At 39.1% G+C, this 72089-nt stretch overlaps 2 protein-coding genes and 2 pseudogenes across 2 annotated transcripts; all 4 read right to left on the bottom strand.

The window, feature by feature from the left end:
* Positions 1–17068: 17068 nt before the first annotated feature.
* LOC139954057 (uncharacterized) lies at positions 17069–18006 on the bottom strand (annotated as a pseudogene).
* A 158-nt stretch (positions 18007–18164) lies between these two features.
* On the bottom strand, positions 18165–25694 carry LOC139954056 (uncharacterized; annotated as a pseudogene).
* Positions 25695–27022: 1328 nt separating this feature from the next.
* Positions 27023–40563, bottom strand: LOC139953684 (cathepsin D-like). The gene is made up of 9 exons (XM_071953194.1): positions 40318–40563; positions 36931–37054; positions 35921–36044; positions 35077–35195; positions 33920–34119; positions 32995–33117; positions 31173–31329; positions 30653–30751; positions 27023–29332 (listed from the first exon to the last, which is right to left on the bottom strand). Exons 1-9 carry the CDS (start codon positions 40374–40376, stop codon positions 29144–29146), a joined length of 1194 nt encoding a protein of 397 aa, XP_071809295.1. The 5' UTR covers positions 40377–40563; the 3' UTR covers positions 27023–29143.
* Positions 40564–43763: 3200 nt separating this feature from the next.
* Positions 43764–70072, bottom strand: LOC139953683 (solute carrier organic anion transporter family member 5A1-like). Its single transcript, XM_071953193.1, has 10 exons — positions 69605–70072; positions 58483–59292; positions 56938–57047; positions 55694–55952; positions 53448–53612; positions 52784–52985; positions 51106–51253; positions 50176–50348; positions 49714–49778; positions 43764–48236 (listed from the first exon to the last, which is right to left on the bottom strand). The coding sequence occupies exons 2-10, from the start codon at positions 59216–59218 to the stop codon at positions 47968–47970; spliced, it is 2127 nt and encodes a 708-aa protein (XP_071809294.1). The 5' UTR covers positions 59219–59292; positions 69605–70072; the 3' UTR covers positions 43764–47967.
* Positions 70073–72089: the final 2017 nt, after the last annotated feature.

Below are 72089 nucleotides of genomic sequence, written 5' to 3'. Positions count from 1 at the left end.
GATATAGGTTCAATGCGTCCTACGTCTTTGGATACCGAACTTAACTCGTCCTAAGTTCTAAGATTAATCCTAAGTTCAAGGTTATCTCCGTTGCCAAATTAATTAATTTTCGGTTTTCTCATTAGTTTATTTGGGGTAATTGAGTTACATCAGCTTATAGAAAGATGCATTTTGTGCCACTGATGTACTCATTGTGCATCTTTTGCAGTTAGTTGCCTCCAAAAATTCCCGCAAAAAATGCCTTGTATGTAACAAAAGCCTTGGTTGGGACTTTTCTGTTGGTTGTATGGCATGTAATTTATTTTATTTATTCTGATGGGGTTTTGTCAACACGGGATGATCAAATTCTAATCTAGGAAGGTACAATTATTTACTAAATTGAATTTATGAAAGTTCCTTCACCAGAGTTTTACAAGGGCAGTTTCTAAGGCCGTTGTTTAAGAACAAAGTGAATTTGATTGTATAAGAAGGAATTAAAGGTTGTTGTTAACAATGCCATTTAATTACATTTCCAGAAACTTTTTAAAATCAAATGAGTTCTCTCATTGTTTCTTTTTTCTTTTGCATTACCCCAGGCAACTCAAGAAAATTGTCTTCTAAAGATATTGAAATTTGTATCTGCCTCATAATACATGAAGTTATTTAAGAAATGCATTTACAGTGTTTTATAAGGGCAGCTTCAATGCCGTTGTTTAAGAACGAAGTGAGTTTGAGTTTGTAAGATGGAATTTAACGTTGTTGGCTACAATGCCATACATTACATTTCCAGACACTTTTAAAATCAGTTTAGTTCTCTCATCGTTTGTTCTTATCTTTTGAGTTCCCTTAGGCAACTCTCAGACAATTTTCTTCTAAGATATTAAAACTTGTATCTTCCCCACAATACATATATTTACTAAAGTTATTAAAACAATGCCTTAAAAGTGTTTTCCAAGGGCAGCTTAAGGGCGTTGTTTAAGAACGTAAGTGGGTTGAGTGTGTACAAAGGAATTAAACGTTTTTGGCTACATTGCCATAAATCATATTTGTTGAAACTTTTTAAAACCATTTGAGTTCTCTCATTGTTTCTTTTTTTCTTTCGTATTACCCCAGGGAACTCTCAAAAAGTTGTCTTCTAAGATATTACAATTTGTATCTTCCCCACAATACATTTATTTGCTAAAGTTATTAAAGAAATACATTTAAAGTGTTTTCCAAGGGCAACTTCTAAGGTCGTTGTGTTGAAGAACGAAGTGAAGTTGTATGCGTTAAAGAAGGAATTAAAGGCTGTTGGTTACAATGTCATACATTAAGTCTCCAGAAACTTTTTAAAACTTAAGGCTGACTTATTGACTAAGTTATTGTGCATTATAGCCATGGCTGGCCATAGCCGTAATCGCTAATTTTGACACGATCAGAAACAGGAAACATTTTTAGGCAACTTGGAGGCAGCCATGCACTTAGAGCACTTTGGCATTTTGTTTTGTTTCTAGCTTCTGTAACTCACTAATTTAAAGGAGCTCAAACTGTGTGATAGGGTTCAACCAATGTTTGCTTTTGTTCTAAGTTAACACTCCAAGCTTTCCGTCACAACTTCTTCACTAACGGTTGTTTACCTTTATACTGATGTTACCCTCCCCAGGGTTATGGAGTTTGTTCCAGTTTCGGGATGAAATTACAACACAATACAATACTATCCCCAATGCCATCATGAGAAAATAAAAATCTGAAATACGAATTATTCCGGTCTGGAACCGGTTGCATGTAGACAACATTGTCTCGTGCGACTTGGCCTTCTAACTGTTTGAGACGGCGGAGAGGGGGGGGGGGGGGGGTTAAAGCACACGCACGCTTCCTTTTTAGAGGCCGCCTATCCTTTTTTTTTTTTTTTTTTTTTTAAATGGGGATAAGGTTTTAATCGATATCAGATGAAGAAACGATATTGAGAAAAGTCTAGCCTGTTGTCTTTAAAAATGTGTCAGGTGGCCGATTAAATTACAGAAATACAAAAACTCTTCCTCCTTCATTTTTTTCCTTCAAAAATGCAGGACGCTATTAAGCATGCTTTATATTACTTTGGCGTTTTAATTACTTGAGATTGTGACGGTCGAGGACATTTTTTGCGGGATTTTGTTTATATGACATTCACATTTGCCACATTTCTAGATGTAGCGAGGCCCAGTCTCGGTTAGTTCTTTCTCCATGATTCATTTAACAAGGCTAAACGTCGTGGTATTTCTAGTCAAGCTTTTAAAGGCTAACAATGCAGTCTGGGTGATTGCTAGATGTAACAAAGCTAAGAGTCTCGGCAACAAGGTAAACATCCATGGCAAGGGGGCGTCAAGAAGAAAACATTTATAGACACTGGTAATGGTCAATAGTTTTCACAGTTGGTGTATCTCAACAAATACATAAATTAACAAGCCTGTGAAAGTTTGAGCTCAATCGGTCGTCGAAAATGCGAGAAATTAATCAAAAAAAAAAAACATCCTTGTCGCACCATGGTCACACGAAGTCGTGTGCTTTCAGATGCTTAATTTCGTAAATCCTCAAATTCTAAAACTGAGGTCTCGAAATCAAATTCGTGGAAAATTAATTCTTTCTCGAAAACTACGTCACTTCAGAGGAAGCTAGTTCTCACAATGTTTTATACTATCAACCTCTCCCCATTAAGTCGTACCCAAGGAAGGTTTTATGATAATAATTATTTTGAGTAATTACCCATAGTGTCCCTTGCCTTTATGTTCGCTTTTCTGAGGGCCAATGGCTTCACGTTCAGAATTAAATAATGAACTTGAAGTGAATAAAATATTATGCATAATGTATCAGACTGAAGCAATATTCAAAGTTAAAGGAACACGTTGCCTTGGATCGGTCGAGTTGGTTTTTGAAAAGCGTCCTGTAACCGTTTGTTATAAAATTGATATGGTTAGAAAGATGTTGTAAAAGTAGAATACAATGATCTACACAAATATGCCTCGAAATTGCGTGGTTTTCGTATTACCTCGTCGACAAACACGGTCGGCCATTTATGGGAGTCAAAACTTTGACTCCCATAAATGGCGGACCGTGTTAGTTCGCGACGTAAAAGGAAAACCGTGCAATTTTGATTGATACTTGTGTGGATCATTATATTCTACTTTTAAAACATCTTTCTCACCATATGCATTTCATAACAAACGGTTTCAAACGCTTTTCATAGACCAACTCGTCCGATCCAAGGCAACGTGTTCCTTTAACCCTCACGAAATGGGACTGATATAAACTTCCAACAATCACTGAGCTTTCAGCTAACAAATAACCAACTTTAAAGACATTTCTAAATGTTTGCACCCGTACTTTTGTTTCGTTCTGCGATCAAACTCGCCCCTCCCCCCCCCCCCCCATCATTCAAAGGCACTGGACACTATTGGTAATTATGCCGACTCAAAACAATTGCTTGCATAAACACTTACTTGGTCACGACCAATGGATAGCTGTTGATACTAAAAAGCATTGTGAGAAACGGCTCCCTCTGTAGTAACTTAGTTTTCGAGAAAGAAGTAATTTTCCACTCAAATTATTTTAGTTTGATTTCGAGACCTCAAAACTAGATTGCGATATCTCGAAATCAATAAGTTGAAAGCACACAACTTCGTGATTATTTTTACATTATTATCTCGCAACTTCGACGACCAATTGAGTTCAAATTTTCACAGGTTTGTTACTTTGAGCATATGTTGAGATACACCAAGTGCTGAGAAGAATAGTTTTTAATTACCAAGGTGTCCACGGTGTCTTTAAACTGTGGTGACCTCTATGAAGTTTCAAACTGCTTGCCACTCAAGAAGACTTACGGTTAAAAAGATATGAAGGACTGCTGGGTCGAAACAGTTATTTGATTTATTTCAATTTGTCAGGACTGTGCTTGTTCCACGAACTAAGTATAATTAACATATAGACTGAGGATACAAACCCGTGTTCGTGTCGTGTTAAAAGTCACTGCTCTTAAAACTTATTTCAACGTGTGTCTTGTATCCTTTTTGTTTAACACTAAGTTGATATTATCGACAATTGTAAGTAAAATCATCACTAACTAACAAAACACGACAGATTTGACCCTGGGTTTAAAAGGTTATGTTGATTTAATTTAAATTTGTGAGTTACACCGACAGTAAGACATATACTGTCTCTTTATCAATCATTAAAATGGACTCTTACTTTCTAATTTTGAAAAGCTACAATAAATGTTTTGTCCATGGGCTGTTGGCACCCACTCCAGGGATTGAAACAGCGTTTCTCCCTTTACAGTCGGTTGTAGTCTTGAACAGCATCCATCAGAAGCCTGGCTGATAGAGCAGAAGGCACCACTTCCCAACTTTACGAAGCAATCATGGTTAAGTGTATTGCTTTTGTTTTATACCCACCACATGTTTGTACGGAAAACCAAATTGTTTCCTCACCATGCAATGCCTCAAATCCCTTGTTTGCCACTCCACTTTTAGGTTTGTTTTATTCTTTCCGTGACTCATCACCTCGCCGCCACTAAAATAGGAATACATCTAAGAAATAAAAAGTTTCAATAATTGAAGGACTGCCTAAGATATAGATTCATGTCGGGCCACATGAAAGGACAACAATCTATTTATCAAATTGTTATGAGATCATTGCACGCACTCGGTGAAATAAAAACTAAGGCCACCACACGTGTACGTGTCGTGTTGTGTTTTTATCATTTTTTTGTAACATTAATTGTGCTTGTTTTCTGTTGAATTGCAAGTATTAATTTTTGCAGGCAAAAAACACGACAGCTTTGACCCTCGGCTTGTTCTTCCATGAAAATAGTGTGAGTTTTACTGGTAGGCTAGTCATTTTTTAATCATTAAAAGTTAATTCTCATGTTCTACAGTCTTGAATAAAATACTTAATCAAATTTGAAGCGGACCGAGAAATGATGGTTCGTTTCAAACAGTATTTCCTACCATCTAAATAATTGTCTTTTTTCCATGAACTATAATTTCGTTCCCTTAAAGGGACACACCGGCTCACCGTGTACGCAGTTTAGGGCTGTAGAATCATAAATAATGTTTTTATAGATGGTTGCTGTAAAAAAAAATCATCAAAATGTCCCGTAATTAGCGAAAAATGATTAAAAAACCCAAAAGCGGTAAAAGGCCAGCGTAAACGTGTTTCCAGCCGTTGCAACTGTCAATTCTTCGTGACATCGTCGCACAATATTGCAAGTAGACTGGTGCTTTGTTTATAGCAACGTTTTACTACGACGCAGCATAAGGATCCAGTCTATCCATAAAGTATAAACAACCAGCACGGATCAGGCAAATCCTTCGACGATGGAGGTAGTCGTGCTTCGACGTACATCCAAAGATCGTCACGAAGAACACAAAAAACTACCCCAGAATATGATGGGACAGTGACAAGTAAATAAAGCATTCCTGGCACCAACTTCCTGGTGAACTTGTGGCTGGTGGCCGACTAAATTTTTTAATAGTAAAGAAATTTTGTGAGCAGTATTTTCTGCTAAACAGATGAAACTGAGGGGCCCTGTTATTCACAGTGAAACATTTTATAATCTCGGGGGGGGGGGGGGGGGGTTGGGGTGGGGGTTGGGGTGGGGGGGGGTGGGGGGAGGGAATCGTGAGGGGTTCAAAAGCGTCCTTGTGAGAATGTATTTTGAAACGTAAGCCTAGCTTGACTCGGGATTGAAAGCGTAATTTTTGATTTTAGCGTAACAAACCTAAATGATGTATATGGATTGTATGGATATGGAGTAGCTGCGTAGCTTGGAACGTAACCATATCTTTTGGAACGTAAGCATATCTTGGAACGTAAGCATAGTTGGGTATCTTGGAACGTAAACGTAGCTGCGTATGGATCGTAAGCATAGCTGAGAAGCTGTGTAGCTTATAACGTAATCTTGTCTTTTGGAACGTAAGCATATCTTGGAACGTAAGCGTAGCTGGGTATCTTGGAACGTAAACGTAGCTGCGGATGGAACGTAAGCGTAACTTGACTCAGGATTGAAAGCGTACCTTTTGTATATATAGCGTAACTTGAGAAGGAGCGTAAGCAAAACTTGAATGTAAGCGTAGCTTGGAACGCCATATTTTGGAAGGTATAAGCGTAGCTGGATATCTTGGAACGTAAACGTAGCTGCATATGGAACGTAAACGTAGCTGCATATGGAACGTAAACGTAGCTTGACTCGGGCTTGAAAAACTTACCTTTTTATATTATAGCGTAACTTGAAGGAACGTAAGCGTAGCTGAGTAGCTGCGTAGCTTGGAACGTAACCAAATAATACCTCAACAATCTCAAAAATAACACTTCATTCACAGAATTAAAAAATATTTTTTGACAATATTTCTTTGAGGGAATTTTTTTTATCATATCTTTTTTCAACCTTTTATACAAAATTATTTTTCACCTGTTCTTTTTTCGATCGGGGGCTCCGTTTTTTTTAATCCTTTTTTTCTTCTTCATAAAACATTTTTTAAGCTACTCACACAATAACACTGTCAATATAACAAAATGCGGTATTCCTACGTTTTGACATCGTCAATCTTTGACTGGTACACAAACGAGCTTGGTTTAACATTATGATAGTAACATTATTTGATACACCTGACCACACCCGTGCAAATATCCATGTGTCCGATAAGCGTTGCCAGTTGTCAAAACACAGGGTTTCATTAAAACGTCCGAAACTAAATCTTAAAGGAACACGTTGCCTTGGATCGGTCGAGTTGGTCTTTGAAAAGCGTTTGTAACCGTTTCTTATAAAATGCATATGGGTAGAAAGATGTTGTAAAAGTAGAATACAATGATCCACACAAACATACCTCGAAATTGCGTGGTTTTCCTTTTACCTCGTCGACTAACACTTCGGCCATTTATGGGGGTCAAAATTTTGACTCCCATAAATGACCGACCATGTTAGTTCGCACAGTAGAAGGAAAACCACGCAATTTCGAGGCAAACTTGTGTGGATCATTGTATTCTACTTTTAAAACATCTTTCTAACCATATGCATTTTATAAAAAACGGTTACAAACGCTTTTGTTTTGACCAACTCGTCCGATCCAAGGCAACGTGTTCCTTTAAGTGTCATTCAAACGACAGCAATTAACCGGGGTCCCTTGATTAAATTTAGCATGGTTGTAAAATGTGACAATGTTTGACAAGATTTGTCAAGAGAACTTGGACAGTAGAACAACATTGGGGTCCTTTCACACACGAGTTACATTTCAGAAAATGATACAACCGAGCTACAATTTAGGAACTTGGGGGACCCTGCTAAATTTCGCTCATAAGAAAGGGCTTTACTCATACCCTACAGATGTTCAGACGCCCAAAATGTTCCGACAGCCCTAGTTCCGACATAACTCATTTTCCTAATCCTGACCCCTAACCCTTGTGGCAGAAAAAGAGAAGTCTGTTAGATTTGCCCAACTGGCCGAAAGAGCAGACGATGGACTAGAGAAGAAGACCATTAACCCTTAGTTCGATGTATTATATACCAAGGTTTTTATTTTAAGGAACACAGGGTTGTCGGAACGTTGTCGGAACATAGAGGTGTCGGAATAACGGAACATCCACCCCTCTTTCGTGTCAGTCCAAAAACAACAAAATGCTCAACCTCTGTCACCTCCTCCGTAATTAATTTAGAAAACAGATCTTTGCAAATAGTGGGTGTTTCGAGACTTCGAATTTGCCGGAACGATTCCGATCTGCACAATAATTATCCTTGTTGACGTGAATATTGATCGGTTAAACCACGTTTTCGTGGAAACGGGTTAAACTTAAGCATCGGGTGTTTTTTGTGACATCATGTTTAATGCCCTTGGTGCGTGGAGAACATTAAGCCACGCGAGTACACCATAATAATCAATCGGCGTTATTCTTAAAGGGAAGGTACACGTTTGGTAATTACTCAAAACTTAATAAAACTGACTTGGTTAACAAGCATTGGAGAGCTGTTGATAGTAATACATTGTTGGACATGACTACCTCTGAATTAACGAGGTAATTAAAGAGGTAATTTCTCACTTAAATATTAAAAGACTTCTAGCTAGGAAGTTTTATTCCTCGCACGAAGCACACAAAGTCGTCCAACAAGGGTGTTTTTTCTTCCATCATTTTCTCGCAACTTCGATGACCAATTGAGCCAAAATTTTCACAGGCTTGTTATGTTATGCTTATGATGGGATACACCATGTGAAATACTGGTCTTTGACAAAAAAAAACAAACGTGTACAGTGCCTTTAAAGGCACTGGACACCTTTGGTAATTACTCAAAATAATCGTCAGCATAAAACCTTGCTGTTAAGAGTATAAAACATTGTAAGAAACGGCTCCCTCTGAAGTCTGAGAAAGAACAAGTAATTTCCCAATAAATTTGAATTAAATAAGAGACGTCAGCTGAGGTCTCAAACTCTCAATTCAAGCATCTGAAAGCACACAACTTCATGCGACATGGGTGTTTTTTCTTCCATTGTTTTCTCGAAACTTCGACGACCAATCGAGTCCAAATTTCCACAGGTTTGTTACTCTATGCACATGTTGAGAAACATCAAGTGCGAATAAATACGGGTCTTTGACAAAATATAAAGGTGTCCAGTGCCTTTAAGCATTTATATAGTTTTCCATATATTCCGGTAGATAATTCATGGGAATAAAGATTATTTCTTTTTCGACAATACCACTTGAACATGTAAGAATATTGTCAAGATCATTGTGACAAAACTGGTAAACATTTACACCATTTATTTACATCACTTTCAAGTCAGTATAAATGATTCACACTGCAATAAAAGGTTTTGGTCGTAAAGTCACAGTAATGTAGATATTAATGTTACTTTTGTAGCGGGTGCTTTCAACTACTGAAAGGCAGTGGACACTATTGGTATTACTCAAAATAATTTATAACATAAAACCTTTCTTGTTGACAAGTTAATGGGAAGAGGTTATTGGTATAAAACATTGTGAGAAACGGCTCCCTCTGAAGTGCCATAGTTTTCGAGAAAGAAGTAATTTTCCATGAATCTGATTTCGAGACCTCAGATTGAGAACTTGAGGTCTCGAAATCAACCATCTTAAACGCACACAACTTCGTGTGACGAGGGTGTTTTTTCTTTCATTATTATCTCGCACGTTCGATGACCGATTGAGCTCAAATTTTCACAGGTTTGTTATTTTATGCATACTTATAGATACACCAACTGTGATGAAGGCTATGTCTTTGACAATTACCAATAGTGTCCACTGCCTTTAAAGAGGCGTGTTTTTGGCAAGCTGTTTCACCAGTCAACTGGAAAATTTATATGCGAAAAGTATCATGTCAATATTTTATTATTTAAATAAAAGTTCAGTAACGAAGGGATAAGTTGATAGTGACCCTTTTTTTATTGCGTGGATTTTTCAGCGACAAGGCCTCCTTTCCCATTATAATAACACAGCCTTTTCTCTACTTATCCATTTACTTGTTTTCGTCTTCGGTTAGCCTTCTTTGTTTTTGTCGTCAGCATTGCTTAATGTTACTGTTCGTTTTGTCTGTATCGTCCTTGTTTCGTCCCCGCCGTTTGTTTGTTTGTCTGTACAAGGGTGTTGTGTCTGTACAAGGGTGTTGTGTCTGTAAGCCTCGGCTTACTCTAATAACAGCCTCGTGCTACTGGTCCTCTTTTGTACATAATATTATTTAAATGTTGGTTAATTATTTATTCTTTGCTTTAACTTTTTATTATTTCTGTTCGCTTTTGAATTTGTTACATTTCTATGTACATTATATCTGATTAGTTCATTGTTCTACTTTCCAAGTATGGAGTAAACATTTTATTGAATTAAATTTGAATTTTTTTATAGTATTGTCTCATTGTGTTATTTGTAATACAACAGTTTTTTGCAGTGTGCATTTTTATACTTGGTAAGAATTTAATTATTCACTGTTTCCTTAAAGTCCAGTAATTACCTTTGGTAAAAACTTCAAAAATTAATGACCATAAAACGACCATTTAACGACTTATCCACAAGCCTAAAAGGGTTCCTGAAAAATATCACCACGGCCATAGACTTTCCAATAGTAAAACAGTATAGTAACGAGTACATGCTCTCAACAAACAAAAAAACTGGGGAAACGGAGGAAATAATTTATTCACACTTACAGTGGACACTATTTGTAATTATTCAAAGTAATTATTAGCATAAAACCTTTCTTGATTACGAGTAATGGGGAGCTGTTGATAGTGTAAAATATTGTGAGAAACGGATCCCTCTGAAGTAACGTTTTTCTAGAAAGAAGTAATTTTCAACGAATTTTATTTCGAGACCTCAAATTTAGAATTTGCTGTCTCGAAATCAAGCGTCTGAAAGCACAAAACTTCGTGTGACAGGGGTGTTTTTTCTTTCATTATTATCTCGCAACTTAGATGACCGATTGAGCTCAAATTTTCACAGGTTTGTTATTTTTATCTATATACGTTGTGAGAAGACTACAGTATTTGACGATTACCAAATGGTGTCCACTGTCTTTGAGACAACTTCTCATACAAACACGCTGAAAATCAATGACAGCAAAACAAAATACATAACACAAAGTTGACCTTGAACCAATAATTCGAAAGAGTCCCATTTTTTGTGGAAATTAACAGTGGAATCGGTGGTGATAGAAATGTATTTATCCAAAGTATAATAAAGTTTAAAATCTAGTTTCAATAATGCAGGGGGAGCATATTCTCACTCATCTTCATTTAAAAAAATATGGAAATAACACAAAAGAAGGATCAGATTGAGAGCACTCCACGATTTTGTTGTATACCAAAAAGGATAGCCGTCATTGTCTAAATAGCCTTGCTCAAGGCAGTCGCATTATTCGCTCCGAAAAGACGCAGCTGTAAACCCACCCGCCGTATACCCTGTGCATGGTGTGTGCGATCACACCGAATGACCCACCCGTATACACACGTCACATCGCACGAATACTGTTCACACAAGTCATCGCACTCGTACACCACTAACCGCATGCGGAGGCCGTCAGGCCGACAGCCTTGTCGGATCTGTACCTTCCCGTTTTAATGTGTTGTATTGAAAAAATTCCAATAGTGGACGAAATTGGGGGGGCTCGAGGATATGCTAGTATGCAGCTCATGAATATGTATATCGTTCGTCAGACCTATCAGACAACACAGGATGTGAGGCAAATGAATTATTCATTTTGACGTCCAATCACGCACTTCCCTTATCACGACCTTTGGACCCTATCATGCGTCCGTGGTGGTGGTGTGTGAGGTAAACATGTCTCGTCTTTCGCGGGCATTATGGTAATGAGCTGACCGTGGGAACTCTTCGCTTATTATAGTAATGAGGTCAGTGGCTTCAACACATATCCTACAAGGCTGTCGGCCTGACGGCCTCCGCATGCGGATAGTGTACGGGGGCATCGTGTCGTGCGATGTTACGCACAGTGAATACGGGTGGGTTTTACGCACAGTGAATACGGGTCGGTTTTTATACAGCGGCGGTCTTTTTTCGGAGTGAATAATTCGACTGCCTTGAGCAAGGCTATTGTCTAAACGAATGTATAATAAGATAACTCCTTATTCAATCTTCAAATTGGGTCAAAAACATAGTTGAAAACTTGCATCTACAAAACAAATGAACCAGCGTCTCACTCTCTAAGTGACAGAATGTACAAAAATCGTTTTCCTTGTTATCGAGCTTGGGTAAGAACGAATTAGACTCCAATTATTCCATGGACTAATCTGTATTGAAACCATCGAAGTCTAGTGTCGTTTGTAGCGCAACAAAAAGGAAATTTACAAAGAACCATCCACTTAGCCTCTGACACTTGACATACAGTTTTGTAATTAAATCCATTTTATTTAACGCGCCCTGATTTGCAAATTAAATCAAAGGCACCGGACACCAATTGTAAATAAATTGCTCAAAATAATAATGGGCACGGAATGCTTCTGAAAAGGATCACTCGATTTCGTTTATGTTTGTCATTCGATTTAGAGGAAAAGTAATTCAATTTCGACGATATCCACGTTTTTTTTTATTCATTAATTTTTTTTATTTTTTTAGTAAGGACTTTTAGCACATGCCACAATGTACCTTACATCCAACGTTCGCATTGTAAAAATAATAATAATAATAATAATAAAAATAATAATAATATCGAAGTCTTATATAGCGCACGTATCTACCAAACAAATTACTCAAGTTGCTGATATACAAACTTTCAGAATGATAGGTAATTGCAGTGATGAATTTTGAGACCTAATTAGATAGACTCCGTTGAATTGGATTATACTATTGCGATCTAGGTCACGTTAAATGGTATTAGAGCCAGGTAGAAAATATTCCTTTCGGAAATGTCACACCGACAACTTAAGACTGGGTTGCTGTAAAAATCAAAGATATTTTTGAAATGTTGGCAGACTTCAAAAAATGGATTTTGGCAAAACTCCATGTACGAGTAGGTATGGGTACACAAAACACAAAAATCGGAAAAAAGTTATATCAGACATTGGTTGCCATGGTTACGGCCAAAATAAGATTTTCAGCAAAATTGTGTTTTCATGTCTGTGGAGCACAAATGGGCAGCTGTGTCATGTAGTGACACTGTCTCAAACATGGTAATATTTGCAAAAACAAGATCAAAATAATTCTCAAAAATGGCATTTCTTACATGCTGAACAATGATGTTGATTAAAAAAAAAAACAGGATAAAATAAAGCAAAGCAATTTAAAATAAAAATATAACACTCAATGGTTATACAGTGTATAGTTCGACGACTCTCCCCAGCTAATTCGGCTGGTATAGTGTTATCAGGCTATGTTCCCTTAAAGGCAATGGACACTATTGGTAATTACTCAAAATAATTATTGCACCAAACCTTACTTGGTAACGATTATTGGGGAGAGGTTAAAGGTATAAAACATCGTGAGAAACGGCTCCCTCATTGTTTTCGAGAAAGAAGTAATTTTCCACGAATTTGATATTATGCATATGTTGAGATACACCAAGTGAGAAGACTTGTCTTTGACAGTTACCAATAGTGTCTAGTGTCTTTAAGGAACTTGAAATTAATTGATTTTCATAACCATTAATTGTAAAGTCACTGATTATGTGAAGCCTGTGCGCCGCGTTAATGACGTGTTAGAAATTTTTGATAGTTCAAACGAAGAGCTGTGAACGTCCATTTGTCAAGAAAATTGAACATTTTGTTGATGATTGTAGCTGCTATAGTCAAACGTAAATGACCACAAACAGAATGTCTTTGTGATGCATGGTTATACAATTGAAAGTTATATTTATATACTTGTAAGTTGCTTTGCCATTTTGTGTGCCTGTGTTTTCAATCAACATCATTGTTCAGCATGTAAAAAGTAACTAAAGAGCATTATTTTTTCATATGATTATGAAATTTGCAAATTACATTTTTTTCTTCAAAAAAGCATGAAGTTTCTGGCAACACTGCTCCACAGTTCAAAAAACACAAAAACTTTCTTATTTAATTCTTTGATGCATGTTTATACAACTGAGAGTTAGGTTGTCATAAAATGCTTTATTATATTTTGTCAGTCTTCAATCATTGTTAAGCATGTTGAAAGTCATAAAAGGAGCATTATTTTACAACTTTATATCTATACAATTGCCAAAAAGCATGAAGCTCTGGCAACAATGCTCAACAAATACCAAAACATTTTTTCGAAATTCCTACAGACCAGTATCTTATCTTTCACGCCTGGTAGCAAAACTTTCCTAAATATGCTACTTTCGGACTTCTGACAAACTTAGCAACCCCCTCTATTTCCCAAATTGACCTTTGTTCAAAACACCCCTTTTTGAAATAATGGATTGTTCCATTCACAATTAACTGTACCTGTGTCAGGTGCATTTTTGGAAAGACCAAGGATGTATATTTACCATATTCAGTTGAGAGGCAGGTCATATAATTTGGTATTTACACAGTGTAGCTCTCAACTTTGGGTAGTTTTACTTTATGAAAATAGCTAAATTAGGTGAAATATGGCAATTTTCTTATTTTTAAACGTTGCTATGGCAACCAAAGTGCGGATGCAAAAACTATGCTTTCTTTTTACATTTTTGTTGAAAGAATTAACATGTGCAAAGAGTAAACAAGATCCTTTAAAAAAAAAATCATATTTTGTTGTTATAAAATTTGAAAATAAACACCTTTTTTCCCCAAAAAGCACGAAGTTTGAGGCAGCACTGCTCCCCAGTACAACAAATACCAAAACTTTTTTTTTTTGAAATTCTTACAGACCAGTATCTTATCTTTCAAGCCTAAAAGCAAAACTTTTCTTAAAATGCTACTTTGGGACTTCTGACAATTTTAGCAACCCCCTATATTTCCCAAGTTAACTTTTCCTCAAAACACCCCTTTTTGAAATAATGGAATCTTCCATTCACAATTAACTGTACTTTTCTCAAATGCATTTTTGGAAAGATTAAGGATCTAGTGTTACCATATCCAGCTGAGAGGTAGGTCCACTATTTGGTTTTCACACAGTGAAGCCCTCAACTTTCGTAAATTTTTACTCATGAAAAGTGCTAAATTAGTGCTTTATTTTTACAGTTTGGTTGATGGCCTTCACTTGTGCAAAGTATAAACGAAATCCATTTTTGAAAGTCTGCAACCACTTCTTTGATTTTTACAGCAACCCAGTCTTAAAAGGTTTTCAAGAGGGTCCCTCTCCAATTTCAAAAATGATTTTTGTTATGCACCCATCCAACCACAAACTGCCGTGTAGCCAGGGATCACACCCGGGTAACGATACAACCTGGGAAGCGGCAGACAGGGGATCACCTTAAGGGGATGCGACTTTTTATATCAGATATCAAATAATAAACCACAAGGGATTAAAATGTTATTTTAGTTGCAAATCCTTCTTTCCGTCCTTTGTTCTCTCCATTTGGGACCTTGGCTTTTTGAACCGTTTGAATAATTCGTCAATCCGATACTATAATTGTGGATATAGAGGCGAATCCAATAAAACTAACCCGATATAATTGTCTGTATACATTACTTGATACTTTTTACTTTTAATGATACGGACACTATTGGTAATATCGTCAAAGACCAGTGTTCTCACATGGTGTATCTCAACATATGCATAAAAATAACAATTTATTGGTCGGAATGGTCGTCGAATTTGCGAGATAACAACTAAGAAAGCACCCTTGTCATACGAAGTTGTGTGCGTTTGGATGGTTGATTTCGAGACCTCAAAATTCTAAGTCTGAGGTCTCGAAACCAAATTCGTGGAAAATTACTTCTTTCTCGAAAACTATGTCACTTCGGAGGGAGCCGTTTCTCACAATGTTTTATACCACCAACCTCTCCCCATTACTCGTTACCAAGTAAGGTTTTATGATAATAATTATTTTGAGTAATTACCAAAAGTGTCAACTGCCTTTATAAGTATCAAGTATAAAATGGAGTAGGCCTTAATACCGTAGCCTATACTTCGAAGAGAAATGTCTCTAAAAAACACATTTCATTACATAAAGCTACTGTACTTACCATGCAGGTTAGTTCTTGCAATTTATTTTTAGAGTCGTTTTATGGCCAACCAAACATAAAGGCCTAGAGTTAGTTTGTTTGAGAGTCCTTAGATTTGAAACCAGAATAAAGGAAAGTTAATTACCGTGAAATGAAATGGAAACTCTATGAGCAAGTTCTAGCTAGACATTATTATTGACTCACACTGAGGTAAATAGTGCACGTCTATTCCCCAAAGGGACTTTAAAGGAACACGTTGCCTTGGATCGGACGAGTTGGTCAAAACAAAAGCGTTTGTAACCGTTTTTTATAAAATGCATATGGTTGGAAAGATGTTTTAAAAGTAGAATACAATGATCCACACAAGTTTGCCTCGAAATTGCGTGGTTTTCCTTCTACTGTGCGAACTAACATGGTCGGCCATTTATGGGAGTCAAAATGTTGACCCCCATAATTAGCCGACGTGTTAGTCGACGAGGTAAAAGGAAAACCACGCAATTTCGAGGCATGTTTGTGTGGATCATTGTATTCTACTTTTACAACATCTTTCTACCCATATGCATTTTATAACAAACGCTTTTCAAAGACCAACTCGACCGATCCAAGGCAACGTGTTCCTTTAAGTGACTAAAAGAGGGATTTATCTCCTGAGAACAAAGGCTGAATGAAAAAGGGCCCATTCTATCAACTTCCATTAATATGCCATGTTAAGTATACTGATTGTCCCTTATCAAGGTTTGTGCTTTGTTGAAAAAGATAATCTCTTTTCATACTACTTCGCTACGCTCATACGCATGAAAAGCAGTTTCATTTTCTATGGACGACAAGAAACAAAACACACTTCATAATACAAACAATTTGTTTCATATAATTTTATTATAGCATGGGATTGGGCCGTAGCGCAACGGTGAGTGTTAAATTGATCAATAAGGAGTAGCATATTTTTAATATTAGTTAGTTACAAGGTTTTAATGTTAGTTAATTTAATTATAAATAGCCATCATAACCTAATCCAGACTCATCGAGTCTCGGCCCTTACGGCCCTTCGGGCATCGCCCGGTATCCTCTTTTATCTTCTTACTACATATTGAGCACAATCAACTGTAACATTTACTATTATTTATATTTATGTTTACTTTTTTTTTTTTTTTTTTTTTTTTTTTTTTTATTATTATTATTATATATGATTAAATACAATTTGGATGATCGCCATTCCTCACTATCAAGACTCACCGATTCTCGGTCATCTTAAGCCTTTTCGAGCATCGCCCAGTATCCTCCCAGATTTTCTTATTACAATGGATTACAGTCAACAACACTATTTTTCGTTAATGCATACACTTAGATAGACACCATTCATCATATTTGAGATATCACTGTCTAGCCATCGAGCCTCGACTCAAGCTTTATATACTAAACACATTGTGTTAACTTACATCCAATTCGAAGGAAGTGTATATTCCCAGATTTTAACACATTATACGTGTACAAATTTATACAACTTTACATGGTGATTATTAATTGATTTACAACTTCATACTTTTCGGAGAATACTTCTCACGTATAAACAAAATTCTCCATTATTATATAATTTTGCTATTACTCTTTTGAAAGTATTGAGGACACAAGCAGTCTCTGATCAAAGTCTCTCTTCACATATCTGTTTTTTTGCTACTGTTGTCTTCCATCTACCATGTTGCATGATTAATTCTTCGCCTACTCCTTTATTTGCCAAATGGGAGGTTCCCCCCGATCTCAGACTATGCAAACCGTATATCTTCGGGTTTTGAATTCCTATTAATTTAAGAGCATCTATAAATAATTCACGACATCTAGTATAACTTAGGGGCTTATTCACATGAGGTTTATACATTTTAATACTGGGATGGTATGATAGTGCTGTGAATAGATGTACATCTTGACCAATTGTAACACTAGATCTGGACATAAAATTCCTTAATATCGCAACAGGGGAGTATGAGGTGTGAGTATCGGATAGATAAGCTTTATTCCCTTCTCTAAAAATGTCCGTCTTGGATCTGGGTATGAAAATACTAAATCCTTTATTATTTGGAAGTTCTTCAATATGAGAAGCCTTTATCTGCACCATTTCATCGTGCCTGAAAAGTAGGGCGAATTTTAAGGAAACGTAGCAGTAGCAGGCTGTTCTTAGTTCCATTAATGTGTTATCAGCTCCTCCTAATTGGTCAACTATACGTTTAACTTGCTCTAGAGTTATTGGTTCTTTTTGAATTGGTGGTTTGTGAAGTTGACGTCTGGCACTTACTCAAATCTGTTGAACTAATGGTGAGTCTACCGGGTTTATTTTTGCATTAACTAAAGTATGTACCCATTTGATGGCTGCTGCAGCTGATGTGAGAACGCTATCCGAGTTTGCTTTTTCTTTTAATTGAACAAAGTATGCGGCTATTACTTCCTCTTGAATTGGAAGTTTTATGTCTGTACACATTTCCTTAATCCTATGCAATAGTTGTGCCATCTGCCTTAGACAACACAGCTTCATTGAAGATTTGTCTTCTCATACTGTCCAGCTGGATTGGAAATTCTGTCCAAAACGGTTGTGAGTATACTATCTATAGTGCAAGCAAAAACAAATACAATATATTGAACAAGTACTAATTCATTAAAGATTCGGAATCAGGTTGCAGTGCAATCGATGAAAACAGCACAAATAACACCTTTAAATCTCTGGGAACCGAGTAATGAATGTTTGTTCCTTCCAAGTTCCAAAGCATTTTCCCCTTCGACTGAAACAAATCCCTTTATCCATATTTTGTAGTGTAACCACATAATTGGCCAAAACACTGAGGAAGGCCACTGTGGGAAAACTAAAGTACCTTTAGCTTTACAGTTGAGGAGTGTCTGTAAAACACTCGGAATCAAAACCACTAGGGGTACTAATAGACAATTCTCTCCTGACCAATTTTGGGCAAAGGCATCTACTCCAGAAGTGCCCGGGTTCCAAAATCTCGAAAAAAAACGTTGGAGTTTGGTATTATAATGACAGGCGAAACAATGTACGGAAAATGGACCCCACAGCTTTGTTAGAATATGAAAAATGGTGTTGATATCATCCAATCACCAGTGTCAACCAATCTACTTACGAAATCTGCTTGTTCGTTTTTATTCCTAGGGATCCATTCAACTTCAATTCTAATGTTGTGATGCATGCAAATCTGAAATATATCATTTGCGTTTCCTTGTAATTCTGTTTTCATACTGCCCACTTCAACAATCCTTGCCGCAGGTTGACTATCTGTATAAATCTTTAACTGGGACCCCGAAACAATAGGTAAGAAGGAAGAAATAGCGAAGAGAATGGTATTAAGTTCTCTCCATGTGGAACTTTTGGTTGCTTGTTCTACATAAGCCTAGAAATATTGCCACATACTGGACCAAGTGAAATAATTTGTCCAACAAAGGAATGTAGTTTTCGAACAGTTACGTTGTGCGTTTCTTGAATTTCACGAATTTTTTTTTTTTATTTTATCTATGCGCCTGTCAAGTACTCTAAGTGTTCCTTCTCTAGTGTCCCAACGCATACCTAACCATTCGATTGACTCTGAAGGCTCCCATAAACTCTTGGCAATGTTATAAATGAATCCCGCTCTTAACAAATCAAATCTCACATGTTTAGATATTTTCTTAGCTTCAGTTGCATCAATTTCAGTATTATTCGTTAACTTTGGAATGACAATAAAACCATCATCCAAGTATAGAGCAGTTAGAATACCAGAAGCTCTCCAATGTGTGACCAAAGGTTTCAGCACTTTTGTGAAAATTAGTGGAGCAGACGATAAAGCCAAAAGGAAGAACAGTGAATTCGAAATATCTTTGAACTCCATTAATTGTCCATGAAAACCCGAGATACTTCTGATAAGCCTTAGCTATGTCTATGTGATGATAACCTGAATTAAGGTCAAAAGTTATAAGCTGTGCGTTTTCAGAGAAAAACTGCAAGGCAACTTTCCAGTCATCGATTTTGAAATGATTCTTTTGTACAAACTTATTTATCCTGCTCAAGTCAAGTATTAATCGTTTCTTCCCTGAAGGTTGAAAAGCTACAGATAACGGACTAACTGTGTAAGATGAGTCTGGTTTCTCTGATATTCTGTTTGAAGTTAACAATTCAAGAATGGAATCAGTGACAAAGGAAATCTCGTTTAATGCTGAACTGTTGTTCCGATAAAACATTGGTGGTGGGAATTCTATAAAAGGAATTTTGTAACCTTCAGTAACTACCGACATGATCATTTTAGATGCACCTATACTTTGCCAAAATTGGGCACACTGCTTTAGTCTTCCCTTTACATTCGTTTTATCAGTCTTTAGCTCTTCGTTAATGTATTTATCGAAATCACATTGTACCTCTAACACATCCCCGAATTTCTGCTCTAGGTAAGTGACTTTAATCTGTCCCGCTCGATCCTGTGCTGATGGCTCCGTTGTTGATGGTTGCCGTATAGGGGACTGGGATGTTGGAATTTGAGAAGGTGCTGGCAATAAGAGCCGGGCTTGGTCGCTGATAAACTGGGACCTGCCAGGGTGAGGTTCTACTGAACTGGTTGTATCCAGCCGTCGAAATTGCTCTATCTCTTGGTTTGGCCTTGGAAGTGATGGCGACGGGGTAGAATGGGCACTCTCTTGCCCAATGCCCTGGCCTTCTACAACTGAAGCACATGTCAGCATGTGGCAAGCCTATAAGAGAAATATATCAATCAGAAGAGTTATAAGAGTATAAACGTTATCAAACGATATAGAAACGCCATGATTGTGAAAGATAACCATTGGCAATAGAAATTGTGTTAACCCCAAGTTAACACTCCCGTGTGCGGTGTTACGGCCTGAACTGATTGACCGAACCTATTGTCCACCTTAAAAAACGCGTATACGCTTCATTGATTTTAACTTTCCCGCAGGCAATAAACCACGTGACCCTGACGATTGGATTAGACGCGCTTTCAAGTCATCCCTCCAAATGAAACTATATTTTAATTGTGTTTGTTTGTTGGGATGTTTTGGGGTGTTTGTTAGTTTATGTGTGTGTGTTCATCATCCCCTTCACGGCCACAGATTTAAAATCTGCTGGAGTTCAGGGTTACTCCGTGCCCCCCCCCGCCCCACCCACCCACACACACCCTCAAGGAGGACCCTTGGTCACACGGATAAAAACTCTCAATTAGTGCAGGGTCGCACGTTTTTAGCGAAATGTTTTTTTGTTTTTTTTTTTTGGGGGGGGGGGGGTTGTTTTCGCATTTCGTGACTAATTGAACCACCTTGGATGTCTTCGTGACAAAATGAACGAACTGACTAATTAAACATGATTTGTGATATTTTCTTTCATCAGGGTGGTTTGTTTCAATCGTCGGAGTGTTTCATGTAACAGGTTAGGCTTGATGACAAGTCGTTAGGCGCTGCCTATTTGTTACAAACATACATTCGTCCGTTCATGCAACATCTGACATCACACGCGAGGCTCGTGAACGCCAGAGACCGGCATCAAAAACTGGCGTGTGTTTTAACCTTTGACCTCATACATGCACATAGAGATACGCAGTCAAATTATATTGCGGACGTGACAGCAGTAGGGCATAATGGATGCAAGTTATCCAATATCAGTGTATCCAATGGGATCGTTGGACCTGCCAGTAGGGACCTGTCTTTATCCTTGCAGAGGGAGGGGCCAGTCTACAACACTGACTCACACACGTACTGCTGGGATCGAGCGCGGTGAAGTCACGGTGACGGTATATATACCGTCACCGTGACTTCACAGCGCTTTAACATTACCGACTTGATTTAAAGACTATTGAGAATTACCCCCCCCCCCCCCCTGCATCACGATCGAACGGCTTAAAGACAGTGGACACTATTGGTAATTAAAATAACAAACCTGTGAAAATTTGAGCTCAATCCGTCGTCGAAGTTGCGAGATAATAATTAAAAAAAAAAACACCCTTGTCATGCGAATTAGTTTGCTTTCTGATGCTTGATTTCGCCGAGACCTCAATTCTAATATTGAGGTCTCGGAAATCAAACTCGTGGAACATTACTTCTTTCTTGAAAACTACGTCACTTCAGAGGGAGCTGTTTCTCACAATGTTTTATACTATCAACCTCTCCCCATAATCAAGACAGGTTTTATGATGATAATTATTTTGAGCATAAATTACCAATAGTGTCCACTGCCTTTAATAATACCTTTTTGCAAAAAAATACCCCTTGCGCAAGCGCTAACTGTTAAATAATAAAAGGTGACCACAAAATTGTTTTGAAAGTAACCAAGAAGCTGAGGTCAAGTTAAACGTTCGGGTTTTGTTTTCCCTTAAAGCCATTGGACACTTTCGGTCAACATATCAACAGCTCTCCATTGCTGGTTACCAAGCAAGTTTTGATGCCAACAACTATAAGTAATTAATATCAATAGTGTCTCTCGTGCATTTCATTATCTTTTTTATTGTATTCACTGTCAAATTGTAAATTTAAGACAGCAATTCAGTTTTTAACTGCCAGTGTCTTTTTTAAATATTGTTGAATAAATAAACCATTAATAATTTGAAGAGTTCTGTCATTTTCAACAATACTATTGTCCGTGTGGTAGATTCTGGGTGATAATTGCTCCGTGTGGTATAAACTGGCTGTTTTGTGCAATCATGCTCATGACTTATTGAGCTGAGGTAGTGTTGGAAAATTAATCGATGAGGCTGTAATTAGTTCCATGCATGGTCAAATAATTGCGAACTCGTGCAGAATACTTGGTTCAGTCTTCCCATATAGTCTATGATTGTCCAATATTATTATACATGACTTTCTGGTAATTAGGGATTATAGGAATTGATTGGCTTCAAACTTAGCTCACTAATCGAATCCAAGGCCATAAATCAAATCCATTATACAATTACCAATCATCTATAGAATTTGAACTATGGTAATTTCATTCTGAACGTACAGCAAAGATCATACTTTATCGGCTCAAGCATTTTTGTATAATATCACACTTTGGTGTAATAGTCCCAATCGAAATCCAATAGCTCAATTTCACAACACACTGGAATCATCTTAATAAGGCCATGCACATTTTTTGTAATACTGTCAAAGACCAGTATTCTCACTTGGTGTATCTTTGCCTATCTCAACATATGAATAAAATAAAATAACAAACCTGTGAAAAAAAATGAGCTCAATTATAGTCGTCGAAGTTGCGAGAGAATAAGTTGTGTGTTTCAGATGCCTTGAATTCGAAATTTCAGCTAAGGTCTCGAATTCTATTCAAATATTGTAGTGAGAATTACTTATTTCTCAAAAACTACGTTTTACTTCAGAGGGAGCCGTTTCTCCCAAACACTGTCAACAGCTCTCCATCGCTTGTCACCATCAAGTACGTTATATAGGTAAACAATTTGTTTTTAGCATTTACTAATAGTGTCGACCAGTGCCTTTAAGACGATTTGTCAATGGGTGCGTTCGTTTAGCTTCCCTGGGTCGACCCCGATGTGTGGTGGTTTTTTTTTCCCAGGACGAACGTGGGTAATTATCTGCACACATTCGTCCTGGGAAAAAAAACGCCACACACCGGGGTCGACCCAGGGAAGCTAAACGAAAGCACCCAATATTGCAATAGCGACTTGTGTTATGATATCACACTTTCCTTATACCCCATCACACCGAACTCGTTCCTACTATGGGTGCGTTCGATAAGCTTCCCCAGGTCGACCCCGCAGTGCTCACTCGGGTGAGCCCCTGACAAGTGCTAGTCGAAGGATAGACCTTTCTTTTGCAACGTCACAGCCCGAGCTTTTGCCAACCCAGATTGGACAACTATGGAAAGCCATAAGTGCAAATCAAGAAAAGATTGCTATTTTTTGTGATAATGTAACCAAATTTGTCGATTTTGTTTAAAACAAAACAACTAATTATGAGAGGTATTTTATTTAACTGAAAGTTAGCAGAAAATGTTGAATATTGTTTAAACATTTGTTTTTACGATTTAGTGTTTTACTAACATTCGGCCGACCATGCCAACCAAGGCAGTTTGTTGATCAACAAAAGAAAGGTCTATAACACTCGCCCTCTCGTGGTGACGGCATGCACCAAAGCTTTTCGAACGTATCGGGGCAGAACGAGCTCCACCCATCCCAGGGGCTGAGTTCGGGCGGTATGTTCTTGGATGTAAGCTTTATTTTACTTGGATGCTCGATAACAAGACGGATCGCTGTTCTTGTTTCATCAGCTCAAACGACGATGTGATAAAAGTGCCAGGTACTGGTCATGTGACAACGTGGTTCGTCAGTTATAATAGGATGTTTTTTAACAGTTGGAAACCCGCGGTAGAAAAGAGACCACACTTTCATTATTTTCTTTGGGATGACTATTAACTTTCAACTTGTCAACTAAACAATATGTTTGAGAGTCATTTTGCATCTACTTTACTTATTCTCTTGATTTTGTGCTGCCATTTCGTAAAAAGTGTTGTTCTCGAAACCCCCGATGAAAGGTGGTGTGTGATCTTGTTCCGAGTGAATCATTCTCGGGTCAGTTCTCATCGTTCGGGCGTGAGAGAACAGCCCACTCGGGCCTAGAACACACCGCCCGAACTCAGCCAATGAAGCTAAACGAACACACCCTATATTCGTTCTGGAAAAAAAATAGTCTGGTGCAAGACGGTGTTGTTCACATCACTCAACTATCGCGATCCCCCGCTACCCCCTTCTCGCCACGCACATTGCTGTCGTCTTGCAACAAGACTCAAATAACTCAGAAGGTAAAGTGAGAGCGAGTTCAGTTTGATCATGGAGGAAGGAACAGAAGGAGCTCGAACGACCCGCAAAACCGCAGAGTAACAAAAGAATACCCTGACAATGCCCCTGTCTGACCAGTGGAAAAAGATAGCATACCTCCAGCTGGACGGCCGATTAACAAGCAGGATTAGATCTCTTTGTACAGAACGTGCGGTACCGCCGCTCTGCACCGTTGCCTTCGTGTAAAGTTGAATCATTGGAGACAAGAATTGTGAATATACACGTTTTCATTTACCGTTTGTGGTGTTTCGCTGAAACATCATGGCATATTTTTACATTTTTGTGACTTTCCGGTCAATAGCGGTGGATCAAAATTTGGGTAAAGGCACACGAGGGTGGTTGGTATTCAATTTTGTGTTAATCGTTAAGGTGTACAGTAGCGTCCAAAATGTTATCGCGTCTCAAAAAAGTAGTTTTCCTCTGTTATATCCATACGACATACGACGCCATAGTTTGGCGAAGAACCAAGTGCGCACGCGCAAATTCACAAACGCCAGGTCGCCCATTGTTTGTGTAAGGTATGTGGGTGATTACGAGGTGTCGTTAAACGATGCGGTACCGCAGGTTCGACTTTTGAAGTCCATTCGTTCGAGCTCCTTCTCTTCCTTCCTCCATGGTTTGATGTAGACTTGACTCAAGTCCCAATTCCGTGCCTTCGCCAGAAAACTATTGTTTTGTGGTGCTCTACTGCATTCCCAACCTGTTCCGCATTCTCGGGACCACGGTATAGCTATAATACGTGTTGACTGCGGGCATGCTTAAGTATCTCGCACGAGAACGGGACTTGAATCAAGTCTAGGTTTGATGGGGCTATTAGCAAATCGCAGCTGAGATGTAAAAGAGAGAAAAACACCACTCTTTACATTTCGATTTGTATGGCTCTTTAAAAAGAGTGGTGGTTATTTCACTCTTTTAGAGAGGTTTCACTCCAGAGTAAAAAATCACTCAAAAAGAGCTGTCTATCATATGGCTCTTTAAAGAGTGCTTTTTCACTCTTTTGCATTTTTAGAGTGGTTATAATAGGTCGTCACTCCAACAACTTCCTGGTCAACAATGACCCGGATAATAAATGCCTCCCCGCTATCCCAGACTGGACTACTCCATTATGTACAAGGGGACAGGTCATAGAGCCGTTTTTTTACTGTGTATTTATGTTTATAATTATATTGTGTTGTTTGTTTTTTGTTGGTGGGGAGGGGGCTGAAAGATGCTGTTTTACTCCAAACCAGAACCCTGATTATATAAACAAGTTGTTCTTTGAGGATGGTATGACTGCTTGTGCTATGGTACGAAGGTTTATAGCCCCCAATGTCAAACAAATTGATGGGCTTACTTGAGACGTCGGTCGTGGAACCTTTGTATCATTCATTGTGGCCAATCTCGCACTTACAAGCTTATTATTACGTTACCAATGCTCTTATCCCCCCTCCCCACCCCCATTTTGATCTCGGGTTAGATTCAAGCCGGGAAAGAACCTTGATTGCACTTGTGACAAAACTCAGTGTTTCAGACCTTGCCTGTGGTATTAGGTTAAAGGAACACGTTGCCTTGGATCGGACGAGTTGGTCTATTAAAAGCGTTTGAAACCGTTTGTTATGAAATGCATATGGTTAGAAAGATGTTGTAAAAGTAGAATACAATGATCTACACAAATATGCCTCGAAATTGCGTGGTTTTCTTTTTACCCTGTCGACTAACACGGTCGGCCATTTATGGGAGTCAAAATTTTGACTCCCATAAATGGCCGACCGTAAAAGGCAAACCGTGCAATTTCGAGTGATACTTGTGTGGATCATTATATTCTACTTATAAAACATCTTTCTAACCATATGCATTTCATAACAAACGGTTTCAAACGTTTTTAATAGACCAACTCGTCCGATCCAAGGCAACGTGTTCCTTTAACATCGAGATGTACCAACCTCACAGTGCGTTATATTCATACCATGAAGTCTGCACTTTGTAAGAAGATGTAAGATTTACGGATTTGTGTTGAAAGTGCTTCGTGGTGACTCTAAAGTGCATGCATTATATTTTGCGTGTCTTTCAAGGATGCCGTCGATTTCACCAAACTCTTCCTAACTTAAAGGCAGTGGACACTATTGGTAATTGTCAAAGACTAGCCTCCGCAGTTGGTGTATCTCATCATATGCATAAAATAACAAACCTGTGAAAATTTGAGCTCAATCGGCCATCGAAGTTGCGATATATTAATGTAGAAAAAAAACATCCTTGTCACACGAAGTTGTGTGCGTTTAGATGGTTGATTTCGAGACCTCAAGTTCTAAATCTGAGGTCTCGAAATCAAATTCGTGGAAAATCACTTCTTTCTCGAAAACTATGGCACTTCAGAGGGGAGCCGTTTCTCACAATGTTTGTTACAATCATCTCTCCCCATAACTCGTCAGCAAGAAAGGTTTTATGCTAATAATTATTTTGAGTAATTACCAATAGTGTCCACTGCCTTTAAATGCCATCAAAAACCTCATCAAAACTAAGCCATGCAAAGCACAAGATATCAAGTTTACCGTTATTGGAAGAAAGGCAAACATTATGAACCATAACACATGAAGCACTGGCAATTGAAAGGTGAGTAACTCATGAGATTCTTCAAAAATAAAAATGCAAAAATTAATTTTCTTGTTGGAAATGGAAAGAAAGATGCAACCACAAAAATGTTCTTTTTAAAGGCACATGTACTGTAGTTTAGTCTATTTATTCCTGCAAGTTGCCTGTTAACATTGCAGTAGATTTCATGTTATAAGTTATATCTTGTCGCCCATAAGAAGGCAAACACAACATTGTTTAGGAGACGTTGGGTTCACAGGAAACAAAGAATGTTTTTTTTTATTATGCCTTATTTGTTTATGAAAAGAGTCAATTATTTCCAGTTTCTTTGTATACAATTATAACACCTTATAACCAACCTGCAACTATTTCAACAAATGTAGTGTTTACAGTTGGGCCAAGCCAAAAGATAATTAAGTGTAATGTAATACTGAAAACAAAAAATGTTAGGTAGACTGATAGGTAGGGATAGGAAACATGTTTTTTTGTTCAAAAGTCCGGCCGGACAAAAAGTCTTGTTTCTTGTAACACTAAAAGTAATAAATGTAGTTAAGTAGGCAACTTCTTTGTTTTCAAATTCTTGCCAGATAAATATTCATGTTAGTTTTCTCATTACACTAAAAACAAGTGGCTAGGTGGACAACAATTTTTTATTTTTTTTTTTTTTTCATTAAGGCAAAAAAAAAAAGTATTATTCGAACCACTTATTTCATACAGCTTTTAAATTCATACATACAGAATAGTTATCCGAGCAGACCAAATAGTTATTTGAACGAGATCAATATATTTTGTTACACGTCCATAAATTTACATACAATAACCTCTATTTCTCTGGATTAGAATGGCATGCCTTACTAGAAGTTCAAACCTCAGATTTCTAACTCTAACAATAGAACATAAAAACAAAATGGGTTCTGAAGTAAACTGCCGGTTGATTGAAAGATTAAAAAAAAAGTGATTTTATGACTGAGTTCAGTGGATTTTGAGATGGTACTTTGTTCTTTTAATATGCAAGTTGCATCTAAACGAGCAGCCGATTTCACAAAACTTTACGCCACTGCTTAAGTCCACTTGCGCAATGTGGGTAGTGATTTAGTAAATAATTCACAATTTTTTTTGATTATTTTTATTCCAGAAATTTGTGTAAAAACATTGTCTGTCCCAATTGCCCCTTATGGATCAAGTTGCGCCGTAAACGTTGCGCAAAGTGGACTTACGCAGTTGCGTAAAGTTTTGTGAAATTGGTTGCAGGCTAGAAGCCACTCTTGGTAAGGGGCTACAAGAAAACATTTCTGATGAATATAAGTTGGAGGAGCTGAAGGCAGGAATTGATAATCCTCTTCTAACAGTCCAGATTGTAGGATGGAGGGAAACATGCACCAAGCAAGGAGTTCTCAAGATATGTAGTACGAGAAATAAAACTGTTGGAGTGACTCTTTGTTCTACATTTTAGCAGAGTAAGAGCCAATGAGTGGAAACAAGCCTAAAGCCTGGGACTAAATTGCTTAAGAAAAAAACAATGTTTAACAAATTTCTGCTAAGCAAATATTAGCGGGCTTCCAGACACAAACTGTTTTGAGAAATGGCATTTTGGTTGATGACCGTATTCTGGCATCTGGTAAGCATAATTTTGTAAGTGCTTAGCTACTTTTTGTGCTTAAGCAGCTCTATGAAATTGGGCCCAAGTTGGGACACAGTGCTGGCTCATTTACCCTAAAAATCTAAGCAGTAAAGAAAATGTCTATATCCGTGTATTCATCACAACCAAAATGTGAAAATTTCATCAAATTTGGTGATTACAATCATAAGTGAAACCTCTGTGCATGTTTGCATCACAACCAAATTGTGAAAACAAATTCAAATTTGGTAATTGCAATCATAATATAGTGAAACCTCTATGCATGTTTGCATCGCTATCAAGCTTAAATCAATTGTAGCAATCGAAATAAACAATGGTGAATTTGCTTCTTCACATTATACAAAAATGTAAAATTTGCATATCTGAACAAAAACCAATGAATCAAAGTGACCACTAAGTGCACCCCCACCCCCATTTCTCAACAGGTTCATTCCATCCACTGCACTCAGTGACCACTATTCACTCATCAACGGCATCTTCCACCAATTGTTTTTTTTTAAACCCGAGTTTTGTTCCGGTAAAGGGCTAAACAAGTGGTCAACTTGATCCATCTACGTTTTTTTCTCCCCCACCACCCCAAGAAAAACCTGTCATTTATAAAACCAGGTTTCTTAATACTCCGCCTTGATTTCTACACCCTTGACGGCATCAGCGAACCCTACGCGGTTGTTCACTCGATCAAACTCGGAGTAGTATTTGCCGATGAAGATGTCGCCGAGGATCCAAAGAGGGCCCAGGGGTTTAGGGACGTCCATTCCGATGAAACCACTCAGGCAGAGTGTCTCTCCCATCGTGGTTTCCTAAAACGCAGAAAGATAACAAGATTATATATTTATCATCGATGTTACATATCATTTACATATCATTCATAAATACCTCAGACAGTTTCGCTATTCCTATTGGTGGAGAGCGCGTTTCGTGGGTGTGTATACAAACCTTTGTTTTTGACCAGTAAAAAGTGTCAAAAACATGGGCGTGACACGCGAGCTTGCACCTGTTCTTATAACACAGCTTCTTCATTCCTATTGGTCGAGAGCAACGGCTGAAACAGTTTTGCCACATCATGCGAGACGCGCACAGCATTCCCTTATAAGGAGTTGTTTACCCGATCGGGCCGAGGGCCTTACCATTTCATAGCTGGAGGGGTGTTGTGTTGAAAGCAATCATTGAACAATTTTAATTTATGCATTTATTTTACTTTTTGACCAAAAAGTGTTGATGTTAATGACCGAAAAGGTATTTATGAATGGGAATCAAAGTGTGTTGAATCGGTTTTCAACTAGTGGTGTAAACCCGCCGAGGCCTGGTTCTTGATAATTATCAAGAACCAGGCCTCGTTGGGATTAAACCACTAGTTGAAAACCTCTTCACCACACATTGATTCCCTTATTTACATATCTCCAGATTACGACCCCAGAAGGTCAAATCATGTCCTGGCCAAGGGGTCAAGCACATCGCACTCAAGTAATGGTAGCCTTTTGTCAAGGCCTTCCTAGATTGAACAGCTTTGTAGAGCCGCAATCCCCACTGACTGGAAGGGGGGAGCAAGCACGCGAGTTGAATGGCGAAGCAACGAGAACCTTTAACAACTTGTTTGCGGTTTGGAGTATGAACCATGCATTATCCATAATTTGTATGCCAAGTGCTAAACGATTAACCAATCAACTCGACCATTTGTTACAAAAGAGTTGAGTTCACGAGAAATACCAATAAACCAATTCTGACAACATGGGAGTGAGTTTAGGGTGAAATAAGTTTAGAAATAACGTTTGGAAATAATATAAGAGAATGAAGGATCAATATCTTGGACATAATCTGGAAAAAAAAGTTTCCGTGAATGCAATAGACCAGAATTCATCATACCAAAGCATGATTTACAAACTAATCCAAGATGGATGATCGTTGTTTCCACAGGCAATACGCTGACTCAATTCGCTCCTGACTGGTTTGGCTTTCATCAGGTATAATTTAAAAAAAACATACCAGACCGAAATCAAGTTGTTAAAGGTTCTTGTTGCTGCGCCACTCCGTGCTTAGTCAACATATCAGGTCAAAAGGAAACTTGACGAGGTAATACTTTAATAAATCCGGGTCTGGGTATCCCTCTTTGTTATAGTTACCTTCAAGACGTAGTCCTCTGGTGTCAGGACAAAGTCTTTACCATTGAGGGTGAAGACAATGTTGGGCATGGTTGGGATCTTATCACAGCTTACAAGATACTGCAAGAGAAAAGAAAAATGAAGACGACTTGATGTAAAATGACAAGGAAAATTTACTAAAAGGCACTGGACACCAGTGCTGGTATTTAGTAGTAGTTGAGCGGGAGGTTGTCTACAGTCGATGCCAGTACTTGTAAATCCAATGAACATGCTCAAATAATTTTCGTCTCCCCAGATGAAATTTATTTTTGTGAAATTGTTTTACTCATTTCTCAGAAACTACCGCTCCTCAGCAAGTAATATTTTAGGAGAAACTTTCTGCCATCATTATCTACAAACCGTGTTAGTTTAATGTAAATCTGTGGGCATCTGTGTGGTACAAAAAGTACCCAAACCCTTTAAACACACAGTAAGTTGGACTGTACTAAATCTTGTTTGTCTTTGCTGCCCTCTTGTGTCCAATTAACTCCAATGAACTTACTTCTCCTTTGACGAGAGGTGCAGCTCCAATCAAAGTTTGAATCTTTTCCACTTCGGCTGTTGGTCCGGCCAAGAGAGAGGTGCCAGTGTCGCAGATTGCCTCGCAACCACCATTGCAGAACTTGCCAAGAGGAGTTTTTCCCTCTCCGACAGCCACCCTAAATTGACAACAAGATAATTTGATAGAGGCTGAAAAACTTTGAGATTTACATCTGGATATAAATGGACAGGAGGGTGGAGGAGGTAAGAGTAGGGGTGGAGGGGTTTGGTTGAAGGGTAGGAGACAGCCACCCTGAATTGACAACAAGGTAATTTGATAGAGGCTGAAAAACTTTGAGATTTACGTCTGGATAAAAATGGTGGGTGGAGGAGGTACATGTAAGGGTAGGGGTTGAGGGGTTCGGTTGAGGGTAGGAGATGGGGAAAGGGTGGATGGTTAAGGGTAGGGGTAGGGGTCGGAGGGTAGGGATTGGAGGATTGGGCTGAGCGTATGGTGGTTAGGGGTAGAGGGCTAGGTGTCGAGGGGTTGGGTTGAGGGAAGGAGGTGGGTTAAGGGGTGGGCAGTAAGGGTAGGGGTTGGGTTGGGTCAAGGGGAGGAGATGGTTTTGATGTGGTGAAGGTGAAGGTAGGGGAAGGGGTTGATGGTAGGAAATTGTGAAAGGAATGGAGGGTAGGTGTTGGAGGGTAGGGGTAGGAGAGATTGGATTGGAGAGGGTTTGGGTTGAAGGGGAGGGTTTGGGTTGAAGGGGAGGGGTTGGATGGTAGGGGAGGGGTTGGATGGTAGGGGTTGGAGAGGGTTTTGGTTGGAGGTTAGGAATTAGGGTAGGGTAGGATTTGGAGGGTAGGAGTTAAAGGGTTTGGTTGGAGGGGCTGGAAAAAAAAACAGATATATGCCACAAATACATGTAGTTTTGTTGTACTTTCCAATGTGGAAGAGTCTCCTTACAGTGCGCCCTCTATATTTTGTCCTTGGGAGGACACTTTTTCAAGTTATCGGACATCATTACACAGCTATAGAACATCACTGCTCATTAAATTATCCAATGATATCATTGTATTTGATGAAACCAATGGGCATATCCCGTGCCTGTTTTTATCCTTGCGAATACAGACAGTGGACCATTCTGGCCTTCTCTTAGAGTGGGCCCCTGTCTTTATAGGCAAGGATAAAGGCGGGTACCCGAGACTCAGATCCAGTGATTCCATTGGATACAATGATATTATTGGATAAACGTGTGGTAACATGAGCTTAAAGGAACACGTTGCCTTGGATCGGACGAGTTGGTCTATAAAAAGCGTTTGTAACCCTTTTTTATAAAATGCATATGGTTGGAAAGATATTTTAAAAGTAGAATACAATGATCCACACGAGTTTGCCTCGAAATTGCATGGTTTTCCTTTTACTGTGCGAACTAACACAGTCGGCCATTTATGGGAGTCAAAAATTTGACTCCCATAATTGGCCGACCGTGTTACTCGACGAGGTAAAAGGAAAACCGTGCAATTCTGAGGCATGTTTGTGTGGATCATTGTATTCTACTTTTACAACACCTTTCTACCCATATGCATTTTATAAAAAACGGTTACAAACGCTTTTCAAAGACCAACTCGACTGATCCAAGGCAACGTGTTCCTTTAACATAGAGGCCCAAACAGTATTGGACTGCGTGCCTCTATGTGGAATGAATGTAGGTCAAAGGTGAAAGTACACGCCAGGAAGTGTGATGTCAGATGTTCAGGCTAGCCTTCTCTAATCTCCTGGGTGGCCTATAGAGGGCGCACTTTACTGTAAATAGTTCATTATTCATGTCGTCTCTGCTTACCCATCCATGTTGAATTGCCAGTAGCCCTTCTTTGAGACGGGTACGTAGGAGAAGTTACCAGTGTAGTATTTAGGATCTGAAGAACCCAAGATGAGCTCTCCGCCAACTTTAGCTCCTTCTTTCCTAAAAAAATTTAAATCAATCAAATATACAAACATTATGGACTCTAAAATATTATGGAATCCAAAATATTATGACTCCTACTTGAGTGCATGACATATATGACACAATGCTACAAACTGCAAACCAAACAGTACACCTCTATCACATCCGCCATGCCTCAAACAGGCTTACTGGTACAGAAACATTGGGATACATCTTACATAGGTTGAAAGGGGTGGCTGGGGACACCTGGACACTGATCTTCTAAGCTACGCTCTCAGCCAAATTTAGCTGCATGCGCACAGACTTCATCATGATGATGATGAACTGTAGCATCATTTTGAGCAAGTTCCTCAATGCATAACAAAAATACTCAATTTAAGTATGATTTTGATAGAAAATTTACTTCAGTTAAAATCTATCCACCCAAAATGTCTCAAAAATAAATTGCTTAAAAAGGCTATGTTGGTTTAACAAAGACAAATTTGCTTTTCTCAATCCATTGTCCATTGGTAAATGATTACCTGCAAAGGAAGAAGATGGTTCTTGTGATTGATTTAGCTTAGTAGCCCATATTTTTTGCCTGGACTGCTGAGATGGGTTAGGGAATGAATAAAATCTGTTTGTTTTTATCAACGTAAAAATGTTTGTTTTTGTCACTGAACTAATGCAGGGCCCAAATGAAAACTAGTCATTTTTTACTGATTTGGCTCACCCTGGGTAAATACAATACATGAAAGGGAATAAATAAATAAATGAATAATAGCCTAGTCAGGGTTAATAATTGAAAGGGCTTTAAAAAGCGTTCGGGTGACCAATTTACCTGTTAAGATAGAAAGAGAACACGTTCTTATCAAGAGCATGTTGGGCCATCAGCGTGTCGAACACGGGAACCACTCGGTCTACAGAGATCTCAGGATATCCCATCCCGAGAATGCCGTCAAACTTAGCCACAATAAAGGTGATTCCGGGCTCCTTCAAGGCGGCACCGAAGGTTTGGTTGTAGGCAATCTCACTCCCAAGCTGTTCCAAGAAACAAAAAAATCCAAACAATTGTTAAAATTATGAGCTTTAATAAAGGGGTATCAGTTTGGTAATCGACCAATCGTTGATTCATAAAGATTTTATTGCAAACGAGGTTCAAAACAACCGATCCTCAAATCTTGCATCCATGAAAGCGGTAGTTGATGAAAAAAGTATAATTCCGGCAGAAATTAAGGGATAAAATTGTGCCAAAACGTTATATTGCGCATTTTTTTTTTTTTTTTTTTTTTTTTATGTTTTGAAAAATGGGTGCGTCAATATATGTGGGCTAGTGAAAAACCTTCATGCGATCCAGAATGTTGTTGACTTGCCCAGCCAGCGATTGGAGAAAGGAAACCCCAGCCAACCATTTACATTGACAGTCTAAACCCTAAAACAGTGCCTTTTTACACCTGGGTGAGGAGAAGCATTCAGTGGCTTTCCCATAGACACTGTCCTTGTCAAACCACAACCTTATCAATGTTCAGAATGCATGAGATTTCTAACCATACAGATTTCTAACCATTCATATTCATATACTATGTAGACAATCTCTACACTCAAACAGTGCCCTTCAACAACTGGCTGAAGAGAAGCATTTATGGTTAAGTGTCCTCTCTATTAGATTTACCACAACATTATCATTGTTCAGAATACATGAGATTTCTAACCATACAGATTTCTAACCATTCATATTCATGTACATGTAGACAATCTCTACACTCAAACAGTGCCCTTCAACAACTGGGTGAAGAGAAGCATTTATGGTTAAGTGTCCTCTCTATTAGATTTACCACAACATTATCATTGTTCAGAATACATGAGATTTCTAACCATACAGATTTCTAACCATTCATATTCATGTACATGTAGACAATCTCTACACTCAAACAGTGCCCTTCAACAACTGGGTGAAGAGAAGCATTTATGGTTAAGTGTCCTTTCTATTAGACTTACCGCAACATTATCAATGTCCAGAATACCTGAGCAGGCTCCTGTACCGTACTGGATAGAAAATGCCGTTCCATTCTTCTGGAAGGTGGAGGACGCCTTCTCATCATACTTATTATGAGTTTCTAGAAATAAAAATGGAAAAACATAAGAATCATAAAAGACGTAAACTACCAAAGCTCTTGGTTTTTCAATCATCATCATCATCATCATCATCCTTGGACGGAATAGTAGAAGCAGCTTTGATGAAATAGTGCCAGGTTGCTTTATCCCTCATGAGTTGTTGGGTCTCGTTTGGACTGAGATTAGTGTCTCTGGTGATGGTGTCTGGGTAGCTCATTTTCCTCCTGCCGCGATTTGGATGTCTGCCTGGAGGATTCCAGAAGATCAGTTGCAGTATGGGTTGATCAGCTGTACACAAACAGTGACCAGCAAACTGTAGACGGCTCTGCATTACGGTCTTGGATAGTGGCGGTAGATTGCCATATACCTCCCTGTTTGTAATATGGTCACGCCAATGGATGTTTAGAAATCTACACTACCATGACTACAGTTGAGTGTAGCAACCATTAATGCGATCATTAGTTATTCAATGGTAGATTGGTAACAACTCATTTTCATGTTTATCTATGCATATAATTACATTAATTAAAGTGAGCCATGACTTATACCCGGTTCACACTCCCTGTGAAAACGAAGCAAATTTTGACATCACAGCAAATTAAACACATTTCAATTGTTGTGAATTACAAATGTACTTGTTGCAAATTTGTTCAACATCAGGAAGTACGAACCGGGCTCAAGTGTTACTCCCGTTCACTTATACATGTTATAGGGTTTTAACACTTACTGCATGCGATGTCAAACAGACTGCAGTCTGCGCTTGGAACCCATAGGTTTGAGCTTCCAGTGTCAAAAATCACGTTGAACTTCTGAGGTGGTGTTCCGATGGTAATACCTCCATAATACTGGGCCTAAAAAAACAAAAAAAAGCTAAATATTAACAACCTTTTCTGTAAAAATCTGAAGAAAAACAAAAAGTTAAAGATTGTTAATCAGATAGCATACTTCCTCAAGGATCAATCCTTGGATCAATTCTTGAAGCACAATCATAAGCCACCACTAGGCCTAACAAAAATATATTTGTTTCCCGAACCCAACTGACTGTTAAAAACCATGCAAACCAAGAAATTGTGTATAAACAATTTGAAAATGTGATGAAAAAAATATCTCTTTACGAACGGCGTGTTTCACTTTTCCATCAGAATTCAAGACTTCAAAAAAAGGAATATTTGATCACAATGTGTAGGCTCAATTCATTGCCAGTTGACATCCAGAGCAGACGCCATACAAAAAAAAAATTAATTGGCTGTTTGTTTATGTCTAATTTGGTTTTGTGATTTTGTAGTGCCTTTTCTGTAATTTTGTATACCTGCTCCCTTGTGTAAAATGTGTATGTTTCAACTTTAATGGCTTTTCCTCAAATATAGCAATAACAACTGTGTCTTTCTCTGTAAATGTTACAGAGAAAAGGGATACAGTCAATAAGGCCATACAACTTATTGCAAGGCCCCATACACAAACATTTGGGAAACTTCGCCCGACCTAAACCATTATAGCTCCATAATTAATCATGGATAGTTTTGTTGATCCGGGCTCGCCCTTGGTGGACTTCAAAAACAAAAATATTATTTAGTGCCCACCACTAAAATTGGTCTTTAACCCTTCTCTTGACCACCAAAATATGTTTACAAAGAAGTCCAAAACAACGTTATCTTATTTACATGGCCTTAGCCCTTATCTCCAGTTACAAAAAGCTCTTTTAGTTTCAGTGAGTCGGTCACATTGTTTTACACTTACATCCATGTAGTCAATAATGCGGACTGTTCCATTGCTGGGGGTGAGGTACTTTGTGTAATGTTTCGCAGTCAGCCCCTGTTCGGATAATGTGTGTCTCACTCTGTTTGTCTTGTACAAGGGAATCCTGAAAAGCAAAAAAAAAAAAAACAGAGTTTGGTTTTCATTTCGATCATATGAACAGTAACTTTTATTTTGTAAACTTCCTTGTCTCGATTAAGGGTTTGAGTTTAAAGTACAAAACACAAACGCCAGATCTACAATTAACTTACACAGTTTAAAGATAATGATGGAATTGGTGAGAAAGGTTCCCTTAAAATATCACTTGCTGGCCTGTGCTGTTGTTTTTGAGAAATGAGTATTCAATTTTACGAACATAGTTTTTCTTTCAGTGCAGGAAAAAAGTTATGGTAGCATGTACAACAGTACGTGACTACTACTGAAAACATTTCTCTATAATTATGACTTTCAATATTTTACGTTTTACGTTTTACTTCCTTGTCTCGGTTAAAGACAGTGGACACTATTGGTAATTGTCAAAGACTAGTCTTCACAGTTGGTGTATCTCAACATATGCATAAAATAACAAACCTGTGAAAATTTGAGCTCAATCAATCGTCGAAGTTGCGAGATAATAAAGAACGAAAAAAACACCCTTGTCACACAAAGTTGTGTGCTTTCTGATGCTTGATTTCGAGACCTCAAATTCTTAACTTGAGGTCTCTAAATCAAATTTGTGGAAAGTTACTTCTTTCTCAAAAACTACATCACTTCAGAGGGAGCTGTTTCTCACAATGTTTTATACTATCATCCTCTCTCCATTACTCGTAATCATGAAAACTTTTATGATGATAATTATTTTGAGTAATTACCAATAGTGTCCACTGTCCACTGCCTTTAAGTGGGGTAATAATTTGATCTTTAGGCTACTTGATACTTGTCTTCCTAAGTGTAAGCAAAACTTGCTGTCCTGGATATGAAGTGCAAGTATTTTCACAAAAAGGTGATCAACAAATTTGAAAAAAAAAAATAACAAATGAGAGAGTAGCCTTAGGGTGTGTTTTGTTAAAGAATCGGCCCAGGATAGAATACAACGGAAGTAGCAAATACAGCAGATTTTCAGGACCATCCTCAAGGTCAATGAGAGCTCAATGAACACATACTGAGTACTGACATCCCTAGAGCCTAATTTTGGCAAAAATAAAAATTAAAAATAAAAAATTATAAAAAAGAGAGAATTGTGTAATTAATTGTAAACAAAAGTAAAAGAACCAGAATCGTTATTGTTGTGAAAGATGTCGATCTGTTTTATTTTTTATGTATGAGCAGGGCCCAATTTCATAGAGCTGCTTAAGCAAAACATGTTGCTTAAGCAAACAAATCTTTGCTTTGTAAAATCAGATTACCGGCTGAGACTCCACTCAATTGTTTTGCTAAAGTAAACAACAGCTTAATACTAGTCACAAGCAATGTACATGTACATGGCATAAATTTTTGGCCAGACTTAACATGTGTAAAATAAGCAAGCTATTTTCGTGCTTTTAAAAGCAAATTTTTTGCTTAAAGGAACACGTTGTCTTGGATCGGTCGAGTTGGTCTTTGGAAAGCGTTTGTAACCGTTTGTTATAAAATGCATATGGCTGGAAAGATGTTGTAAAAGTAGAATACAATGATGCACACAAACATGCCTCGAAATTGCGTGGTTTTCCCTTTACCTTGTCGACTAACACGTCGGCCATTTATGGGGGTCAAATTTGTGTTAGTTCGCACAGTAGAAGAAAAACCACGCAATTTCGAGGCAAACTTGTGTGGATCATTGTATTCTACTTTTAAAACATCTTTCCAACCATATGCATTATATAAACAACGGTGACAAACGCTTTTGTTTTGACCAACTCGTCCGATCCAAGGCAACGTGTTCCTTTAAGCAGCTCTATGAAATTGGGCCCAGGTAAAGGGATAGCCAAACCAACAGGGTTCATTCTCATAGTTCTAGGTAGTAGGACTCTTAAGAGCATCCGTGGTATTGGTAGGAGGAGAGAACCCCAGTCTGTGACAGTCTGTGCTGTGTCTTAGCTAGACTCTGTCTAAACTAATTGTTTTCTATTTGTAATTATTATATAACAGATGGCCCTTAGAAGGTAAGTATGGTACTATTGTCAAAATGTCAAACATACAGGCCTACATCCTAAGCAATCTCTTAGTCTTAGTCTTAGAAACAATAAAACAATAACAAATTAGACATAACAACATCATAGTTTTTAGGCTACCATCTCCCCACACACTGAGTACACCGGCCAGGCCTAGCCCTGGTAGGACGTCAGGTAGTGCCACTGCACTGACGTCCTGGGCGTATAAAGGTTCTTTGGGAACACAAATTTGACTACAATTTTCTTAATTTTTTATCTGATTTGAGAAGCTGAAATTCCGTTTATATATTCATAGTGTCCCTCACTATATTCTCAACGAGTTCACAGCTAACAAATATATCCATGGAAGAAATTATGTCGAAGTTCTGCACTGGCGATGTGATCAATCATCGTGTACCAATTTAGTGTGAGCCCAAGTGCACATGGCTTTGAGTACAGTGCATTATCTTGCCGCTATTCGCTGTCAACTGGGTAGGGGCCGTTAACTCCCCTTTAACTCCTCCAATACATTTTAAAATCCAGGAGGCATAAAACTGTAAAATATTCCAGCTCAAATAGAATTTTTATAAGTTTCAGGTTGAATTTCCGTTACAAAACCAAGTTTTTTTTCTTGTGAAAAAAAATATATTTCTAAGCAGCAAAGCCGTCTGTGGCCATCTTGCCTTTTTACAGTGCTTCTGGTACATGTGCGGACAACAGAGGGAGCTTTCCTGCGCGCGTATATTTTTTTCTTGGGCCGGTTAGCATGCGCCATTTAATTATGGTAAAAAGTGGCCTCATTTGTCCTGGGAAAAAAATACCCTTCCAGCACATGGAGTCTGTGTACAAGACGTCAATGCTCGGTAAAAAATAGTTCTGCGCATTGTCACTGTGTAAATTGCTCGCTGACTTTTATCCATCTGCTTAGTGTTTGGTTTATGCCAATAGAAGGCCGCCAGTGATCAGTGCAAGAGAGTTTCACAAAATATTAACACCAAAGGAGAAAATTCAACAATTTGAAATAATGCGAGCCTGGAGTTCGAACTACAATCCTACATACAAGGAACATGTGAGCAAAAGTTCAGACTCCCGAGTTAGGTAGAAATATTTGTAACAGATTTGTGAAAAAATTTCACAATGTACGGGACCTTTAATATACCCTGGACTCCGTCGCGTTGCCTGCAACGGAGGAGTCCAACCTGGGCTACGACCAGGCCCAGAATGCTAGCATGGGATGCACTGCACTGAAAACAAATCTCACCTTGTTGCGTTAGCGACTACCGCTGCCAGAAAAACTACCAAGGCGATCGCAGTCTTCATCTTGAAATCACGGTTTTTAAAACCACGAGAACGGAAAAAGAACTTGTTGCTCACTTGACTGTTTCGCAAGGAAAGACACAAAGGCAGAAACACAACTACTTGACTTTGCACTGTCACGGGGTCCAACTCAAAACAAAAGAATGTTGTTTTTGCAGCATGCCAAAGTCCCAACTCACTGTCATGTGATTTTGATCATCTGATACTTCGCTGGTTCCCGAAACAAAAAGCTGTTTGTTGAGTGCATTACATCGTATTGCACTGGCTGTCTGCGTTGAAAGTAGACTTGATTCAGTCGATTAAGTTTATTGTTTGTATGATAATATCCGCCCCCTAGCGGTAGGAACTGTACATAATTATTTTTCCGTTGTAGTAGTGCGTTCAGCTGCTGCTTCCCCGTGTCTCCATTATTCTCCCTCGGGTGAGCCCCTGACAAGAGCTAATCGAACGATCACTCACCCTCTCGTGGTGACGTCATGCACCTTGGGCCAGCCCCAAGTGACCCACAAGCAGGGGGACTCGGGGATGACCCGGGTGAGCCCCTGGAATGACGTCGTCAAAGCAATTCAAACGTACCGACGGGCAGACCGGAGTCGACCCGGGAAGCTAATCGAATGCACCTATTATCTCTAGTGACTATGCTACCTGTTCTTCACTGGGACCGATCTTTTTTTTTTTTTTGATAAAGCTTAGATCAAAAGATATGAATCAGCCAAATACGAAAATGCTGTGCTTCTGTGATTGGTTTCTTTAATATCTCTTCTTCTTCTTATTAGGCATTGTGATTAGCACAGATTAACTACAATGAAAATAGAAACAAAAATATATGTCACAAGAAATACTCAGTGATTGTACCAATTAATTGGACCCAACCAGAATTACCCCAATAATTATGCAAATAAAGGACTGAATAAAGCAATGTTTACATTGACCCATGTGCCTGAAGGGAATCTATTATACAAACTTTGACCTATAAACCCTGGGCTATAATTACCACATAAACACAATTAGCAACTGACTGAATCATAGACTATTATGCGTTAACCTGTGTTATATCAACCAACGACAATATGCGTGTATGAATAACAATCCCCAATTACATGTGCGACCAAATTAAACGCAATGACAAAATACAACTATTTTAGGCTTAAAATCAGTACATAAATATAACACAATCAAACAATCAGCTTTATAATTTTAGTGGCAAGAAAAACAATGCACAAACTATGGTGGCCCTGAAGGGACATCGCATATCGCAAACGTGTGCGCATACGTATGCAATGTCGTAAAACAATTCGCAAATATGTGCGCACACGAATGCAATGTCGTGAAACAATTCGCGAATATGTGCGCACACGTATGCAATGTCGTGAAACAATTCGCAAATATGTGCGCACACGTATGCAATGTCGTGAAACAATTCGCGAATATGTGCGCACACGTCTGCGAATATTATTTGCGATGTCGTGAATTTTATTGCATACCATGTTGCATACCTTTGAATAAAATGTCTAATGATCTGGGGGGGGTTTCTTTCCAACAGTGAGATAAGCGGTAGTCATTGAAGCAGTAGTCTTTGTTGTGAGGCAAGCGAGGCGTGTGGTCGTCCTTGGCCTGGTGCCAAGTTCCTGGGTATACACATGCCTTACAGAGGGAGCCTGCTGTAGCGCCACAGTACTCCCTAGATCGGTAACAAGTTATCCACAACTATGACATCATCCTAATGGTATGCAACATGGTATGCAATAAAATTCACGACATTGCAAAACAAATCGCACTCGTGTGCGCACATATTCACGATTTGGTTCACGAAATTGCATACGTGTGCGCACATGTTCACGATTTGGTTCACGAGATTGCATACGTGTGCGCACATATTCGCGATTTGTTTCACGACATTGCATACGTGTGCGCACATATTCGCGAATTGTTTCACGACATTGCATACGTGTGCGCACATAAATTCGCGAATTGTTTCACGATATTGTATACGTGTGCGCATATATTCACGATTTGTTTCACGACATTGCATACGTGTGCGCACACGTTTGCGTTATGCGATGTCCCTTCGGGGCCACCATAACAAACCGTTTAATAAACCTCGGCGGAAATCCCAAAAACTTTAGGCGAAGAACAATGGGTCGTATGAATAAAAAGTAGTACTTACTTTTACTTGAAAATTTCAAGTATTTACTACCATCCATATGAATAAAAGGAAGTAAAAACTGTTACTTAAAAGTATTTACTAAAATGCTAAAAGTATCTACTTTTACCAAAAAGTAAATTCTTTTAATTTTAGCACTTACTTACTTCCATATGAATAAAACGGAGAATATACTACAAAATGCAAGTAAACACTAGTGATTTTTCAAGGTAGCTCCAGAGCTACCTTGGGCACAGAAGTAAAAGGCTCGTCCGAAGAAATGGCAGTGTTTATGAATGTTCCTCACAGGATAAATGTTTTAGTCCATAGGAAAGACATCACTGAAATATTAAATAGACACATACACAGTGTTTCACAACAGAAACAATACACACAAACTCTGCTGAGGATAAAACAAAACCGTTTGTAAAAAAAACCGTTTTGTATCATTACAGTAAGCTTTTTAAAAAGATATAAAGAATTTTTTCAACTCAGAAATGAATTCCTCGATCATTAAGGCTTATTGTTCATAAAATCAGAAGAATTAATTTTTTAAACAATTAGATGCATTTCAATAGAATGTTGTTCGTGTTATAATTAAAACTTTTAAGTTTAAGTTAAATAGCTATGCTCTCATATCCAGCTCTCATCTTCTCTATACAGCGATGTCATGCTCCACTCTAAGTTTCAAAAGCTTAACAAAAACGTTTTTATTCTGTGTGTCCAGATGAGTCGTCTTCACCAAAATGTTGTCAGAATAAAAACCTCATGGCTGACTTAAAGATTTCTATGTTTCTGTTAAATCAAATGCTGCTTTGGCTGTGTGTGTGTGAGCGCGTACGTAGACGTGAATGGGAGTTGTAATACAAAGGAAACCTTTTGTTAAGAGCCATTCAGCCATGGTATTATCAGAAGTATTTACTCCAAAGCATTAAGTGACTACTTTGCAGTAAAAGAATAGGTTTATTCATACGGAATTTAGAAGATGCTTTTACTGAATGCTTCTACTTGGAAGTTTATGCTTTTACTTTTTGCTAGTACTTGTCAGTAAATACTACTTTTTATTCATACGACCCAATGGGCTGTTTACTTGGGAAAATCGTGAAACTATGGCCGTGTCCGAAACGGCGACTTCGGCTACAGCTACGGCTAGGGCGCGCGCGTCTGCCTATTCTTCAACACTGACAGACGCGCTGATCTAGACGTAGCTGTAGCCGAAGTTGTCGTTTCGGACACGGCCTAAGACTCTGACTTTCAGCCCTCGTAGCAACTGCTCGATGTGAACAGCGCCCTAAATCGATAGAAAACAAGTACCCTGAGTTTGGTTTGTACAAGATACTTAATAAAAGATTCATTCAGAAACAAAGAAGATGTCGTCAAAAGAAGTCACACAAGAACGGGTCGCTGCCAAAAAAAAAACAGTCCACCCAAGAGAAATTTTGTTTAGTACAAACAATATAGATAATGATTACAAACTGATAACAACATGTGTTTGAACGCGTTCCAGACTTTAATGAACTTAACTAAAAAGATGACCATGGCCGGTGTCCCAGGGAATTCTAATTCCGTCCGCCTGCTGAGATTGTGTTCCACGTGCAAAATAACATGGGCTGGAGTTCGCTCGTCTCCGGCCCCCAGCGTCGCCTTAAAGGCAGTGGACACTATTGGTAATTACTCAAAATAATTATTATCATAAAACCTTTCTTGGTGACGAGTAATGGGGAGAGGTTGATGGTATAAAACATTGTGAGAAACGGCTCCCTCTGAAGTGCCATAGTTTTCGAGAAAGAAGAAATTTTCCACTAGTTTTATTTCGAGACCTCAGATTTAGAACCCGAGGTCTCGAAATCAACCGTCTAAACGCACACAACTTCATGTGACAAGGGTGTTTTTTTTCTTTCATTATTATCTCGCAAGTTCGATGACCGATTGAGCTCAAATTTTCACAGGTTTGTTTTTTTATGCATATGTTGAGATACACCAACTGTGAAGGCTAGTCTTTGACAACTACCAACAATGTCCACTGCCTTTAATTAAAGGAACACGTTGCCTTGGATCGTTCGAGTTGGTCTTTGAAAAGCGTTTGTAACCGTTTGTTATAAAATACAATGTTTAAAAAGTACAATGATCCACACAAAATGCCTCAAAATTGCGTGGTTTTCCTTGTACCTCGTCGACTAACACGGTCGGCCATTTATGGGAGTCAATTTTTTTGAAACACGCAATTTTGAGATATATATTGTGTGGATCATTGTATTCTACTTTCAAAATATCTTTCTAATCATGTCGGTTCATAGCCTTGCTCAAGGCAGTCGCATTATTCGCTCCGAAAAGACGCAGCTGTAAACCCACCCGCCGTATACCCTGTGCATGGTGTGTGCGATCACACCGAATGACCAACCCGTATACACACTGTCACATCGCACGAATACTGTTCGCACAAGTCATCGCACTCGTACACCACTAACCGCATGCGGAGGCCGTCAGGCCGACAGCCTTGTCGGATCTGTATCTTCCCGTTTTAATGTGTTGTATTGAAAAAATTCCAATAGTGGACGAAATTGGGGGGGCTCGAGGATATGCTAGTATGCAGCTCATGAATATGTATATCGTTCGTCAGACCTATCAGACAACACAGGATGTGAGGCAAATGAATTATTCATTTTGACGTCCAATCACGCACTTCCCTTATCACGACCTTTGGACCCTATCATGCGTCCGTGGTGGTGGTGTGTGAGGTAAACATGTCTCGTCTTTCGCGGGCATTATGGTAATGAGCTGACCGTGGGAACTCTTCGCTTATTATAGTAATGAGGTCAGTGGCTTCAACACAGATCCTACAAGGCTGTCGGCCTGACGGCCTCCGCATGCGGATAGTGTACGGGGGCATCGTGTCGTGCGATGTTACGCACAGTGAATACGGGTGGGTTTTACGCACAGTGAATACGGGTGGGTTTTTATACAGCGGCGGTCTTTTTTCGGAGTGAATAATTCGACTGCCTTGAGCAAGGCTAGTCGGTTCATAACAAACGGTTACAAACGCTTTTCAAATACCAACTCGACCGACTCCAAGGCAACGTGTTCCTTTAACCCCAGGCGCTGTGTGATCAATCACGCTCATTGGGCCGAATAAATAACAACTAGCAATTACTTATCAAGTTAATGGTACAGCATTGCAAGAAGGCTGAAAAGTAAAAGATCAGGCATGAACTTTTTTCTCGCGGGATTACCTTTCACTTAAAGACATATAAATAAAAACGACATTGTACTAACATACTGTAGCAATTACTTGTATTTTTACAAGCTACTGTATGAGGAGCTAAAGATTTTACTTACGTGACAACAGTGTTGCATTATGGCTCGGTATTGGGTCAGTATTAAAGGGTTATTTTTCCCTTGGCCCAATGATTCAACTATAAATGTTACTCATAAATTTGTTATGTACTTTAATATTGCTCTAAAAGTACCAATCTCTGGAGCTCTGGGGTGGAGAGGCTGGCTGTTTCCTCATCATAGCCACTGTCGCCATCAAAAAATTAACTAAGTGGAACCTGCCCCTCCTGCATTTCAGCGAGTCCATGCCTCTATTGTTATACTCCTGAATACCCCGCTATTGTGCTTTTCTCTGACCATTTACTAATCCGTTCAAGTAAATGGTGTTTTTCCAGTAAAAGGTTATTTTAGAGATTTGGGCAAATTCTCATGCCTGATCTTAAACTTAACGAAATTTGTTAATACGGCCCAGTATTTTGTGAAACTATCAGGTAATAGTAAAATGTCGGTTTTATTTACATCTCAATAAGAAAAGTCCCTCAAGCATTGATTTTACCTACTAGTTCGACCAATTACTAGCAATATTAAGGCTTACTTTTATTTATAAGGATTTAAGTAAAAGGCTAGTAAAAGAAAATGCTAGTTTTTATTTATTCGGCCCATCATTATGCTCTGTTCAAAAAATGCTCAGTCCCATCATGCATTACATTCACGGTGCATAGCAGTGTGAATGTAATGCACGAAAGTCCACCATTGACGCTCAAAATTGTTGACTTTGAATCTGCAAGGGTAACCACGTGAGCTGATGCCCATAAGTATAAAAGTTAATACGACACTATGATTTTTGTTTGCATAATATTACAGGTATATTGTTAAAAAACAGTTATTTATTGGTGTAGAGATCTCTCTCAAAAAAGTATTTATTTATTCAAAGTGTAGAGGTAGGTTTCCTGTTAGATCAGAATAAGGACTCTGATAAGAAGTCCTTGTCAAACTCAGAATCTCTAGCGACGTCGACAACATTTTGGTCTCACTATATAGGCCTACGTCTCGATCAGGCCGCTTTTCCATCCACTCAAATTATCAAATTAATGTTAAATAAAAAAAAAATAAAAAAATCAGCATTAATATATAGCGCCTTCTGATGGGTCGCAGCCCCTAAAAAAGTTATTTACAAGGATACCAAATATTAATAACAGATTAAAAATAAAAAGGTTAACAAAGTGTGTACAAAACTAAAACTTATAATATTATTAAGAAAAATGCTGGCCCCATGATAGATAGAAAAACAAAAACACAGCTGGTGACACGAACTATGCAACGTTTGTGAAAATCCATGACTAGAAGCAAAAATATAAAGCGACAAACTTATAGCTCCTGTGTAGGTGAAATTTCTATTAGAAACCAGTTCAGTCAACTTATGTCAACTGTTTTAAAACTGGACTACTGGTGTCGAACTGTACATGGGGATTCATCTGGTAGCAACATAAACCAGTTTAGCAGTGAAGGGAGTAATAGGCCGTTTTCGATTCCACGGCTTCGGCTTTGGATTCGGCTCAGACGAGCTTGGCCTGCGGTTGTTTTGACAATATTGCGCGTGCTTTGTGTACGCGCTCCATAAAACTCTTCCTAACTTAAGACTAATCTTAGGACTTAGGACGAGTTCCAACCCTGCACTGTAGCATGCGGACCTTAAGATTAATCCTAAGTTAGGACCTCGTCATAACTCGAGATAAGACGAGTCCTAACTCTTTGAGAAATCGACCACAGGGCTTCAGACGAGAGGACGGAGCCTGAAGCCGAATTCAAAGCAAAAGCCATGGTTTCGAAATGGGCCACAGTAACCAGTTCTAACCAGTTATCAATTCCCAGTTCAACTGAACCAGTTTGTGACAAGTACGTCGAACTGGTTTCAACTGGGTTAATATCATGGGCTAGTTTACATCTATATGCCAGTACTCGTTAACGCCTTTCAGCAACTAAACGAGGGTTGTGTGTGTGATGTGTCGCAGTTGGTGGACACATTATGCGTGGTGCTCTTTAAATTAATTATTACAAATGGTGTAAATAAAACAAAATAGAACCATGATTTAGGCACTGAGTTGACTATTTGTCTATACACTAAAAGTAACTACCTAAAACATAACCAGGGAATTCCTTTTTAAAAATTATTTTCTATTATTCCAATCCTTTCTGCTTCCAATCACCATCTTCCAATTCAGACGTTCCTTTAGGCACCTTTAACGTTCGTCTCCGAAGAAGAACCAATGTAACCACGTAGGAGAATGCGCTGACCGTCTTCAGGGCTACTGTGACACCCATGTAAGCGAAGCGAAAGTCCGGGAGGTTGTAGGCCCAGCACTCTCCCCTCACGCCGCAAAACATCTGCCAAAGACGGCATGTTGCGTCGATTGCGGCCCCATAGTACAGCGGCGCCGGGATATTACCTGCGATATAAAAAAAAGTGTTGCATTATGATCAGGTAAACCAAAAATAATTATGATATGATAAAGCACTCTTTCTGGAAGTTCCACCCAACTTTTCGAGATCATGAGATAGTAGACAGCAGGATGAGGATACCATAAAGGTGACGATATCCCGAATTATTATCTCGGTATGACGGTATTAAGTCTAATGTGCAACTCTGCGGTGTCGTCATGCACGGAGTTCCCCTATAACGCACAGTTAAATGCAGTGGACACTATTGGTAATTACTCGAAATAATTATTAGCATAAAACCTTACTTGGTAACGAGTAATGGGGAGAGGTTGATAGTATGAAACATTGTGAGAAATAGCTCCCTTTGAAGTAACGTTGTTTACGAGAAAGAAGTAATTTTCCACGAATTAATTGATTTCAAGACCTCAGATTTAGAATTTTGAAGTCTCGAAATCAAGCGTCTGACAGCACACAACTTGTAACAAGGGTGTTTATTTCTGCCATTTTTTATTATCTCGCAACTTCAACGACCAATTGAGCTCAAGTTTTCACATGTTTGTTATTTCATGCATGTTGAGATACACTAGGTGAGAAGACTGGTCTTTGACAGTACCAATAGTGTCCAGTGTCTTAAAAGGCACTGCAGCCGATTTTAAAACGCTAGGATTAATCCTATAATAATAATAATAATTTGGGGGGCTAATCGTCCTTACTCGCAGCTAAGAGCTGAATTGCGAAGGACGCGGCTACAACGTGTTCGAGAAGCAGGCATGCAAGGGCGCATTCAGCTGCCAGCCACATCAACCCATTATGACCACGGAGCACAGCCAAGATCGAAAGTGTTTGATTTTTTCCTTAGGGAGGAAAACCGGATAGTCTGTAAAACCCTCGTGGCACAGCAGAGAACCAACGCACAACTCAACTCACATATGGCCCCGACCGGGAATCGAACCGGGGTCACCTTGGTGAGAGGCGAGCGCTTTACGCACAAGCCAACCGTGCCACTCAGTTAGGACGAGTAACTCGTCCTAACTTAGGATGGGTTCAATACGCTCTAACGTATTCGGATACAGAACTTAACTCATCCAAAGTCCTAAGATTAATCCTAAGCTAGGAAGAGTTTGGTGAAATGGACGGCTGGACACCTTTAAATTGGTAACAATATTGTCAAAGACCAGAAGGCTACTCTCACTTGGTGTATCTCAACATTATGCATAAAATAACAAACCTATTATGTACATTTTGACTTAAATGGTCATTGAAAATCAATGCAAGAAGAAAAACAACCCTGTAACACAATTAAATTGTTCCAGGCCAGAAGTCTTTTAATATTTGAGTGAGAAATTCGTTTTTTTTTTTTTTTTTTTTTTTCTTCCAACAACTCTCAATTGTTCGTTACCAAGTAGGTTTTTTTAATGGTAAACATACATTTTGTGTTATTTTAGTACCCCGTGCCTTTAATGCACATAACACCGCTGTACTTACCCAAAACTCTAGTAAAAACGTGTCTGAGTCCGAGTGATAGAGATTTGTCTGACTTCTTAACGCATCTGGATGGAAAGAAAACAGTTGACAATGTGCCCGTCAATTTGAAAAATCAGTGACCATTTAGTACACCATTAGGCTACATTTCAACTAATAAGATACAAGAACGTAACCATAGTTCATGAATAATGTATGAGTGCCGTAGGTACAATCTTTCAACCAATGAGGTGCAAGCACTTCATGAATAATGTATGAGTGCTGTAAATTTCCTATCGTTTGAAGATGTCCACAAATGGGCGAGCTACTTCGGCCAATAATATTATGGAAAAAAAATCAGTTCATATGATGGATTATGATGACAATAGTTTATCGACAGATAGAGCTAAAATTAATCTGCTAATATTAATACAATTAATGGTACTTAGGGCATGAATAATGCATGAGGTGACGTCACTTCATTACCTCATTGTGACCATCGTTTGTGGAATCTCTTCGGAGCTACTGACCAACGCAATAACGAACATGATGACGAGAAATGGTGCCAGCATATGGCAGTCCATGGGGCAGGCACCAGACTGAACCGAACCGCCTGCCACGCCGTCAGGCCCTTGCACGCAGGAGCAGTTGAAAAAAGTCTGCATTCAAAATAAGATGAAACAAAATTGGTCAATAATTATGGAGACTTTGGAACGCTAGGTGGCAGCAGACTTACCATGTAAAATGCCATTGTTTTCGTGGTTCTGAGTATGAACACAATACCGAAAACAATGGATTTAAAAGTGGTAAATTTGCTGCCACAATTTGGCTGCCCACATAGTGTTTATTTTACCAATGCTTTATGGGTATTGTTGAAGTAATTAGAGGAAGACATTGCCTTAGATCGGAAGAGTTGGTCTATAAAAACCGCTTGTAACCGTTTGAGTAACCGTTTGATATAAAAAAAATGTATGGTTAGAAAGATGTCGTAAAAGTATAATACAATGATGTACACAATAATGCGCCTCGAAATTGCGTGGTTTTCCTTTTACCTCGTCGACAAACACGGTCGGTCATTATGGGAGTCAAGGGAAATGTTTGACTCCCATAATGGCAGACCGTCGCAAAGTAAAAGGAAAAACACGCAATTTCGAGGCAAATTTGTGTGGATCATTATAATAAAAATACTACTTTTAAATTATCTTTCTAACCATATGCATTTCATAACAAACGGTTTCAACGCTTTTCAACGACCAACTCGTCCGATCCAAGGCAACGTGTTCCTTTAAGGGAGGTCCTCCGTCAACTTCTGGTTGAAACTCCGGTCTGGTGACTGTAAGGCTGACCAAGAAAGAACCCAAAAGAATATAAAAAAGATTGAAGTCAGAATAACAGTTTACACAATTTAATTCTTACCCCGTTCAGACTGTCCTGACAGCCAGCATAGCACGCCGAGAAATAGGTGATTCCATCGGTACCGCAGACCACCTCTTGATCGGTAGAACTACATCCGCAGTTGGCGTTACAGGCACTGGTTAAATTCACGTCGGTGAATTCAGGAACCCTGATTTTTTTACAGGCGAAAAATATTTAGTTTGGTTCAGTTGGATAAGACTGTAGACCTAAGCCACCAGGGCCCAATTTCATAGAGCTGCTAAGCACAAAAATTTGCTTAGCATGAAATTTCTTCCTTGATAAAAACAGGATTACCATCCAAATTTCCATTTGTTGCACATTGCTTGTTACAGGTATTCAGCTGATGTTTGCTCATCCTGAAAATCGTGTGGAAATGTTGTTGGTAATCCGGTTTTTATCGAGGCAGAAATTTCATGCTAGGCAAATTTTTGCGCTTAGCAGCTCTATGAAATTGGGCCCAGGGCCCTATTTCATGGCTCTTCTTACGGAAGCAGGGAATTCTGTGCTTACGGCAAGCCTATTTCACGGGTTAGCGGTGAATTTTGGCGTCTGCGCGTGCGTACTCCACGTTACTAGGCATCCTACGCTTACATGGCTAGCGCAGAAATTCGGAGTTTGCAAGTAAGCTGGGAATCGTGATTGTAAGCGCAGAATTCAGCGGTAAGCAGAGCCATGAAATTGGCCCAGGTGCGTTGGTGAGATACCCTTTGGTATCAGTCGGAGAGCAATTTTTAGTATAGACTATATATAAAAATTGACAGTTAAATTTGTTGAATGTTTTTTTAAGAACTCCCTTTTTTAATCGATTGAGGAAACAAGTTTCCCAATTGAAAATCTCTGAGAAAGCATGGCAATTTATTTGGTGTACAGGAAAAAAATTGCGGTCAAAAAGGTGGATGGTTGAAATAAGGTTATGGTTAAAAAAAGGTACTGACACAAGGTGAAGCTAAGATTGGTTAACCGAGAAGCGTATGTTATTCATTAATAAGGATTAAGTATTATTTTTTGTCTGTGTTATCGTTTTCTTTTGAAGTAAACATGTTTCAGAAAGGTTTCATTTACATAATTGAGCTCAAATAAACCAGGGAAATTAGTATAGGGTATCAACTTCGTATGATTAATTGTTGGCAGCAGACTTACCAGGTAAAACTCCATCGTTCTGGGTAATTATTTTGCATATGTTCAGGACTACTTAAACAAAGGTAAGTCTGCTGCCACCTAGCGTTCCAAAATCTCAAACTGCCTCATATTAAAGGATTCGGTGTACCTTTTAAAAATGTCCACATTTACATTAAACATACAGGGTTTGAAGATAATGATAGCGGAAAGCTTCCCCTCCAAATATTGCTAATTGAGGTTCTGAGAAATGAGTAAAACAAGTCACAAAATAATTTTCGTCTCAGGAATTGACGAAAATTATGTTAGCATGTAAAATCCCTTTAACCAGTTTCAATATATTATACCATACCAACGCATAATACGTTTTGTCATGCTAAAACTCAGACGAAATTGTTTTACTCATTTCTTAAAAACTACAGCACCTCAGTGAGTAAAAGTTCAAGGGAAGCTTTCTACTATCATAATTTTCAAACTGTGTAAGTTTAATGTAAATCTGTGGACATCGTGTTTTGTGTTAGGAAAATGTACATAGACCCTTTAAAAGATAGGTTTAACAAACCTTGAGTTATGGTAGGGCGTGTCCACCCCACCAATACCAGCACTATCACAGCCGATACCCAAGAGGGCAATCTGACCGACCAACGCTATGACGCTGCATCCCAGAGCAAGCTTGGTTGCGCCCTCAGCGTTCAGATTGAGCTTCTTCACTAAGTAACCACCAAGAAGTGAGCCAATTGCCACAGCGGGTACGGGTACTACAGCTGTATGAAAACCAAAATCATTTTTTTTTTACATTAAAGGCACTGGTCAGGTTTGGTAATAGTGAAAGACCACTTTAACACTACCTTGATGCATCCCAACATACATAAGATAACGAATCTGTGATTCGGTCATCGAAGCTTCAAAATGAAAGAAAACAACATTGGCACAACATGTACGTCGGAATTAAATGCGAATCTCCGGATGAAGACCGCGTGAAATGAATGCAAGGTCAAAGATGAGTATTGACCTGGGCTTAAAGGCAGAATCGCTGACGTAAATCACGAGCTTCCAAAATGTGACGTGGTAACTGAGTGGGACTTTTTCATAATTCCACAACACAGGCCTTCTTTTATCAAGACGACACCGCCCCTTTAACTCAAAGTTTTAAACTGGTAGCTCAACAACTCGACGTTTCGGTCAGTGCACTCTCACTGTTTTCATTTGTTTTCTACAGATCTTACCCATGTAGAAGTTAGCTTGAGGTGGCGACAGACCAAACTGTGTTTCCAAGTACTTGGGGAAGAACGTCACAATTCCAGCTATGATCGCCATTTCGGAAAAACTGCTGATGTTAATGAACATGTAGATGGGGTTGCTGAGTAAACCCCATACAGATGCTGGTAAGGCTGTAGAAAATGAAGAAAGGGAGACAGACTTATTGAACACTTAGAAGATGCTGGTGAATAAAACAACAAAAACTAGGGAGTCAGTAACACTAACATAGGTCATTTCGACACCAAGGCTTTGGCATTGGATTCGGCTCAGGCTAGCTTGGCCCGCGGTTGTTTTGACATAATGCACGTGTTTTGCCTTACGCGCTCAGGGCTTCAGACGCGAGGGGAGCTTGAAGCCGAATCCAAAGCCGAGGTTTCGAAAGTTTCATAATCCACGAAGGTCAAGACTCTTTTTTTTTTTTTACGTTTTTTTTTTTATCAGTGGAGGAATTACCATAAATGGCGTTATTCCAATGTTTTTTTTGTTTTTGTTTTTTTTTGGTTTTTTTTGCTCTGCCCTTGGGTACCGTCCAGAGGAACAATATAACGGGAGCATAATATTGGCGCATTTGGAACACCATGTAGCAGCAAACTTGGCGGGTAATTTTTGTCATTGTTTACGTTAAAGTTCTGAGCAAGCTCTCACACCCTTTATTTCACCCGGACGTGCAAATTCATGCAATACAATGCTTTTGTTAATGTGCTAGTTAAGTATCATGTGTCAACATAACTGTAAGGCGACCACAATCATGTTGGTACGCCCTTTGAAATGCTTTGCCATTGGTATATCAGATATCGGGAACTATCAATGGTAGCATGGGGCTATTATATAGTTACCATTGAGGTTCTTCCACTCACGTGCACAGAGTGTTTAAACGTACATGCCCTATAGGGTTAAACCTTACTCTATGGTTAAACAAGTACTTTGGCGAAATGTTTTCAACGGGGATTGTTGCTTAAAATAATGCATTTGTTGACCATTCTACAAGTAATTCTGATATTTGTACACTTCTGAATTTCTCGTGATTTTTCGATTACACAATCAGGCCCCAACTGAAAAACTAAAAACACTTCTACCATTTACGGCGCGCATCAAAATGACAATGCTTTGACGTCATGCTTGTTGCTTTGTTGTACCTCCATGCTGTAACAAAGCGGCTATTGAAGCTCCTAACTACATGACCATGACGTAACATCAAGGATTACGTAGTAGAGATAACCTTTCAGAAAAACGCTGAGTAAAGTTATTCGAAATGATTGGGTTATTTTTACATAATCTTTTCATAGGACTCAATATCCTTATAGATTGGAAACATTTAAAATGAAATTCAGTTCACGACTTTGCGTTCACGACTTCACATTTTGCGTTCAAGCAGGTTCATACTTCCAGCGAATGCAAAACAAATGTTGACGTCACAGCCCTGTTTTCGCTGCAAATGTTTCGCAGGAGTTGAGCACATTTTGAACTGAAAATATTGTGCCGTCAGAAATCGTATCGCAATCGCATTCGCATTTACAGGAAGTATATAAACCGAGCTCACCAAACTGTTTAGAAGTGTTCGTTGTGACATAACAATTTTCGTATCGCATTCACATGAAGTGAGATCCGGTCTCTATGCTGCCATGTTGTTCCTGTTTAATTTACGGGTATCAAAACTTTAAATTAAAACTTTTGAACAATATTTTGTAATTGAAGTATCCTCAGCCTCACACTTTAATTTGAAGGCAGTGGACACTATTGGTAATAACTCAAAATAATGATTATCATAAACCTTTCTTGATAACGAGTAATGGGGAGAGGTTGATAGTATACAACGTTGTGAGAAACGGCTCCCCCTTTCGAGTAAGAAGTAATTTTCCTCGAATTTGATTTCGAGACCTATGATTTAGAATCTGAGGCCGCGAAATCAAGCATCTGAAAGCACACAACTTCGTGTGACAATGGTGCGACAAAGATGTGTTTTTTTTTCTCATTAATATCTCGCAACTTCGACGACCGACTGATCTCAAATTTCCACATGTTGAGATACACCAACTGTGAAAGACTAGTCTTTGACAGTTACCAATAGTGTCAGTGTCTTTAGCAACTGCTTGGTTTGCAGTAAAACACAATTTGAGCTCGTTGTGAAATCGTCCCATGCATATAGTTAATAACAACCGGCCACTGTCCCCTTAATAATGCATGGGTATTATATCCACTCATAACAACTTACCAAACATAGAAAATGATTTTCCCCTTGAAGTATCCTCAGCAACAACCTTTGCATCTTCGGGAGCGTCCCCTTCCGGATCATCAACCCTCGACTCACTCCTTTTCAACATAAAGTAATTCTTTCTGTCGTCCAGTTTTCGAGCTCCCGGAAGCCGACGAGGAAATCCGAAGAAAGGCAGCGAAGATATGAAGTACATGCTACTTGTTATGGCGACCCCTAGCCACCACGCACCCACCCATAAGGTGTCCTTAGGCGTCATCTAAAAATGAAGTTGTGAAAAAAGGGTCATTAAAGGCAGTGGACATTATTGGTAATTATCAAAGACTAGCCTTCACAGTTGGTGTATTATAAAAAACAAACCTGTGAAAATTTTAGCTCAATCGGTCATCGAACTTGCGAGATAATAATGGAAGAAAAAACACCCTTGTTACAAGTTGTGTGCGTTTAGATGGTTGATTTCGAGACCTCAAGTTCTAAATCTGAGGTCTTGAAATCAAATTCGTGGAAAATTACCTCTTTCTCGAAAACTATGGCACTTCAGAGGGAGCCGTTTCTCACAATGTTTTACACCATCAACCTCCCCCATTACTCGCCACCAAGAAATGTTTTATTCTAATAATTATTTTGAGTAATTACCAATAGTGTCCACTGCATTGAATATTGGTAATTACTCACAATATTATGTAAGCATAAAACCTTACTTGGTAACAAATAATGGGGAGAGGTTGATAGTGTAAAACATTGTGAGAAACGACTCCCCCTGGAGTGACGTAGTTTTTGAGGTACTCACACTCAACTTCAGGTCGAAGCCTTTTTATTATAGGGATCTGAAAGCACACACACTGTGCACTAAGGGTGGTTGTTCTTTCATTATATTCCTTGCAACTTCGGTGGCGAATTGAGTCCAAATATCACATTATGTTGTGTGTTATGCACTAATATGTTGGGATACACCGAGCGAGATCACTGGTCCTTTGAAAATTATTACAAAAGGTGTGCCTTTAAAATAAGTATCAAAGGAAATCAAATTTAAGAAGTCCCAGAAGTGGCATTAGTTTGAAATGGTCGACTTCCTGTGTAATAAGGTTTGATGACTCATCAGACAATGTTGCACTCTTTGATAGTGTGATTCAAATGGGTGACGATTTTATCCAATGTTGTGTTGTCAATGGGCGAGTAGTAGAGTCTGACTCGGGGATTTTCGATTGTAGTCTTTTAGAGTGTGATTTAAGGCTGCAAGATACCTTGTTTTCATCAACTTCAGCTCGGTAGAAATCAACCCATTTCTGGGCAACAGCTGCGCTGGTCAGAAAACCGAATATTGTCCCAACTCCAAACATGCTCTGGATGATCCCTGAAACGGTAAAACAAAAAAACAGTCACTTGGTGTCTGTGTTTTGTTGGAAAATACTAATGCCCTTTTTTGAAACCACGGCTTCGGTTCCAGATTCGGCTCAGTCGAGCTTGGCCCCGCTGTTGTTTTGACAATTATTGTTACGCTTGCTTTGTGCACGTGCTCATCAGGGCTTCAGGCGAGACAACGGAGCCTAAAGCCGAATTCAAAGCCGAGCCGTGGATTCGAAAGGGCCTAGAGGTATGTATCTGAGCACAAACAAGGTCCACATAATTATAGGGACTTGAATCACTGTATGGACGTACACACGTCCACACAGTGTTAGAACAATACACTTCTATCACGTCAGCCATACTACCTGAAAAAGGCTTACAGACCATTATCACGGTGTTGCCATCGTGATTTTACTCATTTCAACTCATAGTAACCAAACTGAGGCTGGGCGAGATAACAGTCTGGTGCCATGTTTAGGCAATGAATGTTAGCATTCATTGCTGTTATTGGAATCAGGAAACATGACCAAGATGGTGACAGTGTGATAAAGGTCTACAGGGTCCACGGTTCGGAAAACGTCATCAGTTGGAAAACGTGTACAAAACCAACTGTATTGTTGCAAAAGGTTAATATAAGGGGTTCCACGGTTGGAGGCGGCGTACATACAATATTGCGTGTATGGGAGGGGTGGATGCTGGGGAACCGCTAGCCTTTAGTCAAGGCGCACGGGGCACCCCAGATGTCAAAACACGACCCTATATATCACGCGCTCGTCTTATTTAGTGCATGGTATCTTGGGGTGCCGCCGCCGCGTGCGCCTTAGAATTGATTCAAGTCCCGTTCTCGTGTGCGAGAGTCGGGTCCCTAAGCATGCCCGCAGTCAAAATGCAGCTTTCTTGGTCACGAAACAGGTTGGGGAATGCAGAGCATCACAAAACAATAGTGTTCTGGCGATGGTACGGGATTGGGACTTGAGTCAAGTCTATGTGCGCCTTGATTAAAGGCTAGGGAACCGCCTGATAAAATGGGAACATCCACTTTATATCAGGGGTGATGGATATGGATCTGTGACTATGATAGATCTGTGACAATGGTGCTGCATGATGGGTTTAGCTGTGTATTTTATGATAACAAAACACACCTGTCCATGGAATTTCCCCCGGGCATTGCCACTGGGAAAACTTTGAACAATGTACAACTGGTGGCCCCGATTCCCTTGATTGGGGTCGTAAGGGTATAAGAATATAAATTATGATCTTTCAATACTTTCAAAACCTTTCATTACATCTTAGTTAGTTAGTTTCTCTTGAGCCAAATCAGGCCGGCACTGGGCGTCGATGCTGAAAACAGACGTAGGAAAAAAGGCAAACAACGTATACTTTGAATTTCAAAACCCTTTTCAATCTATTTCTCTGAACAATAAAGTTATTTTTAAACTCACCTATAAACATCGCAGATGATTTCGTGTTGACATTATCATCAATGTATGATAGAGCCAGAGGCAGCACTGGTGTCCAACCAACCCCCACCAGAATTTCTCCACACAAAATAATCACATAAGCCAATCGATTTTCCCGCCTTAGGTTATCTTGCCCCTCTCCACCGCATTGGTCGAATCCAGACTCAGCTGTCCAATCAGAGAGGCAGGTTAAAGGCTCTGCCGTCTGATTGGTCAAGCCGGATTTCCAATCAGGATTGTACGCGGAGAAAAGAAACTGTGGTGAAAATGCAATTGCGGTTCCAATGGCCATTGTGAGTGCACCGATTCCGATCCATAGAGGGCGCCTGCTGTCTTGTCTCCCAGCGTAGTGTACTATAAATAGCACGAAGATGAGATTTCCAGCCTCGTACAGACTCTCGATCAGTCCCAGCTGAGACGCCTTTAGTTCGTAGCGCGTCTCTAGGCTTGTCAGGGCGCCACCCAGAGTTCCAATATTGAAAGCATCGCTGAAGATAAGCATGCACATGAATAGAAGAAAAAACCTCTCTGATGCTAAGAAGTCAAGACTTGATGGGTAGTTGTTAAAACATCCGTAACTCTCCCAGTGTGTCTCGCGACTTTTCTTCTCATGTTTTGCTCCAACTTCGGGCATTAAGGACGCGTCGTGCCCGTTGGTGACAATATTCCCCTCACTGATGGGCGCCATTTTGAATTCAATGTCTGAAGTGGTGTCCATGTAATTTTGAGCTCAGCGCCTGACGAATACACCCTAAGTTCAAGAAAATGTACTGCTTCTAAACAACTCCCGACCTGTTTAACAAAAAAAACATTTGGTCAGCAACGATTGTACGGAGAAAATTCCAAAGTACACAACGGGTATTAAAGGCAGTGGACACTACTGGTATAATACGCAAAATATTTGTTGGCATACAGACTTACTCATAGTCGATCAATGGAGAGCTGTTAACGTAGTATAAAGGATTGTGATAAACAGTTTCTATGAATTTTTGAGAGAAATGTATTTAAGTCCCACTCAATAAACGACTTGAGACTTAATTATGAATCTGAAAGCACATTTTGTGCAACAAGGGTTTTCTTTTCTTTTATTATTTTTCTGCAACTTCAATATGACCAATTGAGCCAAAATACTCACAGATTTTATTATGTTATGCATGTTGTGACACACAACAAGCAAAGTGAGAATAGCGATTTTTGACAATAATGCCAGTGCCTTAAATTAACGACACACTCAGAAAGTAAAACAAATCATGTGATAAATTAAACATACTGATATAATGTAATTTTGTCGTTTTCGCCTTCCATACCCGCCTCTGAAACCGTTTGCCACCCTGTCTCACGGGTCATTGCTCATTCTATATGATTCAGTTAAATTGTTTGTAATTCGCCCATTATGCAAAGTGAATTAGATGTTTCCTTACCAAAGCAAATATTTGGAGTCTTATAGGAATCTTATAGGAATCTTATAGGAATCTTATAGGAATCTTGTAGGAATCTTGTAGGAATCTTGTAGGAATCTTGTAGGAATCTTGTAGGAATCTTGTAGGAATCTTGTAGGAATCAAAGAAGGGACAACAAATATGTAGGAATATGTAGAAATCCTAATTCATGGCACTCAATACCTTTTGTAATTGAAAGATGAGTCATCTCTCTTGGTGTATCCATGGAGGAAGGAAGTATCTCAATATGTGCATAAAATAAAAAAACCTGTGAAAATTTTTGATTCAATTGGTCGTCGAGAGAATATGGAAAAAAAAAAAAAAAAAAAAACACTTGTCGCACAAGTTGTGTGCTTTCAGATGCCTTGAATTCGAAACCTCAGCTGAGGTCTGGAATTCAATTTTATTTTCTCGTTCAAATATTTTAGTTATCAATAACTTCTTCTAAAAAACTACGTTACTTCAGAGTGAGCCGTTTCTCACAATGTTTTTTTTTTACTACCAATAGCTCCCCATGGCTCGTTTACCAAGTAATTTGTTATGATATCAATTATTTTGAGTATTTATCAATAGTGTCAATCAGTGCATTTAAGCACAAACAAAAATAATAGCCCAGCAAAACAAAATTATGCTTACCAGAATGTTACCAGCCAAAATATCATGTCACATGTACGATGTGCCTGGTATCCTGCTCGTAACTGCTTAGAAGATATTTGTTGAGCAATATTTTCTGCTTAAGCAGCCCTATGATGTTTTGCCCAGATATGCGTGCCCTTAATGTGAAGTTCATTACTTCTACGGATTCCACTGTCCTTGCTTTATCGTTATAAAGTGCAAAGCAAATAGTGCTTCTAAAATGGATCACTCTGCGGTCATTTTCATCTTGATATATATCTTTACTGTATTGTATTCTTTAAACTGATCGCTCTTGAGTGATAATGTTTTTTATTTTTTGATACCGTGGTTAAATAAAATGAACCTTGAACCCTGAATCTCGTATGTGCTAAGGCTGACGCATGGTGGAACGTCACGTTCACCATTGATTGGTATAAAAACAATCACAGATTAACTTTCGGCTGGGTATGATGTTGTTTTTTGTTGTCTCTGACTGTTTCGTTTTGTTTCTGTGTGTTTTTTTTTTGTTTTTTTTTCTTTAGGGGGCAGTGTGTTATACGCCTCTCTGAATATTCATGCATTGCGTCTTAATTCTTACCCATCAAAATGAAAGCACACAACTTCGTATGAAAAGGATGTTTTTTCTTAATCTCGCAACTAATGTGTACATCGCTTTAATGACACTGAACACCATTGGTAATTGGCAAAGACCAGTCTTCTCACTTGGTGTATCTCAACATATGCATAAAATAACAAACATGTGAAAATTTGAGCTCAAGTGATCGTCGAAGTGGACAACTAAGAAACGATTCACATGAATCGTTACTTAGATTCAAGTAATAATTAATGTTTACTAATAATAATAATAATAGACCGTTTTATAAAGCGCTTTCCATGCCCGAGGGGTGTCTCAAGGCGCTTCCTACTGTATTACCCCTGGTCTCCATAAACCGTCTCAGCTCCCTGGATATACAGATATGCGCTACTCGGCTAAACCAATCACAAGAACCATATCTGCCTTCACAGGAACCCATTTACCACTGGGTGGAGAGAAACAATTATTCATAACGTAAGTGTCTTGCCCAGGGACACATGTGTCACGACCGGGATTCGAACCCGGACTCTGCTGAACAGAAGCATCAGAGCTTGAGTTCGGTGCTGTTATCTATGGAACGCCAAAGAGGCATTTAATCATCGGTGATGGTCTTTTGCAACCGGTGATCAAATTTGTCATCGGTGGTGGTCCTATGCGATCGGTGATCAACTTTAGCGAGCGGTGATAAAATACGATCGGTGGTCCATTTTAGCGATCGGTCATGCATATTCATGATCGGTGATGGTATATAGCGATCGGTCATGCATATTCACGACCGTTGATGGCTTTTTGCAATCGGTGGTCAACTTTAGTGATCGGTGGTGGCTTTTTGCAATCGGTCAACTTTAGTGATCGGTGGTGGCTTTTTGCATCCGGTCAACGTTAGGGATCGGTGGTGGCTTTTTGCAGTTGGTCAACTTTAGGGATCGGTGATGGCTTTTTGCAGTTGGTCAACTTTAGTGATCGGTGGTGGCTTTTTGCAATCGGTCAACTTCAGGGATCGGTGATGGCTTTTTGCAATTGGTCAACTTTAGTGATCGGTGGTGGCTTTTTGCAATCGGTCAACTTTAGTGATCGGTGATGGCTTTTTGCAATCGGTCAACTTAAGGGATCGGAGGTGGCTTTTTGCAATCGGTCAACTTTTGCAACCGGTGATGGGATTTTGGGATATCCGAATTTTGCGTCCGGTCGGTGCAGGCCTACTTCAAAACCTATGATTGTGTAGATTATGGATATTAATTGTTGTTATTTTCTAGTTCACACCACCATGGAGGAATAAATTACACTCGCCAGCGGGTTGACTGACTTGCCAAACATTTTTAGAAGAGTACCATTTTATAACTGTGTAAGGGGGAACGCAACAAACATCAAATTAATCAGCTCTTTCTAAAAAGATAATAATAATAATAATAACAAATGGGTAGGAGAGGGTGTGGAAGGGTTATCTATGTCCCACAATTGGTTGTCGTCTTCCGGAAATGGTGTATGCCGGGGAAATACAAATATTTATATTCAGTGAAGGGAAATGTTTTTGAACAAGAGTCTCAACCGATAGTTTTGTGTGTAAGGGGAAATCTGAAAACATACAAGTAGCCCTGTGTAAACAGACCCGGAGGTGAGAACATTATGACCACACAAAAACCGTTTTGATGGAAAACACATATGTGCATCATGAATGTGATGGACAAACACAGACCGGGACGCACTCAACACGTTTTATAAAAGGCTAGGTAAAGTATTATACAAATATTTCCTTGTAATAAACGGAGAGGCACGTATTAATTGAATCCAAAGCGAAAAACGTACTGTATAAAGTTCTTAATTTACGGGGGGGGGGGGGGGGGTGTATAAAGTATAAAGATAAAAGAGTTTAATCTTATATAAAATTGAAGCTTGAAAATAAGCTTTACTCTAAACGTAATTTTGTTTTAAATTATTAATTAATTAACCTTGTGATCTTCATTTGCATATTTAATTAGTAAATTTTAGTAGAGCGCCATATCTCAAGAAGTATACTTCCGGGTCAACCGGAAGTTGGCCCATTTTTTGTTTCAGTTATACTACACAATCAATCTTCATTTTTTGTTTCAGTTATAGACTCCTTTTAAATTTTTACTTTGGAAAACCGTGACCCCATGTTGACCTCTACTTCCGGGTCAACCTGAATTGGGACCAGATCTCAAGACCTATACAACCTATTTCAAAATTGTTCCAGTTTCCGCGACCCCATGTTGACCTCTACTTCCAGGTCGGCCGGAAGTGGGACCATATCTCAAGAACTATACAACCGATTTTCAAACTTTTGTTCAGTTGCACACTCCTTTGTGTTAAATATTAACTTTGAAAAATGTGTCCCCTTGTTGACCTCTACTTCAGGGTCAACCGGAGGTGGGACCAAACCTCAAGAACTACACCACTAATTTTCAAACCCTTTTTCACTTAGAGACTCTTTGAGCATTAAGGATTAACCTTAACAAAATTTGGCCCCATATTGACCTAGCTCTACTTCCAGGTCAACCGGAAGTGGGACAATATCCCAAGAACTTCACAACCGATGTTCAAACCTTTTTTCAGTTATAGCCTAACAAACAATACAGTATCGGGCCAATGGTGGCATGTACCGGCGTCGAGTTTCGATACGGTGCCGTTAATTATGATGATGATATTGAGCCAGAATTGGGCCAGTGCTGGCCTTCTTCCGGTCAAGCGTAATGTCCTTGCTAGTAAAGTGCCCACACTGGGCCAATATCGGTTTTATGGAGGCAAACTATTTTGGTTAGGACGGAGGTTTGCCTGTCTTGGCCAATACTGGTTTTGTGCGGCACACCGTTTCGGCAAAATGATGAACCTTTAATAGGCCAATGCTGGTTTTGTAGCGGTGCACCATTTTGGGAAAGTGGTAGAAAACCTGCAGTGGTCCAATACTGGTTTTGCGGCACACCATTTGGGAAAACAGGCAGAAAACCTCTCATTGAGCCAATACTGGTTTTGAAGCTGCACACCATTTTTGTCATAGAAAACCTTTTCGGGGCCAATCATGCCAATACTGGCTTTGGCAAAACGGTAAAGAAATGTGTTCTAATTACTAAACCGACTTGATATTTAAAAAGGAATAAGCCCATGCAAGTTATTGAAGCTGGGGTGGATTTCACAAAGATTTCAGACTAGTCTTATCCTAGAGTTAGGAAGAGTTAATCGTCCTAACTTAGGACTAGCCATACGTTTCTTATATCTCCAAGGACTATGTCCTAAGTTAGGACTAGGCCTAACTCTCTGTGAAATCGACCCCTGATGGTACCGGCATTTTGAGAAACCGAATACTATTAATAAAAGAAATTCTAAAATGTATACCTCCTTTGTTATTTTATTGGTTTTTACATAGCATTTTTAATTTGATTTATTCATTGCTGCTGTTTTTCATTTTTTATGTTCTGTGTTTATCATGGACACCTACACTTTATTGTAATGAACTTTTTTATTGCAAAGTAATTTGATTGAAATGTAATATATTTGATATACTTTTTGCATTTTTATTTTATTAATAAAAACTTACGAGTTAAACTGCTGGTTGAATTTTCGTCTGATAATGAAAGTTTTACTTTCTGTCATCTGTCTACTGGTTTGTTGGCGGCACACCATTTTGGCAAAATGGTAGAAAACCTCTATTTGGCCAACACTGGTTTTGTAGCTGCACCATAGACAATCTTTTCTGGGCCAATACTTTTTTTTTTTAGCGCCACGCCATTTTGACAAAATGGTACAGAAAACTTTTTCTGGGCCAATACTGGTTTCGAAATGGCACACCATTTTGGCAAATAATGGTATAAAACAACTTTTTTGTGCCAGTACTGATTTGGTAACGGCCACCATTGGGCCGGCATTGAACCGACATTGGTCATAATATGCAATTTTCAAGGCAGGGTGTCAAAGCTGTGGCACAGGATGTCTTAAGATTGTCAAAACAATTAAAAAATGACAAAGTTATGTAATTTGTTGAGATTTTTTTGCTATAAAATACCTCCAAAATTGTAGATTAATAAATCTTGATTGCAATAATGTAATAATTTGGAATAACTGATTGCCCAATGTATGTATGTTATCTGGGTATAAAATGGTACTCTTCTAAAAATGTTTGGCAAGTCAGTCAACCCGCTGGTGAGTGTAATTTATTCCTCCATGGTGGTGTGAACTAGAAAATAACAACAATTAATATCCACAATCTACACAATCATAGATTTTGAAGTAGGCCTGCACCGACCGGACGCAAAATTCGGATATCCCAAAATTCCATCACCGGTTGCAAAAATTGACCGATTGCAAAAAGCCACCACCGATCCCTAAAGTTGACTGATTGCAAAAAGCCACCACCGATCCCTGAAGTTGACCGATTGCAAAAAGCCACCACCGATCATAAAAGTTGACTGATTGCAAAATTCCATCACCGGTTGCAAAAGTTGACCGATTGCAAAAAGCCACCACCGATCCCTAAAGTTGACCGATTGCAAAAAGCCATCACCGATCCCTAAAGTTGACCGATTGCAAAAAGCCACCACCGATCACTAAAGTTGACCGATTGCAAAAAGCCATCACCGATCCCTAAAGTTGACCGATTGCAAAAAGTCATCACCGATCACTAAAGTTGACCACCGATCGCAAAAAGCCATCACCGATCATGAATATGCATGGCCGATCGCTAAAATGGACCACCGATCGTGTTTTATCACCGATTGCTAAAGTTGATCACCGATCGCATAGGACCACCACCGATGACAAATTTGATCACCGGTTGCAAAAGACCATCACCGATGATTAAATGCCTCTTTGGCGCATGGAATCTTTTGGGATATATCCGAATTTTGCGTCCGGTCGGTGCAGGCTTACTTCAAAACCTACGATTGTGTAGATTGTGGATATTAATTGTTGTTATTTTCTAGTTAACATCACCATGGAGGAATACATTACACTCACCAGCGGGTTGACTGACTTGCCAAACATTTTTAGAGGAGTACCATTTTATACCCAGATAACATTCATACATTGGGCCAACGTTGGTATTTGGTCGGCACCGTTGGCATTGGTATTGTGTCAGCTTTTGGCGTTATTACGTCGCCACGATCGTCATTGGCACTATGTTTAGTTCTGACTTTTGGGCCAACGTTGGCTGTAGGTCGGCAGAATCACGTTGGTTTTACACTGGATATTGAGCCAACGTTTGTTTTTTAGTAATTAAACAATATTCGGCATTGTGTTGGTATCCGACGGAGAACCAATGTTGGCTCTAGGTCGGCATTACCACATTGGTTTTACGTTGGCACGGGCACGCAATGTTGAGCCAACGTTGGTTATAAGTGGGACATCAATATTGGCATTGCGTTGGTTTTCGACGTAGGACCAGTGTTGGCGCTAGGTCGGCATTACCACATTGGTTCAACGCCGGCACTCACTGTCGAGCCATCATAGGTTATTAGTGGGAAAGCAATAACGGCTTGTGTTGGTGACGTAGGACCACAATGTTGGCTCTGGGTTTAGCAACATCACCATTGTTTAACACTTTCGATCAGTGTTGAGAGAATGTTGGTATCATAAATGCTTATTCATTGGACCAACGGTGGTTTTAGTCCATTACATTTGCCTTGGCAACGATTGCAATTGACCAACAATGTTGAGGTCAGTTTGGCCAGTATTGGCCCAGAAAAAGTTTTCTATACCAATTTGTCAAAATGGCGTGGCGCTCAAAAAACAAAACAGTATTGGCCCAGAAAAGATTTTCTATGGTGCAGCTACAAAACCAGTGTTGACACAATAGAGGTTTTCTACCATTTGCCAAAATGGTGTACCGCCAACAACCAGTAGACAGGTGTCAGAAAATAAAACTTGCATTATCAGACGAAAATTCAACCAGCATTTTAACTCGTAAATTTTTATTAATAAAATAAAAATGCAAAAAGTATATCAAATTATATTTAGTTTAAATGAAATTACTTTGCAATAAAAAAGTCCATTACAATAAAGTGTAGTTGTCCATGATAAACAAAACATAAAAAATAAAAAACAGCAGAAATGAATAAATCAAATTAAATATGCTATGTAAAAAACAATAAAATAATAAAGGAGGTATACATTTTAGAACGTTTTTTTATTAATAGTATTCGGTTTCTCAAAATGGCGGTACCATCAGGGGTCGATTTCACAGAGAGTTAGGCCTAGTCCTAACTTGGAGATATAAGAAACGTCCTAACTATAGTCCTAACTTGGAGATATAAGACACGTATGGCTAGTCCTAAGTTAGGACGATAAACTCTTTCTAACTCGAGTTAAGACTAGTCTTAACTCTTTGTGAAATCCACCCAGCTTCAATAACTTGCATGGGCTAATTCCTTTTTAAATATCAAGTCGGTTTAGTAATTAGAACATATTTCTTAACCGTTTTGCCAAAGCCTTGGCATGATTGGCCCCGAAAAGGTTTTCTATAATATGACACCATTTTGACAAAAATGGTGTGCAATTTTGACAAAAATGGTGTGCAGCTACAGAACCAGTATTGGCTCAATGAGAGGTTTTCTGCCTGTTTTCCCAAACGGTGTGCCACTAAACCAGTATTGGACCACTGCAGGTTTTCTACCACTTTCCCAAAATGGTGCACCGCTACAAAACCAGCATTGGCCCATTAAAGGTTCATCATTTTGCCGAAACGGTGTGCCGCACAAAACCAATATTGGCCAAGACAGGCAAACCTCCGTCCTAACTAAAATAGTTTGCCTCTATAAAACCGACATTGGCCCAGTGTGGGCACTTTACTAGCAAGGACATGACGCTTGACCGGAAGAAGGCCAGCACTGGCCCAATTCTGGCTCAATATCATCATCATTAACGGCACCGTATCGAAACTAGACGCCGGTACATGCCACCATTGGCCCGATACTGTATTGTTTGTTAGGCTATAACTGAAAAAAAAGGTTTGAACATAGGTTGTGAAGTTCTTGGGCTATTGTCCCACTTCCGGTTGACCCTGAACTAGAGGCCAACAAGGGGACACATTTTTCAAAGTTAATATTTAACGCAAAGGAGTGTGCAACTGAAAAAAAAGTTTGAAAATCGGTTGCATAGTTCTTGAGATATGGTCCCACTTCCGGTTGACCCGGAAGTAGAGGTCAACATGGGGTCGCGGAAACTGGAACAAGTTTGAAATAGGTTGTATAGGTCTTGAGATCTGGTCCCAATTCAGGTTGACCCGAAAATAGAGGTCAACATGGGGTCACGGTTTTCCAAAGTAAACATTTAAAAGGAGTCTACAACTGAAACAAAAAATGAAGATTGATTGTGTAGTATAACTGAAACAAAAAAATGGGCCAACTTCCGGTTGACCCGGAAGTACACTTCTTGAGATATGGCGCTCTACTAAGATTTACTAATTAAATATGCAAATGAAGATCACAAGGTTAATTAATTAATAGTTTAAAACAAAATTACGTTTAGAGTAAAGCTTATTTTCAAGCTTCAATTTTATATAAGATTTAACTCTTTTATCTTATACTTTATACACCCCCCCTAAATTAAGAACCTAAAGTTGACTGATTGCAAAAAGCCACCTCCGATCCCTTAAGTTGACCGATTGCAAAAAGCCATCACCGATCCATAAAGTTGACCGATTGCAAAAAGCCACCACCGATCACTAAAGTTGACCAATTGCAAAAAGCCATCACCGATCCCTAAAGTTGACCGATTGCAAAAAGCCACCACCGATCACTAAAGTTGACCGATTGCAAAAAGCCACCACCGATCACTAAAGTTGACCAATTGCAAAAAGCCATCACCGATCCCTGAAGTTGACCGATTGCAAAAAGCCATCACCGATCCCTAAAGTTGACCGATTGCAAAAAGCCACCACCGATCACTAAAGTTGACCAATTGCAAAAAGCCATCACCGATCACTAAAGTTGACCGATTGCAAAAAGCCACCACCGATCCCTAAAGTTGACCGATTGCAAAAAGCCACCACCGATCCCTTACGTTGACCGATTGCAAAAAGCCACCACCGATCACTAAAGTTGACCACCGATTGCAAAAAGCCATCAACGGTCGTGAATATGCATGACCGATCGCTATATACCATCACCGATCATGCATATGCATGACCGATCGCTAAAATGGACCACCGATCGTGTTTTATCACCGCTCGCTAAAGTTGATCACCGATCGCATAGGACCACCACCGATGACAAATTTGATCACCGGTTGCAAAAGACCATCACCGATGATTAAATGCCTCTTTGGCGTTCCATAGTTATCCAATAGGCCACCCAGGGGGAAACATTATCCAAACCATAACTTCGACGGGAGTCCCCCCCCCCCCAAAAGAAAAAAAAAAAAAAAAGACACGGTTCAGTACAAGGCAGGTTGAAAATCACACGCAACATTAATATATTAACATCAAAAAAGGACTATGTATACTTACAATTCTTTAAAATGGTCCATCCAATCGCCAACGTATAATGCATGCAGCCCTATCCCATACTTTCTCATCAAAAGTATTCAAATAAATGTTCAGTAGTTTGTGTTTCCTTTCCTTCTGTCGTCCAATAATATGTAACTGTTTTGCAAGCGTAATGGGCGAAGCGAAGTAGCATGAAAATGTACTCACAATGTTCTTCTCTGAAAAATTCCTTTCTTCCTGAAAAGTTCCTTTCCAAACGCTAAACGTACTGCTCAACACTTTAGAGCAAGTCACTTGCTCCGGACAACGTACACAGAATTATCATGAAGAACTACGACCTGTCAGAACCTCACTGTACCATAATACCCAACAGTGAACTTTAAAACAAAACTCTGATTCAATATCAACATGAGTAGCTGCAGGAATAAGTCACTTCAAGCCGAGAAGCGAGCCCCTTGTAGAGGGGCAGAAGTTCAAGGATAATTTGGTTGTAACGGACTCAATTTTGCGTTGTGGTGATGGCGGAATGCATGTACACTGGGCACTGTCCCTATCCGCGCAGGTGCTTAACTTTCAGAACAAGCGATTTCATTGGATACAATGATGTCGTGGATAAACGTGCAGTGACATATCTGTGTTTTGATTGGTCCGATGTGATGTTGGTTCAGCTGACACTCATCATTCCTAACCAATCAAAACACAGACTTGGAATGCTTACTTTTGGTCGTCTGCATCTAGTGTCCACACGAGTATTATTGTACATGTGTGCATAGTACTTGCGAATAATGTTGGTGTATGATTCGATCGACTGTGTGTGAAATTAATCTAGGTGAAAGGTGCATATGGAAGGGGGTTGACCTACGCTATGGAGGCCACTCACTGGCGTAGATCCTCGAAGTGTGACGTCAGATGTTAAGGGTAGAATGCACGCAGCTTTGGTCTTTGAGCTTTGCATTGTATTGTTGCAGGCGGGGGGGGGGATTGAGGGGCAAACCCGGATGTCAGTTTATTGGAAAGCACTGAAAACAAAAAGATTGTTGCTGACCGTAAGAGAATTGTAAAGTATTGTGCTTTGCATAGCTCAAACGAACGACTGCAGATTGTTTAGGTCACCAATTTATTAGTTTTATTATGTTTACTTGTAGGCCTATAAAAAAAAAATTGTGTGAAGACTTTTTTTTGTGAGGTTTTCTCTTCTGTTCTCCAATTGAAGTAGATGATTGCAAGAACTTCAAACAAAAAATCAAACTGTATAACAATCCAATTAAAAGAAAGCATTAAATAGAAATGGTAGGTGGCAAATGGTTCGTGAAGAAAGAGAATTATTGGGAGTACCGACAGACCAGTATTTTCACTTGGTGTAACACCAATACAATGCACAAAGTGACTCAATTAAACATCGAAGTTGCAACAGAATTACACTCTTATTGAACAAAATAAATGTGTGTGCTTTCATATGCCTGCAATAAAAAGCACCAGACCTGAAATTATACCTCGTTCTCATAAATTATTTCAGAGGGAGCCGTTTCTCACACTGTGGTATAACTTTTAACAGCTCCCCAATGCTTGTTACCAAGTAAGTTGTTATGCTACAATTATTTTTGAGTAATTGCCAATAATGTCAAGTGCCTTTTAGTTACCGGGGCTCAAATCGGCTCGGTTAAAGGCAGTGGACACTATTGGTAATTACTCAAAATAATTATCATCATCAAACCTTTCTTGATTTACGAGTAATGGAGAGAGGTTGATATTATAACCCACTGTGATAAACAGCTCCCTCTCAAGTGACGTAGATTTCGAGAAAGAAGTAATTTTCCACGAATTTGATTTCAAGACCTCAAGTTTATTAGAACTTGAGGTCTCGAAATCAAGCATCAGAAAGCACACAACTTCGCGTGACAATGGTGTTTTTTCTTTCATTTTTATATCGAAACTTCGACGACTGATTGAGCTCAAATTTTCACAGGTCTGTTATTTATGTATATGGTGAGATACACCAACTGTGAAGCCTAGTCTTTGACAATATTATTACCAATGTGTCCAGCTAGTGTCTTTATACTTGCGGTGGCGGTGACTTTATCACCACCGGTTAGTTACCGACTATTCGCCTTGGACAAATTATATCGGCAAGTTAACATTTTGCGCCATTCACGTTTTGAAACAAAAATACACTTCACACCCCTGTTCCGATTTTTTAATTTTATTTATTTATTTATTTATTTATTTTTTTGGGGGGCGGGGTAAACCCCAAACTTCCCCGGCGAAAGTTTTCCCACATGTGAGCTTTGTCCAGTATCCGTAAAGGAACACGTTGCCTGGATCGGACGAGTTGGTCTATAAATACCATCTGTAACCGTTTGTTATAAAATGAATATAGTTAGAAAGATGTTTTAAAAGTAGAATACAATGATCTACACAAAAAATATATCTCGAAATTGCGTGTTTTTTTCTGTTACATCGTCGACTAAAACAGTCGGCCATTACGGGAGTCAAATTTTTTAATCCC

This window comes from Asterias amurensis, chromosome 22, assembly GCF_032118995.1.
Source record: "Asterias amurensis chromosome 22, ASM3211899v1".
NCBI lineage: Eukaryota > Metazoa > Echinodermata > Asteroidea > Forcipulatida > Asteriidae > Asterias > Asterias amurensis.
The sequence above is the reverse complement of the archived record's forward strand: the minus strand, read 5'-3'. Positions and strand labels throughout refer to the sequence as shown.

What these genes read in the sequence shown, in the direction of transcription:
- LOC139953684 (XM_071953194.1), bottom strand. Translation starts at nt 40,376, where the DNA reads ATGAAGACTGCGATCGCCTTGGTAGTTTTTCTGGCAGCGGTAGTCGCT. An exon ending in TGGACATTGATAATGTTGCG is followed by an intron (nt 34,120 to 35,076) that starts GTAAGTCTAATA and finishes TTCTTGGAACAG; the next exon opens with CTTGGGAGTGAGATTGCCTA. An exon ending in CACCTCTCGTCAAAGGAGAA is followed by an intron (nt 30,752 to 31,172) that starts GTAAGTTCATTG and finishes TTTCTCTTGCAG; the next exon opens with TATCTTGTAAGCTGTGATAA.
- LOC139953683 (XM_071953193.1), bottom strand. Translation starts at nt 59,218, where the DNA reads ATGGACACCACTTCAGACATTGAATTCAAAATGGCGCCCATCAGTGAG. An exon ending in ATCATCTGCGATGTTTATAG is followed by an intron (nt 57,048 to 58,482) that starts GTGAGTTTAAAA and finishes TTACCGTTTCAG; the next exon opens with GGATCATCCAGAGCATGTTT. An exon ending in AAAATCATTTTCTATGTTTG is followed by an intron (nt 53,613 to 55,693) that starts GTAAGTTGTTAT and finishes CATTTTCTACAG; the next exon opens with CCTTACCAGCATCTGTATGG.